Source organism: Mirounga leonina, unplaced genomic scaffold (genome assembly GCF_011800145.1).
Source record: "Mirounga leonina isolate KUSES-001 unplaced genomic scaffold, KU_Mleo_1.0 Mir_101664, whole genome shotgun sequence".
Lineage (NCBI taxonomy): Eukaryota > Metazoa > Chordata > Mammalia > Carnivora > Phocidae > Mirounga > Mirounga leonina.
The window spans coordinates 5,296,480-5,368,568 of record NW_023270175.1 but is presented as its reverse complement, the minus strand read 5'-3'; the positions used below and the strand labels follow the sequence as shown (position 1 = coordinate 5,368,568).

Below are 72,089 nucleotides of genomic sequence, written 5' to 3'. Positions count from 1 at the left end.
ATTCCAATTTCCTGCACTAGAGGTAGATATACTTTCTATTCTTTAATCATAAGAGAATCACTGTTCTACCAGGCAGTGAAAAACAATCTCCAAAGTGTAACATAACCATTTGGCATGAGATGGGCCTAGCTTTGCATTTAATGAAGCCAAATTAAATCTGTTTCCGCAGGAGAGGAACCATTTCTAGCATTCTGCAGGATTGGTTTTATATCTACCATAAATTAGACAATCAACTGATATTTACTAGACCCAGAACTATTCTAGGTTCTTAAAGTATCTAGATGAGAAACATAAGACTTGGTGTTTGCCATAAAAGACCAGATAGTCTGTGGTTCCCCCAAAGTAGTTCTCCTTTGGATTAAACAAGACACATGACACAAATTCCAACAATCTCATGGAAACCTGTGGAAATGTACCTTAGAGTATGGAGACAATTTCATCAGCAGAGGGAAGAAGGAGGAGAGAATAGCATGAATACAGATGCAGAACCAAGCAAGGTGTGAAGTAATATTTTCATTTTCATTGTTTTTATCTTCATAAATGTCTTCCCATTAAAAAAAAAATTCTCAATAGTGGGTTACGCGAGCAGCTTGAGTTTTCTTGTGATTCTTACTGGTAGGACAAGGCCACTTTTAATTCATATTCTGTCCAAAGCTGCAGTCTGCCCATCTGTATGTTTTTTTGTTTCCATTTCCTCTAATCTACCACTGCTTTTGTCTGCTTCGGCTCAACTGCTGATACTCGGTACAAATTTGAAAGTTGCCCTGCACTTCCTCTTCTGTTCTTCATCTTTCTGCCAGTACTCTTATTCTTATAAGCATTTATAAAGTGCTTCCTTTAAACCAAGCCTTGTGATAAGTGCTGTAAGTAAATAACAGAGATGAATAAAACATGCTCCTACCCTTAAGAAGTTCATAGTCCAGTGGAATATGGAAACAGATAAGATGACACCAATAACTCTCAATCAAGACAAACTGGCCAGTGCCAATGGGAATACTAAAGCTTATAACTAAGAGGAATATGAATTCTGGCTTTCTCAGTTGGGCATGTAGTATTTGTTTCCACCTATGCATTTTGTAGACCTCTATTATGCCATGTTTTGCTATAAAAAATTATGTGTATATGTGTGTGAGAGTTATCCTTGGCTGGCTATTGTATGGTCTCCATTCTGTTCGACTAGCAGCCAATTGATCTCTGGAATGACTGAAATGTCATTTTATAATGAGCTGAAGCTATGCACTCTGGTCTATTATCCTTCAATGGAATGGTTTCTGGTGGTGCTGGGGGAGGAGAGGGAGAAAGCTAAGACAAAGTTGCTCTTCTTGGCCAGGAAGCATCCCTTTGACATAACACCTGGGATTGGTGGAAAGAAATAGCAAATAAACTGAGTCACTGGCACCAGTGTTGAGTCAGGCACTCCCATGACGATGCATTCCTTTCATACTTGCAGAACTGAGGAGAATTAGTCTCATCAAAATAAGTAGTTTCTTAATCCATCAGAAAGTAGGCTCTTTAATGCTGACTTTTGGTTCATAATGAAAATGTGATGAGACAGCAGGCAGGAGGTGGAGTCTGGCTGTACTGGACTTATAACAGCTCAGGCAATGGATGGTGTGTGGCTTTGGAATATAAGACCTGTAAATACAGCCCACACTTGACATGATGGCAATAGGGAAACTTTCAGAATATGTCTGTATCAGGAAAACTGACGCAACTCTCTACCCTGTCTCCTCCAAGTAGTAAGAATTACTGCACAGTAGTGCCTACTAAGACAATAGCCATGATGAAATAGCAATAGCTATTAGCAATAGCCATGATGAAAGAAATGGTGACAGAGGAGCAGAGGTTGTAGAGTTGCTTCTTATTTGTACAAATGGAGAGAAGAACCTGTGGGACTGGGTTGGAAAGGGGCTGGATGGGTTATAGTGAAGAAATGTACTATCTGCCAAGTCAGTGTAGAGACAATAGGCACAATTCATAATGACCTATCCTGTTCTATTTGCAGGTTGAAGCTCTGTGATAGTAGTCCTCGATAGGAGGGTGAAGGGGATCAGAATAGGCCATCCCAAAATATGCCACTTTGACGTAAGGATTATATCTTGAGCCAAAGGCAATTAAGAAGCAGCAAACATAGAAGAGCTCTTTGCTCTCCCCCATCTGCCTAAAAGAAAGATATAAATTTCCCATTGTGAAAATGTTTCTCATCCTCTCTTCCATACTATGAGAACAACCCTTATAACTGAAGATAGAAAGTTGGCACAAGATGGGTCTGCACAAAAGACATTACCAAAATAACCCTTAACTTCCATTAGTTTCTTCCATGTATTTATTTTCCCACAATTCACCATGCCTATAAACCCAACCCCTTTCGTTTTTATTGTCTGTCACTTCTCCACAATTTGCAGGGTCCAGGTACAGAACCTAAAAGAAGAGTGAAAATATTTTTCTTTCCCTACAGGGACAGGTAAGTGATATTGGAAATACTTGAGATGTTTTTTGAAAAAGTCACTCACCCCTGACTTTCAACCCATTGAGAATCATTGTTCTAGGAAAAAAACAGACCTTGAGGCCAAAGTGAATGAAGTCAACTTGCCTCTGCCTGATGATTTACCCTGATTCTGCCTCAGTACTAGTGAATCAGGCACTTTGTTATTTCTCTTTGAGTAGTCCTCCACTCCATACCCCTGTTTCAATAACTAGGTTCTTCTGCAGTCCCTGACATAAGCTCTTAAAAAGATAGCTTCCCCGGAATGCACATTCTTCTAAAGGAGTGGTCCTCTAATTTTAGAGTACACTGGAATTAGTTGTACTCTGCCAGGTAAATACAGGCTGCCTCATTAAATTTGAATTTCAGATAAACAAGAAATAATTTTTAGTATAACTATGATGAATGCAATATTTGGGACATATTTGTAATAAAAATAATTCATTGTCAGAGTAAATTATGCCTGACAGTTGTTGTAAGTAGAGTAAATAGGAAGTTTGTCCCCCTCAAATTGGAGGTAGGATTGTCAATTGACTATAGAATCAAGCCTTATTCTGTTAAACTGAACTATATGTATCTCCTCTCTTGTCCCTGGAAACAGTCCCTGACTCAGAGGAAACCTGGCCCTTTAGATGCAGAACTCTGGATAGAATATTTCCTGTCTGTGTCCTAATGAATACCTCAGTCCAGCTGAGTGTAACTGGCCTAGAATACAGAGCTGTATTCGGTGTCTCCTGGGCTGGTTTCACAATAAGAGTTCAACTGAAGCTACAGAAGAATTTGTCAGTAGCCAGCTGAGACCCTAAGAAATGAAGCTATTCATGAAGGGTTGGGGAGCAGTAGAATGTTTTTGGAAGAGACAGAGCAACAGAAAAAATATGTTGGAAAACTAGCTAGGCAGGGTTTGTGTGTGTGTGTGTGTGTGTGTGTGTGTGTGTGTGTGGTCTCTTTTTATGAAGAGAGAGTGTTAGAAATGATTCATTTATTTATTCAGCCATTCATTCATTCAGCCATTCTTTCAACATGTAATGTGGGTCTACTATGTGTCAACCACTATTTAAGGAGCTAGTGATACAAAACAGGAAAAGGAAAAAAGCTCCAGCTTTTATGAAGCTTATGTTCTAGGGAGGAAAGATCCAGTGCAGAAGTAAATAACTTGGATCAAGACCATGTCCTATTAACCCAGTGAGGTCACTACAAGCAATGAGCCTAGGGTCACTAGCAGCCAAAGGTCAAAACTAGAAGGCAGAGCTAAGTCCTGCCATTTGGGTGTCCTCTCTCATCACTTCTGGGTCTAACCTCATCACTTCTGGGTCTAAAGCTACTTGTCCCTCAAGGTCTTCCTTCTGTTCCACCATCCATAAAGCCTTTTCCAACAACTGCCTATAATAAAATCTCCTCTTGCTATCTGTTTCTACAGTCTTGGACTAAGTTATGCAGGGTCTCATTTCCTAGCCATTTTTACATCTGTTCTTACCTTGCTGGTGGTAGGGGTAAGTGAGGGGGTCTGTTGCTAACAGAATAAAGGGTAAGTCCGATTCTTCCCTTCAGAAATCCAGGATCCCTCAAGATCTGGCTCTGTCAGATTCCCTGCAGATGCTAGCCCATTCTGAACCTCAAATATGACAATGCATCAATATCAAAGGAGCTATGAAGACAATTCACTCTTCCAAAAGATTCAGGAATTCCTTAGCCAATCCTGTTTCTTTTATGAGAATGGGAAATGCCAATCTATGTAGTCCTGGAGGCTGGGTTATAAGGGTGGAGCCTACGCATATCAGTTAATGTTTTTAGTTGTAAAGAATCAAAACCTGAATCTGTCTAGTTTAGGCAGAAATAAATTATTTGAGGCTTGTTAGAAGCTTATACAATCCCCAAGAAAGCCAGAGAACCAACTTGAAGGCAATGCAGTAAAAGATAGTACTCAAAATTGCAAGGCAAAAGTAGAGATACCACTGACACTACTGCTGGGCACAAAGACCAGAGCTTGAGCTATGAGAAAGAGAAAGGCAGACCCTGACATGAAGGAGCTGGCCTGATGCTATCACCCAAGACTTGGTGCTGCTAGGAGCTGGTCTGGCACTCATGGCTAGCTAGGCCTTAGCTGTTTTCCTGTTGAACATAAACAACTTCACAAAACAGCAACATCAGACAGGGTCACTCTATAATGTGATACATTAAGACATAAATGTAAACATTGCCCACATCATAAAAAAGACCAGACATCCCCTTACCCTGGCTAATATGAATGACTGCTGTTTCTTTTCTTTTCTTTTTTTATTATGTTATGTTAATTACCATACATTACATCATTAGTTTTTGATGTAGTGTTCCATGATTCATTGTTTGTGTATAACACTGCTATTTCTTTACCAATTACAACTTTAGTTTTGTGTTAGCTGTCCCTCTCCTAGGTAAGATTTATTGTGAGATATCCTATCATAGAATTACCACTGCTTCCTGAAAACATCCAATTTAGAATAAAGCCCCACTTCCTTAAACCTTCCCCCAAATCATCTAACACAAGTAGTCCAAATCCTATAATAAGTCCTCTCTAATATTCTCCCTATGGTTTGCATCTTCCCTTGTAGCAATGAGTAATAAACCCAACTTGTTCATCTGCAATGTGTTTTCCTGGTGGTCTTTGGTTAGAGAGCATTGAAAATTGCCAATGCCACTTAGTGTGGGCACAGACACTACCCCTAGAACCTTTTCAACTGCTTCCTCTAAAAAATAAATGGAACTTCCCCTGCCTTGGCCAGAATGGAGTCCATATAGTATGTGCTCTTCTGCATCACTAGATTCTGATTCCAGGTCTGAGTAGGTACATATGATTGAAGGAGCATAGGTCACATACCTATACTCTAGCAGCAAAGAGGCTTCAAAAGCAAATATCTGGTTTCTTTGAGGACTCTGGGATTTATAAGGTGAGGAATTCTCAAAACATAGGAAGGGTGTTCAAAAGAGCAGACTAGTTGTCCATCCCAGATCCTCAGGGATCCGTTTTACTGGTCTGGTCTGCTCATCCCTCAGTGGCTGTGAGTACTGCTGCTAAAGGTTTACATCTATAACCTCTGTAGGACTGCCTTTGAGCGACTGAAGCCACATCATCTGAGGGTTATATCTTCCCTCCAGGGCTGACCACAGCCAATGGCTGATTGGGGCAGCAGTACAAAATCTCCATCCTTCTGCCTCAAGATAAGATAAACTCTTCAGAGCCATTTATATATGTTAAGAGCTACCTGTAGGATCAGGTTAAGGCAGATTTCATCTGAAAACACATCCTTGTTTAGCTTCTCCCCCTTCTCTATCTTGTTTTCCACACAGATTTCTCCTGAGAACATTCTCCTAATAAAATACTTGCACAGGAATCCATTCTGGGGAACTAATTCTAAGACGATGTCTAATGTCCACACCTTTAGCTGACCATTATCAAACATATATCCTTTTTCCATACTTAAACTTCACAACAACAGATGCCTCCGTATAATATAAAGCAACTTTTCCTGATATAAATGAAAACAGGCAAAATGGTGGCATCTCAAATTCTGATAAGTTATTATATCCAGTTCTCAGTCCAGGATCTTTAGATGATGTACATTTATCCTCTGGTTCCATCACAATTCCATCTTGAAATTCTGTAAACTAGAAACTACATATAAAGTTAACTATATATAAAATAGTATAATGAGAGGGGTAAATGGAATATGTCACGGCAAGGAAGAAACTATGGGTAGATATTATAGTCTGTTCTGCAATGTTTCCTCTACTACTCAGTCAATATTTCCTTTGGACCTTCTTTATATTCATATTTCTTTACCTCAGACATGACCTAACCTTTCACCCCTGAAGTGTCATGGTCCTTGGTATCCCTACTTATCTGTGATTGTCCAAATTTTCCCTTTTAACATTCACCACTGGAAAGGCAGCAGAAAGAGTTGCCTTGAAGGATCCTCTGGGGTCCAGACACACTCTTCCCCACCTTCACTCTACAGTGGCAACCCTGTCACATCATCTAGCTTTGAAATTCCCATTCTGGCTGTTCTTCTGGTGGCATGAACAGCCCAAAATAGCCAGGTAGCTATTTTCTCCTCTAGGTAGCAGATATGTTGTTGTATGTCTGTCCAGAAGAAGTATATCTCCCTTGAGTACTGAAATTTCTGAATGAGCAGAACCATACAACTTAAAAAAATTTTTTTATTAACATATAATGTATTATTTGTTTCAAGGGTACAGGTCTGTGATTCAATAGTCTTACACAATTCACAGCACTCACTATAGTACATACCCTCCCCAATGTCCATTACCCAGCCACGACATCCCTCCCACCCCGCTCCACTCCAGCAACCCTCAATTTGTTTCCTGAGATTAAGAGTCTCTTATGAGAACCATACAACTTTTTAAGTGGGCTATTAGATATAATATTGAGAAGAGACACTCCAACTTCTACCCCTTTGTTACTAGAATACTGGTTATAACAGAAACAGCACTGTCTATTGGCCACTAGTTCAGAGCATATGCCATGTCCTATAGGGATAGCACCTCCAATTTTCAGATCTTGATTCCTAGAGATTCTGTGGTTGAGTTTTTAATAGACAATTGAACTGCTCTGCCAGGATAACTGCTAGATAACTGGTTAACTGGATAACTCCAGGATAACTGGTTTACAATGTCTGTGGTAAGATCAGTGAGTCTTGTGAGTATTAATCTATCACTTTCTTTCTTTCTGTGTAAAATAAGTTTCTTGTGAGGGATACAAGGCAGTGAAAAGGATATTCATTAAGTCTGTGGATGGTGGTATTGGCAGAAACAATGCAAGCTGGAAAAGCAAATCTATATCAGAGTAAATATCATTCCCAGTGAGGACAGATGGGTTCCTCTACCACAGTGGAGGGCATCCAAAGTAATGGACAGGGCCCATAATTTCAAATTCCTTTAGCTCTCAGCTTTAGACCAAGAGGCCCATGGCGTGGGCAGAAGTGCCATGATTTGGAAGAGTCCATCTGAAATAAGGTTTGAAGTCTATTTCTGGATGTACCATTTGAATCTGTTTCAGTTAATGGAGAAATCAACATGTGGGCACATGTTATGGATTAATAACTCCCTGGATGGGTGACTCTGAAAACCATGGGAACAGATAATGAGGAAGACACAGAGGGTTTTTATTGGCATGAGAGCCAAAGGAATTACTTTTATAAAAATGCAACGTTCTAAAACAACTCCCTTTTATTCCCTACCTCAAATATTGGAATATGTCTCATGACTACAAAGTAAGATGGATGAGTGATGAGTCTGCTTCCTTGGATTTATGTGGATGATCAATTTAAATAACACAAAAATAGTCCACTCTGAGGCGCTGTGTGTGTGTGTGTGTGTGTGTGTGTGATCCATCCACCCTTTGTGTGTGCCCCCCCCAAAAATTTTTGAAAAGCACTATTAAACCTTTATAGTGCAACATTAATAGGTAAATGAGAAAGCAGAAGACTCTGGAGAACAATGGAAATGAATGATTCTGGAGAAGAAGGGAGGCTTGATCTGAGTTGTATAGACCATGGATGGGCATAAGGGATAAAATTACTTTTGGCTAAGACTGCAGGGCTTGCTGTTATGCTGATAGCTATAGGTAATCTTCTTAATTAGGCAACGCTACAAAGGTAAGGGGGAAAACACTTGTTTTGGCTTTCTCAAGGTCTTGGCTCCCTAGCAGCAGCAGCTTACAGTGAGAACAGCAGGTGACATTGCCACATCTCAGATAACCATGGGCCAAAGCATTAGGGGCTCTTGAGCCAAAGCCCTCTATGTTCCTAACTTCAACGTCTGCTTTCTGATTCTTTGCGTCTTCTTTCCAAAGAGAAAGGTCACATAACTATCAGGTGGCAGAGCCAGGATTCTCAGGCAGGCTGTCTAGTTCCAGAGCCTGAATTTAGATGATGGCACAATTTCTGCTTTCTGGAGTTGGTGACACTGTGTGGGTTGGCAGCCTCCTCTATTTTGCAAACCTCCACTCAAACTTAGTAAAAAAACCCTGCAGGTTATTTTCCCAAAATAGACCATTCCCTATTACCGACCCCCTTACCAACCTCATTCCTCCCTACCTTATATACCTAAATCCTGAGGTGTTTCCATCATGTTTTAGACCTCTCCTGAAATTACATTGCAGGGAACAAGTACCAGGTACATCCAGCTAAGGGCCATTGGAGTCCAGCCCTGCAGGTTTTGTGTGCAGAAGATTGAATTCTCAATTACATTCTCTCTGCTTCTGTGCCCTGCATCCTGGAGAATCATGAAGCACAGGCCATGAAGCAAGCCATAGAACTCCTGGGGATTTGGTCATTAGTTGTCAGGGCTGAAAGCTTTAATGTGTCTCTCTGTAGAGCAATGGGAGATGGTGAGGACACTAAGTTACTTTAAAAGACACCAAAAATTCTTTCTGACTGTCCTTTGCACTGAGGCTTGTGCATAATTTCAATACACAAGAATGTCTTCAGCAAGTACCCTGTGCCCAGTACTGTGCCAGGTGTTATGAGAGATTCAAAGCCCAAGAAATGGTTTCTGCCTCTAGAAGTTTTCAATCTAGTTAAAAAGACACCATACACACCCAATAGATCAGTAGAAAACACTTCATAATTATGTAAAAAATTACATGTAACCTGGCACCAGTATAAAAGGTGCTATGGAAAGTCAGAAGAAAGAGAGAAATAATCATGGTAATAGTAATATTAAGACTTAGTGTTTATTGAGCACTGAATATGTGGCAGGTATTTTCTAAGTACTTGAAAGTATTAACTTCTTTAATCCTCTCAACAACTCTATTGAGTGTGGTACCAGTTTTACCCTACTTTTAAAGATGAGGAAATTGAGGCACAGAGCATTCAGGCAACTTGCCCAAGGTCATACAGATGGTGAGTGACAGCACTTAGATTTAGACTTAGGCAGTGCAGAGCCACTGTTGCCTAGCACTCTATTCTGCCACCATTTCAGTGAATTAGTTGGAGGAGCCTTCATAAATGGTGTGGAACTGTCTTCAAGCTCTGGAGTCTACACTATAACAAGGCTTGAAGGGTGGTGTAGGTTTGGAGGATCAGGGAGTATACTGCAGTTTAAAAAATAGTAGAATCACATTGGTTATAACTGGCTATCTTTTTACTGAGCCCCTACTAGACATTTTTCTTTTGCAATGCAATGGATTGTTTGCATGTCAGACTGAAACAATGTGATATATAAGAAGAAGAACCTGGGCTTTAGAGTCAGACAAATCTAGATTTGGGTTCTGGATCTGTCCTTACTATGTGTGTGACTACGGTTTAGTTACTTAACCTGTCTGAGTTAAATACAAAAGCACATTGACTTTAATCAGCTCTCTTTTTATTGCACACTTGGTAGGTGCCATGAGCTTTACCTGAATTATCTCACTTAGCCCTCATGGCAACTCATGAGCTAGGAATTACTATTCTGATTTTACAGATGAGAAAACTGTCCAAAATCAAATTATTAGTAAGTAGTAGCATAGAGAGTCTAGTCTTGGTTTGTGAGTATGTTCTGTGACTGCCTGATATTCCCATTCAGCCACTATCAGACTAGGCCATGATTTTAGCTGGATGCCAGAGTTAAGACTCAGTTTAAATGTGCAGAATATTGAAAAAGATTCTTAGCTGACACCAAATACTTTGCCATTTGACTGCAATTTCACACAAATTAAAAGAGAAACAAAAAGAGGGGTGCCTTGGTGGCTCAGTCAGCTAAGCGTCTGAGTCTTGACTTTGGCTCAGGTCATGATCAGGGGTCCTGAGATCGAGCCCTGAGTAGGGCTCCATGCTGGGTGTGGAGCCTGCTTAAGATGCTCTCTCTCCCTCTGCCCCTCCCGCACTAAAGAATTTTATATTTATTAAAGATTACTAAATGTTTAACTGTTAACCTAAATATGTACATTATCGAATAACCTTATTATTTAATTGTTAATTTACAAGAATAAACAGGCAATGATGCATTGGTGGGGAAGGGGAAAAGGGTGAGAAGGGACCAGCTCTACCAGATATTAAAACAGATATTGTAAGGTGACAAGACTTCAAACATGGTGGTATGTAAAAGAATAAAACAAATCAACAACAAAAATACATAACACTAAAATAGGTCCTTGTATAAAAATTACTAGATACATGATAAAAGATGCACATTGAAGTGTTAAATAACACAAATTCAACCAAATAAATTTTAAAGATATAACTGGCTTTTTAAATTGATTCATGTATTGGGCAGCATTCCATCTAGCAAGTAGAGAGGAGCTCCAAAGGGCTACGGAAAAGGGAAAAATTTAGAAGTAGAGAGGGAGTAGAAAAAAGGAAATTATTAGTAAAGAATCCATTGTTTTAAACGATGTTGCCCTCCTAAGGGGAATGGAAGGGGTCTATCAGTAAAATTCCTAGTGCTGACCAGGAAATTCCATGGTAACCTGTTAAAGGTTACATTCTGGGAGGCTGAAACAGCAGTTAGGTTAGGTATTATTAGTTTACTGACATGGAGCCTTAACCGAAATGACACCATATGGGGCCTGCAGTTTTCTTTTTAACATAGGAAAAGTTCTTTGTATATGTTGAACATCTTTACATATGTTATCACCCATAAAATACACAACAGCCCTATGAAATAGATATTATTCACTTTCATTGTGTGGATGAAGAAATAGAAGCCAAGAGAGATTAAGAAAGTAGGCCAAAATTGATACAGCTCATGAGTGACAAATCAAGACCTAAACCCAGGTTATCTGACCCCACAGCCCATTTACCTCCTATTATATCACACTGTTTTAATATGACTGCAACACACAAACCATCCACTGCATAGCAAAAACAAGCTGCAGGGAGAACACATAGCAAATTAGTGTTAGTGTTTGTGTTAGGGAGGTTACCTTATGGATTTTAATTTTTGGCTTTTTGGTATTGCCTATGTCTATAATTAAAAAGCCCCTGTTACATACAAAATAATAATGAAAAGTAGAGAGAGTATAAGATATAAAGAGAAAACCAAGGTGACAGAGAACACTTTCCTTAGAAAAGCAAGGTGACAGAGAACACTTTCCTTCTAAGAGGAAAGTTCTCAGGGACCGAGACCACACTTCATTAAGCTGCTATGTTAAACTTGATCATTGGAATCTCAATCTTACCTGAAATGGCAAAAGAACTTGAATTACACTAAGTTTTTTCCAGAAAGAAATCTAGTGAGTGCTTAAGGGAGCCTGACCTTACATGCCTGGGTCAGTTTGTCAATTGTCCAGAATGGAGTCTCCGAATCTTACTCAGAGACTGGAAAGGTGAGACTATGTACCACAGCCAGCAGCCAGGGTATCTGGGAGCTAGTGAAGCTATTCTTTTCGACCATCCCATCAGATACACATTTAACAATTCCTCTTGACTATAATCCCTCAGAAGGGACACCGGGAGATAGCTTATCCTATACATGCACTCCAAAAGTTAGTCCAGGATTAATATGTGCTCATTCTGCATGGCAGAATGGTAGTCTGGTTGAGATGATTGGTTGGTAATTTTCAGTATAAGACTGAGACAGTCCTTCAAAGCAAGTTGTCTTAATATCAGCAGCAGCGGCAACAGCATTAACACTTGTTAAGTAGGTAATATGTGCCAGGCCCTGTACTAATTGATTTACATGTCATTTAAACCTCACAACAAATCTTGTCAAGTAGATACTATTATCTCCATTGTACAGAGGAGGAAGTTAAAAGACTAACTTGCCCAAGAGCACACAACTGCTTGGTCAGGGTAGAGAAATTCCTTCTCCTGTCTTGACCACTGATTGAGATTGTTACCTAATTGCATCTGAATTAAACCTAGAGGGAGGACACCTGCACAGGGTAATTTTCCCTCCCCCTCCCCAATCCACTGAAGGTAGGACTATGTTTTGTCTGCAGTGATAGCAGTGAAAAGCGTGAGGATTTAGGACTTAGGCTGTTGAGCGCTAATTGGCCTTTCTTGTCTGATCCATGTCTGCACTGAAAATACCTACCTACTCCCTGCCTGCCTCTCAGAGATGTTTTCCCACAGGTGGTTTTCTGTGTATATCGGGGTCTATTTCACCTGTTGGAAAAATAAACCAGCAATCACGATTCCTGCCCTTGAGACACCTACCATCTAAACAAATGCTAACGTTTGTGGATAGCATAACTACTTGCATGGTGAAAAAAAAAATGTGGAAGAAGCACACAGATGCAAGCCTAAATCCGTTGAAGCAAAGAAGGAACATTTTGCATAAACTGAAGCCTTGGGAAGAGTGATTATGAAGGGGGTTTACCTGTTGGAAAAGAGTACCCACGGAGATTTTGCACTAACTTTTGACTGTATGAAAGTCAATTGCAGGAGCCATTTGAGGAATAGGAAAGGATGGCCTAAACATGGCACATAAAAGTGTGAGGGAAAATCTTGATATTGGCAATGCTGAGAGAAGGCTTGAAAGAAGAAATGGAAAGCCTGAGTATGAGATAATTGAGGGGAGAATACATATAGCTCTGAATTCACTGGATAAGCAAGAACTTGCTTTTATGCAAGAGAGAAGGCACATGGAAAGTGAGAAATGGTTAAAGTTTTTCTACAGAGGCTGGGAGGTAAATGTGGATGGTAGATATTTCACAGTAGAAGAAAGCTAATGTGTCTCTCTGGACTCAATTAATCTGTTGGATTATTGCCTCTCCCTGCAGGTAAAGGCCAACTTCTCATACAGAAAAGAACTGGCATTTACTCTATTTTCTGTGTGCCGGAGTCTGGCTTAGCCCTTTACATGTATTATATCATCTTCAAAGCAACTCCACAAAGTACAACCCCTAACAGATGGGAAATTTGAAGCCTGTGGAGATTAAGTGACAAGTCCAAGTTCACACAGATTGTAAGTGGCTGAGCTCAGGGCTGTTTGACTCCAAAGCACACATGCTTTCCCAGGCACTTCATCTTGGGCAATGTACCAATCTTTCTATTCTTTACAATATGTGACAGACCTCAAGAAACTAGTATGACCAGCAGGTGGGCTAGTAGGTCTTCTTGTACAGGATGTACACAAACATTTATGACTCCACCTGCCTCTATTATTGAAATTCACACATCATGTGAGGTAATAGTGTCACCCTCCAGTCCTCACAGTTAAATTTCTTACCAGGATAACCCAGAAAGAACAATAGTGACCAGGTTTTGCTCGTTGGTTCTCTTGGTGGAAGAACATCTGATCATATCAGTCAACACATAGGAAACAGGAGGGAGGAAGGACGGGAAATAAAAGAGGCCTTCCAGACATTAAAGCTCCAATAGGTGGTTAACACATGAATTCACCCAAAGTTCCCCATTAGTTACACAAAAATATAAACATAGATCTAGAAAATTCTGGGTACTGCCTGGTCCCAGGTGACATCAACAATATGGGGTGAGACAAGTAACTCTTATTCTAAGATACTAGACCACAAGGTTTTCTATAAATATCTTTTTTTTGTAGGAAACTCTAGTAGAGCCAGAATCCCTAAGATTCCACCCATAATTCTATTTATATATTTTTCTCCTATTTTTAATTTAATTTGATTTTTTGAAATATTTTATTTATTTATTTGACAGAGAGAGAGAGAGAGATGGCAAGAGAGAGTGCACAAGTAGGGAGAGTGGCAGGCAGAGGCAGAGGGAGAAGCAGGCTCCCCACTGAGCAAGGAGCCCAGAGCAGCGGAGGATGCAGGACTTGATCCTAGGACTCTGGGATCATGAACTGAGCCAAAGGCAGACGCTTAACTGACTGAGCCACCCAGGCGCCCCACATATTTTTAAATTTTAAAGCATTTAAATATTTTAATATTTAAAATATTTCATTTTAATTGTGGTCAAAAATGCATGACCTGAAATTTACCATCTTAACCATTTTAAGTGTATAGTTCAGTGTGTTAAGTATATTCATATTGTTGCACAACAGATCTCTAGAACTTTCTCATCTTGCAAAACTGAAACTATATACCCACTAAACAACAACTTCCCATTACCCCCCTCCGCAACCCCTGGTAAAACCATTCTACTTTTTGTTTCTATTAATTGGAGTAGTTTAGATACTTTAGATAAGTAGAATCATAAGGCTTTTGTCTTTTTGTGACTTATTTCACTTAGCATAACATCCTTAAAATTCATTTAGATCCTATTTTTAAATCACTTGAAGCCCCTCTTTGTAGGTATAAGTGAGAGTTATGACTTTTTTATGGTATGGCAAAATACCTATAACATAAAATTTACCATTAGTGACATTTAGTACATTGACAATGTAGTACAACCATCATGACTATCTACGTCCAGAACATTTTCATCACTTCCAAAAGAAACCCCATACCCATTAAGCAGCCAGTCTTCATTTCTCCCTCACTCTAGCCCCTGGTAACCACTAACAGCTTTCTGTCTTTATGGATTCATCTATTCAGTGTATTTCATGTAAATGGAACCCTATATGTGGCCTTTGGGGATCTGGCTTCTTTGACTTGGCATAATGTCTTCAAAGTTCATCCATGTTGTAGCATGTGTCAGAATTTCATTCCTTTTATGGTTAAATAATATTTCGTTGTATGGATATGACATATTTTGTTTATCCATTCATCGTTTGATGGACATTTGGGTTGTTTCCACCTTTTGGATATTGTGAATGGTGTTGCTATGAATATTTATATACATGTTTTTGTTTGCAAATTTTTTTTCAATTCTTTGGGGTATATATCTAAGAGTTAGGACATTTTATTAAGGGATATTTTTCCTGTCTGCCTTGTCAGGAAGCTGTATAACTTTCTGCATCCTTTCACCTTCAAGACAGTTGCCACTGTCCCCCAGTAGGACATTCCAGCACATTGTTTTTAGGAGGTAAATCTATAAACCACAATCTAGAGAAACATTAAAACTATGATTATCAATAACTACTACCTTCTTTTTCTTTTTCTTTTTCTTTATTTTATTTTATTTTTTAAGATTCTTATTTATTTATTTGACAGAGAGAGAGATAGCGAGAGCAGGAACACAAGCAGGGGGAGTGGGAGAGGGAGAAGCAGGCTTCCTGCTGAGCAGGGAGCCCGATGCGGGACTCGATCCCAGGACCCTGGGATCATGACCTGAGCCAAAGGCAGACGCTTAACGACTGAGCCACCCAGGCACCCTACTACCTTCTTTTTAAAAAATATTTTATTTATTTATTTATTTGAGAGAGAGAGAGAGAATGAGCAGGGCCAGGGGGGCAGAAGGAGAGGGAGAAGCAGACTCCCCGCTGAGCGGGGAGCTTGACATGGGGCTCGATCCCAGGACCCTGAGATCATGACCTGAGCTGAAGGTAGATGCTTAACCGACTGAGCCACCCAGGTGCCCCAATACCTACTACCTTCTAAATACTAGTCTAGTCTACCAATTCCATGAATCCTCCTCTCATAATACTAACATAACTCTGCACATTCTTATCCCTAAACATAATGTATTATATTTTTATTTAAACATATCGTATGTGGATGCCTATCTTCTCAAACTAGAAGCCAATTAATTCCTTCCAGGACCAGAACTATCTTCTCTCTCAGATGTCCCCAGATGCACATAGACTAGTGTCTGCACAAAATATTGGTAAGAACATGAGTTCTAGTCCTGGTTTCATCACTTAGCAGCTGCGTGATCTTGGACAAGTTTTTGCTAGCTTGTCTGGGTCTTGGTTTCTTCATCCATAAACTGAAGATAATAGTAGCACTTATCTGCATCAGGTTTTGTGAGGATAATGACTTAATGCATATGTGAGGTACTTAGAATAATGCTTAGAACTTGGTAAGTGCTCAGCAAATATTAGCAAGTAGTGGTAGTAGTATTATTTAGGGTCAGATGGAACTGAGCTCAAATTCCAGCTCTGTCAATGATTAAATATACATGCATGCTGTGTCATTGTGAGCTTATTGCTTATAGTACACACACACACACACACACACACAGGAGCAGGCTCCTGTGTTAAACTCTGTGACAGAGACAGGTGAAACTTTTACTACCAACTGCCATCTGTGTTCTCTCTTTTGGCATCCAGTAAGACTGGACTTGTCCTCCTATTCTGCTCCCTTTGTATGCTGGTTGGATGCAGAGGTTCTAGTAGAGAACATCAAGGCCCTAGAAGAAGATGGGAGGAGACTGGAATCCAGAAATACCTTGTGGGAGGCTGCCTATCAAACACCTTATTGGACCATGGAATGAGTGAGTAATAAACCTTTTACTATGTTAAGTCCCTAAGATGTTGGGTTGTTTTTCATAGCAATTAAACTTTAAGACTAATATAATAATTTGCTAATTTGGTATGCTCAATATTCAATTAGATTAAAATTATAGCAACCTCAACTGAAATATACAAATTCATTTCTAACCTAAGGCCCTCCCTGCAGTTCTGTACAAATTGATCCATCCAAGCAGGGCTGGGACAATGATCAGAAAAGTGAGGTGCCTGAAGTCTCTTCAATGACTCCCTGTGTCCATGACTGCTTGGCTTCTTGTTCTTCTGGTCATCCCCTGGCATCTGTGTGTGCTAGGACACATATGCCCACGGATCCCTTAAATGGAAGGGTTATGGCCATAAGCCCCAAGAAACTTCATTAGAAATCCAAGCCAATTTCAGGCCTGGCCCTTATTGCTAAGCAGATAAAGGGAGCCTGCATATACTCCCTCTCCACCAGCTGCTTTCCTGTGCTGAGCTGGCTGACCTGCCCCCCAACCTCTCCATAGAGATGGTCTGCTCTGCCATGATTCCTTGGGGAATTAACTTGCCCTTTGCTGGCTGTCTCTATCTCAGAAACATCTGTTCAATGGCCATATTTGGCCTTGGAATGGGCTCCAGATCCAGCATTTTGGGGCTGGTGATGAAGCAAACATAGGGAGCTCTACCAGTCCAGCACTCTCCACCCACAACATGGCCCCAACGCACACACCTACATACATGCTTAGAGTGCCTGTTGCTAAAATATAACACTCTGAGGATTCCAGTAGAGGTAGCTCCTAGGCTGACTGTTCCAACTCTCTCGCCTCATATTAGTAGTCTAGGGGATTGGGCTCCCATCCATTTTAATTTTGAATAAGAGAAATTGGAAGAGGAATGGAAATATGGAGGATGGAGATGCTTTGCTGCTAAAAATAATGCTAACAGAGAGAGGGGGAGAGAAAAGGGAGGAGGAAAAGGAAGGGGAGGGAAGATGAAGGGAAAAGAAGAGACAGAGAGATGCCAGGGGATAGGATCTCAAAAATAGAAAAGAGTGGGGGATGCTACAGGGGATGGGAATAGAAATAGAAAAGAAAGGAAGAAAATCTAGAAAAGAAAAAAACTTCAGAACACAAAAAGAAGGAAAAACAAATAGAGATATGAGAAGGAAACATTTAAGACTGAGAAGTAGCAGTAGGGGAGTGAGAAGCCCAGAGCCATTGAAAGGGGGAAGGGAGAGTGGTGGCAGGACCTGTGCCTCAAACAGCTCAGATAGAGCCAAAGGAGAAAGGCCAACCCTGCTGTGGCAAGCTTAGGGTAAGCCCACTAGATTGTGAGCCTTCTGTAAGGCTCTGCTGACTCACCTGGGACCATTTCCAGAATGTTCTCAGATATCTTTTTGTTTGTTTGTTTGTTTGTTTGTTTTTATTATTATTATTTTATGTTAATCACCATACATGACATCATTAGTTTTTGATGTAGTGTTCCATGATTCATTGTTTGTGTATAACACCCAGTGCTCCATGCAGTACATGCCCTCTTTAATACCCATCACCAGGTTAACCCATCCCCACACCACCCTCCCCTCTAGAACCCTCAGATTGTTTCTCAGAGTCCATAGTCTCTCATGGTTTGTCTCCCACTCCGATTTCCTGCCTTTATTCTTCCCTTCCTGCTATCTTCTTCTTTTTTTTTTTTTAACATATAATGTGTTATTTGTTTCAGAGGTACAGATCTGTGATTCAACAGCGCTCACCATAGCACATACCCTCCCCAGTGTCTATCACCCAGCCACCCCATCCCTCCCAACCCCCACTACTCCAGCAACCCTCAGTTTGTTTCCTGAGAAAAGAATTCTTCATATCAGTGAGGTCATATGATACATGTCTTTCTCTGATTGATTTATTTTGCTCAGCATAACACCCTCCAGTTCCATCCACATTGTTGCAAATGGCAAGATTTCATTCCTTTGATGGCTGCATAATATTCCATTGTATATATATATACCACTTCTTCTTTATCCATTCATCTGTCAATGGACATCTTGGCTCTTTCCATAGTTTGGCTATTGTGGACATTACTGCTATAAACATAGGGGTGCACGTACCCCTTCGGATCTCTACATTTGTATCTTTGGGGTAAATACCCAGCAGTGCAATTGCTGGATTGTATGGTAGCTCTATTTTCAACTTTTTGAGGAACCTCCATACTGTTTTCCAGAGTGGCTGCACCAGCTTGCATTGCCACCAACAGTGTAGGAGGGTTCCCCTTTCTCCGCATCCTTGCCAACATCTGTCGTTTCCTGACTTGTTAATTTTAGCCATTCTGACTGGTGTGAGGTGGTATTTCATTGAGGTTTTGATTTGCATTTCCCTGATGCCAAGCTATGTTGAGCACTTTTTCATGTGTCTGTTGGCCATTTGGATGTCTTCTTTGAAAAAATGTCTGTTCATGTCTTCTGCCCACGTCAATCCATTCTTGATTGGATTATTTGTTCTTTGGGGGGTTGAGTTTAATAAGTTCTTTATAGATTTTGGATAATAGCCCTTTATCTGATATGTCATTTGCAAATATCTTCTCCCATTCTGTTGGTTATCTTTTGGTTTTGTTGACTGTTTCTTTTGCTGTGCAAAAGCTTTTTATCTTGATGAAGTCCCAATACTTCATTTTTGCCCTTGCTTCCCTTGCCTTTGGTGATGTTTCTAGGAAGAAGTTGCTGTGGCTAAGGTCAAAGAGGGTGCTGCCTGTGTTCTCCTCTAGGATTCTGATGGACTCCTGTCTCACATTTAGGTCTTTCACCCATTTGGAGTCTATTTTTGTGTGTGGTGTAAGGAAATGGTCCAGTTTCATTCTTCTGCATGTGGCTGTCCAATTTTCCCAACATCATTTGTTGAAGAGCCTGTCTTTTTTCCATTGGACATTCTTTCCTGCTTTGTCGAAGATTAGTTGACCATAGAGTTGAGGGTCTATTTCTGGGCTCTCTATTCTGTTCCATTGGCCTATGTGTTGGTTTCTGTGCCAGTACCATACTGTCTTAATGATGACAGCTTTGTAATAGAGCTTGAAGTCCGGAATTGTGATGCCACCAGCTTTGCTTTTCTTTTTCAACATTCCTCTGGCTATTCGAGGTCTTTTCTGGTTCCATACAAATTTTAGGATTATTTTCTCCATTTCTTTGAAAAAAGTGGACGGTATTTTGATAGGGATTGCATTGAATGTGTAGATTGTTCTAGGTAGCATTGACATCTTCACAATATTTGTTCTTCCAATCCATGAGCATGGAGCATTTTTCCATTTCTTTGTGTCTTCCTCAATTTCTTTCATGAGTATTTTATAGTTTTCTGAGTACAGATTCTTTGCCTCTTTGCTTAGATTTATTCCTAGGTATCTTATGGTTTTGGGTGCAATTGTACATGGGATCGACTCCTTAACTTCTCTTTCTCCTCTCTTGTTGTTGGTGTATGGGAATGCCACTGATTTCTGTGCATTGATTTTCTATCCGGCCACTTTACTGAATTCCTGTGTAAGTTCTCACATTTTTGGGGTGGAGTCTTTTGGGTTTTCCACATAAAGTATCATATCATCTGCAAACAGTGAGAGTTTGACTTCTTCTTTGCTGATTCAGATGCCTTTTATTTCTTTTTGTTGTCTGATTGCTGTGGCTAGGACTTCTAATACTATGTTGAATAGCAGTGGTGATAGTGGATATCCCTGCCATGTTCCCGACCTTAGGGGGAAAGCTCTCAGTTTTTCCCCATTGAGAATGATATTCACTGTGGGTTTTTCATAGATGGCTTTTATGATATTGAGGTATGTACCCTCTATCCCTACACACTGAAGAATTTTGATCAAGAAAGGATGCTGTGCTTTGTCAAGTGCTTTTTCTGCATCTATTAAGAGGATCATATGATTCTTGTTCTTTCTTTTATTAATGTATTGTATCACATTGATTGATTTGAAGATGTTGAACCAACCTTGCAGCCCAGGAATAAATCCCACTTGGTTGTGGTGAATAATCCTTTTAATGTACTGTTGGATCCTATTGGCTAGTATTTTGGTGAGAATTTTTGCATCCATGTTCATCAAGGATATTGGTCTGCAATTCTCCTTTTTGATGGGGTCTTTGTCTGGTTTTGGGATCAAGGTAATGGTGGCCTCATAAAACGAGTTTGGAAGTTTTCCTTCCATTTCCATTTTTTGGAACAGTTTCAGAAGAATACGTATTAATTCTTCTTGAAATGTTTGGTAGAATTCCCCTGGGAAGCCATCTGGTCCTGGGCTTTTGTTTGTTGGGAGATTTTTGATGACTGCTTCAATTTCCTTAGTGGTTATAGGTCTGTTCAGGTTTTCTGTTTCTTCCTGGTTCAGTTTTGGTAGTTGATACATCTCCAGGAATGCATCCATTTCCTCCAGATTATCTAATTTGGTGGCATAGAGTTGCTCATCATATGTTCTTCTAATTGTTTGTATTTCTTTGGTGTTGGTTGTGATCTCTCCTCTTTCATTCATGATTTTACTTATTTGGGTCATTTCTCTTTTCTTTTTGAGAAGTCTGGCCAGGGGTTTATCAATCTTGTTAATTCTTTCAAAGAACCAGCTCCTAGTTTCGTTGCTCTGTTCTACTGTTCTTTTGGTTTCTAGTTCATTGATTTCTGCTCTGCTCTTTATTTTTTCTCTTCTCCTGCTGGGTTTAGGCTTTATTTGCTGTTCTTTCTCCAGCTCCTTTAGATGTAGGGTTAGGTTGTGTATTTGAGACCTTTCTTGTTTCTTGAGAAAGGCTTCTATTGCTATATTCTTTCCTTTTAGGACTGCCTTTGCTGTATCCCAAAGATTTTGAACAGCTGTGTTTTCATTTTCATTTGTTTCCATGAATTTTTTAAATTCTTGTTTAATTTCCTGGTTGACCCATTCATTCTTTAGTAGGATGCTCTTTAGCCTCCATGTATTTGAGTTCTTTCTGACTTTCCTCTTGTGACTGAGTTCTAGTTTCAAAGCATTGTGTTCTGAAAATATGCAGGGAATGATTCCAATCTTTTGGTACCGGTTGAGGCTTGATTTGTAACCTAGATGTGATCTATTCTGGAGAATATTCCATGGGCACTAGAGAAGAATGTGTATTCTGTTGCTTTGGGATAGAATGTTCTGACTATATCTGTGAAGTCCATCTGGTCCAGTGTGTCATTTAAAGCCTTTATTTCTTTGTTGATCTTTTGCTTAGATGATCTGTCCATTTCAGTGAGAGGCATGTTAAAATCCCCTATTATTGTATTGTGGTCAATGTGTTTCTTTGATTTTATTATTAACTGGCTTATATAATTGGCTCCTTCCATGTTGGGGCATAGATATTTACAATTGTTAGCTCTTCTTGTTGGATAGACCCTTTAAGTAGGTTATAGTGTCCTTCCTCATCTCTTATTACACTCTTTGGTTTAAAGTCTAATTTTTCTGATATAAGGATTGCCACCCCAGCTTCCTTTTGATGTCCATTAGCATGGTAAATGGTTTTCCGCACCCTCACGTTAAATCTGGAGGTGTCTTTGCATCTAAAATGAGTCTCTTGCAGACAGCATATTGATGGGTATTTTTTTTTTTAATTCAATCTTATAGCCTGTGTCTTTTGATTGAGGCATTTAGCCCATTTATATTCAGGGTAACTATTGAAAGATATGAATTTAGTGCCATTGTATTGCCTGTAAGGTAAGTGTTTCTGTATATTGTCTGTGTTCCTTTCTGGTCTATGTTACTTTTAGGCTCTCTCTTTGCTTAGAGGACCCCTTTCAAGATTTCTTGTAGGGCTGGTTTTGTGTTTGCAAATTCCTTATTTTTTGTTTGTCCTAGAAGCTTTTTATCTCTCCTATTTTCAGTGACAGCCTAGCTGGATATAATATTCTTGGCTGCATATTTTTCTCATTTAGTGCTCTGAATAGATCCTGCCAGTCCTTTCTGGCCTGCCAGGTCTCTGTGGAGAGGTCTGTTGCCAATCTAATGTTTTTACCATTGCAGGTTACAGATCTCTTCTCCTGAGCTGCTTTCAGGATTTTCTCTTTGTCTCTGAGACTCATAAGTTTTACTATTAGATGTCGGGCTGTTGACCTATTTTTGTTGGTTTTGAGGGGAGTTCTCTGTCCCTCCTGGATTTTGATGCCTATTTCCTTCCCCAAATTAGGGAAGTTCCCTGCTATAATTTGCTCCATTATACATCCTGCCCCTCTCTCTCTTTCTTCTTCTTCTGGGATCCCAATTATTCTAATATTGTTTAGTTTTATGGTATCACTTATCTCTCGAATTCTGCCCTTATGGTCAGTAGTTGTTTATCTCTCTTTTTCTCAGCTTCTTTATTTTCCATCATTTGGTCTTCTATATCACTAATTCTCTCTTCCGCCTCATTTATTCTAGCAGTTAGAGCCTCCATTTTTAATTACACCTCATTAATAGCCTTTTTGATTTCAACTTGGTTAGATTTTAGTTCTTTTATTTCTCCAGAAAGGGTTTCTCTAATATCTTCCATGCTTTTTTCAAGCCCAGCTAGTATCTTTAAAATCGTCATTCTGAACTCTAGTTCCAACATCTTACTAATGTCCGTATTGATTAAGTCCCTAGCAGTTGGTACTGCTTCTTGTTCTTTTTTTTTGAGGTGATTTTTTCCATCTTGCCATTTTGTCCAGAAAAGAATAGATGAATGAGAGAACTAGATGAATGAGAGAACAAAATGCTAACAGGGGAACAATGACCCCAGAAAAATATACACTAAACAAATCAGAAGAGACCTTCCAGAAAGTGGTCACTTTTCTGTTCAGAGAGTTGCTGCTATTCTTTTCTTCGATCTCCTGTTGAGTTCTTAGGTGTTCAGAATGGTTTGATCCCTATCTAGCTGAATTCCTGGGACCAGACGAAATTTAGGTCTCCTACTCCTCTGCCATCTTGCTCCTCCCCCCACTCCTTGAGTTCTATATGATTATAAAAGCACTAAAAATCTCAAGGTTAGAAGGGAACTGAGATGAAGCCACTCAAATAAACATCCATGTTTCCCAAAGTAACACCAGAAGTTAAATAATGTGAAAAGAATGCAGGGTATGAATCATGAATCAAGCAAGAAGAGGCTGTTCTACCTTGAACTGCTGTTGATATCGGCCCAGCCCAGTTTCCATGACACATGAAGCAAAAGTCCACCAATTAATGTCTGCCACCCTTGGAATAATGTAGGGTAGGTAAATTTCAAGACAGACAGGACATACTTGTTCGTGAGGTAAGAAGCCAGGTAGCAGGTACAAAAGGTGAGGCCCACCATGCACCTCCTCACACACATTGGTCAGCCTGTGCCCCTTCCAGGGGACCCTGGGGGAGCTCCGAGACAGCCTGTTCTCAGATATCTTAAAGGCCTCATCACAAAGTTGCTGCAGCTTTATCTCATTTGATGTCTGTTATGAACACTATATCAAATGGAGAAATAAGAAAGATAACTGTCCCTGGCCACTGCTCCTTCATAGTTTTTGCTTCAGGACCCTAGATTTAGGCTCTATTCTCAGAACAATGATGAAGGAAAGAAAGGAACTATGACTAAAGCTAACAAGTAGGTAAGGGGTAGTGGGTCAAATTACCATCCACCTCAAAGTCTCCTGTGTTTCTCCAAGGGAATCAGATACCTCTGATCCTTTAGGGGAAGTAAGAGCAAGAAAGGAAGAGGAAAGGTAGAGTTGGGATACCACAGGAAGCCATGTTGTTAACTACTCCTCCTCGACCTCCTCTTGATGATGATGGCAGCGAAAAGGAAGTACATGACAATTTGACAAGGCTGAGAGACCCACTCCTTCCTTAGTTTCCCAGACTTAATGAAAATCCTTCAAGGCACAAGGGCCTCTCAGGGACATGAAGCCTGGCTGAGCTTGATAATCCTGTGCAAGTGGGTAGGGTTAATGAAGAGTTGTTGGAGGCCAAAGGTGAGTGGGGAATTTTGTAAGTTAAATAACTCCTACTCCTAGGCCTTCCCAATTCTCCAACCTTACCTCTGTCTCCCTATCTCTCTCCCCCTCTTCTCTCTCCTCTTTTTTTTACATCTGGTACACACAGTTGGATTATTTATATGTTTATATACATGATATAAATATATCATGGTATCTAACAATATATATTGTATCACAATATATACCACATATATTATATCATATATTGTTAGATACCATGATATATTGTCATCATTGGCCCACACATGGATTTATTTTATTTATTTATTTGTTTGTTTGTTTATTTATAAAGCCAATATGATGAACACTTGTGAACCTACAGCCCAATGGAAAAAAAGTAAGACATCACCTAGAAATTTATATCTGCTTACATGCTCCTAGTGTCTCTTATCCTTTTGTTCCCTTTGTTGCCACCAGAGGTAACAACTGTCTTGTATTCAGTGTTTATGGTTCCTGTGATTTACTTCCCATTTTATTGCATTCCTATGTACACACTGGCATTTGGTCACTCAGCCATTTACCTAACTGTGTGACCAAAGGCAAATTTCTCAGTGTTTTTAAGTCTTAGTTTCCTCTAATTAAAAAAACGACAATAATACCTGCCTCAGAGGGGTTTTGTGATGATTCTGTGCCTTAATGCATATAAAGCACCTAGACAAGAACTTTGCAGATGCATATGGGTAGTAATAGTAGTAGTAATGTGCTGATATTGCCTGAACTGCCCTTTTTTCCCCTTTGCTAACTCATGTGCCCTCTCCTCCAAGAAGACTAACCTAATTTCCTTAGTTGAAACCAGTTGTTTATTTTCTCTACATTCCCATGGTACCTACTCATACCTTCATTCTGGCCCATATTTCAGACTAGTGCTAATAACAAGTCTGTTTTCCTTTAAAGCAGTTCTTAATATTATCAGCACATTAAAATCATCTGGGACCTTTAAGAGTCCTGATACAAGCCCTTTAAAGCAGTGGTTCTTAATTTATCAGCACATTAAAATCACCTGGGATCTTTAAGAGTCCTGATCCAAGCCCTATGCCAGACCAATTAAATGAGAATCTCTAGGAGACTCAGACAACAGCACTTGTTACAGCTTTTCCAGGTGATTCTTATGAATAGCCTTAGAAGAAGAGTCGGCAAACTCTGACCTGCGAGCCAACTCCCACCCACTGCCTACTTTTATAAATAAAATTCTATTGGCCCATTTGTTTATGTATTTTCTATGACTAATTTCACACTACAATGGCAAAGTTGAGTAGTTGTAACAGATACTGCCGGATCCTCAAAGTCTAAATCATTCACTATCTGAATCATTACAGAAAAAGTTTGTTGATCTCTACCTTAGAAAATAATTTGAGTGTAGGGACCAAGTCTTATTCATCTCTACTTTTTCTAAATATGGCTAACACAATGCTTTGCTCACAGCTGCTTAATAAGTGATTGTCCAAAGAATGGTTAGAAATGAGGTGGAAGGTCCTGTTTGCCAAATTCAAATCTGAAGTCTATTTTTCCAGTAGTGCTGACATTAGCCAGTATTTTGAAGTATGTGAATTCCAGTCTCCTTGTTGGTTGGGAGATCACCTAGAGAGAGTACTGGAAACAGAAAGTTAGGAAAGCTACCTTGCCTTGCTCCCTGCATCAATTCTCAGAGCACAGTGCTGGCCTCACCACTGCCATCCAGCATTCTTTGGTTTTAGGATCTCTAATTGGTTTCCATCTCCCCCCAGGTCTTTCCTGTTTGGGAAATACTTGAATTGGTTGACTTTTGGAGATCTCTTTCAGATTTGTCTTATGGGCCATCTTGTGGTTTAGTTATTTATATCACAGTGGTTAAAAATTGACATTGTGGAGTTAGGCAAACCCAGGTGTGCATCTTGGTTGTGTGACCCTGGTCTCACTGCTTACTGTCTCAACATGTGTTTCTGAATCTGCAAAATGGGTATAGCAGGGCATACCTCATAAGGTTCTTGGAGTAAATGAGATAATGCCTGTAAAACACTAAGCACAGTACTGGGCAAACAGTAAGCACTCAGTTAAATGTCACTCTGACCTTCGTCATTATACCTATCATTGCTGTCAAAGATCTCATAAACCCTGCCATGGTTGTAAGCCCCCCAAAGGCAGGGGCCTTGTCTTAGCCATTTCTGCCTCCCTGCCATGCCTGGCACATAGTGGGCTCTCAGTGTGCATTAATTGCTTGAATTGTAACCTGTCACCTCAAATAAAGCTCATGGCAGGAATGCAGATGTCAGGCTCCACCTCACCTCTCACTTTCCACTGCCTATATCCCTAGGCATCTGGGTGTTAATCAAAGCCATATATCAAAAATAGGCACTGACATATGTAGTAATTTTACCAGCCTCAGGGCCGTCAAAAATTAATTTGTCTACTTTCCAAATGAACAGTAACTTTATTAAAATTCCCACCTCTGACAAATACATAGTGCATTAATTTTTCCTAGGGAAAGGAACTGCCACTGAGGTGTTATTTCTAAAACATTTGTCACAACAAGTCTAAATTACTAAGATAGTGCTTAGATTCAAGCTAGAGGACATGTAAAAGGCCAGGCTCCCAGTTTTTGACAGGAAAAAAATATATAGAAAAGTCATTCTAATGCTAGCAACCATTTCTCCTGCTTCAACACTTAATTGGGCTCAGGGACTGCTATGTTAGCCTGGGAATAATGCACTGTGTTTTGGAAATGTAATTGTTTGTATTAATAGAATGCTACTGTACAGAGGCTCCAGGCCAGCATGTCTGGACTTGGCCACTTCCACTGATTTACTTAACACTGTCCTCAGGAGCATAAACAGGGTAGACACCTTAGCCAGTGAGAGATCACCGTGGGGCAGTGTCAAAATCCTTGTCAGTTCAATAGTAATAAGAACAAGATTAAAGATCAGGTCTCCGAGTACTTAAAGCCAAGAACAAAAGGGGGAAGTTTATTTCCCTAGCTCCTGTTTCTTCTTTCTGTGCCCTTTGCCTGGCTACCACACCAATCCCACAGTGGGTGATACATTTCTTTACACTTGGTCTTAATGTAGGCTCTTCCCAGAGGGAGTTGTATTTATATAGAAGTTACTGGGTTCAAAATAAAGGATTGACATGCTAGTAGTAGATAAATCTAAAGATATTCATGCCAAGACACATCTTAGTCAAAGTTCTATAAACTAAAGACAGAAGAAAATATTGACAGCTCTAAGGGAGAAATAACACCTGGCTCAGAGGGGATGGGGGAAATAGTTCAACTTACTGCAGATTTCTCATCAGAAACTGTGGAGCCAGAAGAAAGTGGCACAAGATTGTTAAAGTGTGGAAAGAAAAGATCAACCATAAGTCCCACATCCAGGAAAAATATCCTTCAGGAATTAAGCCAGTAATTTATGTATTAGAGGGTTAAAAGTGGGGCAGAGTGCATAAGATTGCCCAGTACCATCACTGCAATATAAGAATTTTCCCCCCTGTTACTAGGTATTGATTACTCAAATTGATATATTAAGCTAAAAATAGTTTAGTTTCAGTAGGGAAAATCATTTTTTCATGACTCTGGGTTTCAAAACACAGAAAACTCTACCTAATGTACCTCTATAAAAGGGTTTTATTAGCTCACATGGCTAAACCCCTTCAGGCATAGCTAGATTCAGTGATTCAAAAACCATCATCAGGATTTCGTTTCTCCCTACCCCTCAGTTCTGCTTCCTCAGGATGTCTGTATTGTTTTTGTTTGTTTGTTTAAAAAGAGATGGAGAGAGAGAGAGAACAGGGGAAGGGCAGAGGGAGAGGAAGAGAGAGAATCTTAAGCAGGCTCCATGCCCAGTGCAGAGCCAATGCGGGGCTCAAACTCATGACCCTGAGATTATGACCTGAGCTGAAATCAGAGTTGGACACATAAATGACTGAGCCACCCAGGTGCCCCCAGGATGTCTGTATTCTTAAATGGGCTCTCCTCTTACTCAGAGATGGCTGTCAGCAGTAATACAACTATTATCTTTCCATATCCTATTCCAGTAGGAAAAAATGAGAGTACTTGTCCAACATTTCCAAGAAAAGCCATAAAATTCACTCTGATTGGTAAGTTTAGGATACAAGTCCACACCTGGAGTAGTCACAGTAGCCAGACGAATGCTGTGTGACCATTGATTTAGGCCTGGGTCTCAGGGCTGGAGGTGGAATTCCATCCAGGAAGTTGGACTGAAGTGGGAATGAAGTTGGGTCTCTATATGAAAATTAGGGTCCACTGGCAAAAGTAGAATGCTTGCTGGGGAGGCAAACAGCAAATGACCTCCATAACCACACCTAGCCAATCTCTTGGAGTTGTTTGATGCAGAAAGTTTGCATGTTGATAAAAGGGTACCAGTGAAATTTATTTGTTTAGACTACCCAAAGCATCCTGTGCAAGACTCTACAAAATCCCAGTGGGTTTTCTTTTAAGTTTTTTTTAAAGATCTTATTTATTTATTCCAGAGATGGAGAAATAGAGAGGGAGAGAGAGAAAGAGGGGGGGGGTGAAGCAGAGGGAGAGGGACAAGCTGACTCCACATTGAGCACAGAGGCCTATGCAGGGCTGGATCCCACTACCCCAAGATCATGACCCAAGCCAAAATCAAAAGCCAGACACCCAACTGACTGAGCCACCCAGGCACCCCCAAATCCCCATTGTTTTATCATGAATGTGGGATTAATTTAGAAGTGAGAAACAAAAAAGTAGGGATAAATAGGACATTTGAAAGGAGATATAAACAGTGAGATATCCCAAAGGCTGGTCTGATTTAATACTTCAATATGTTGTGGATCAGGGGTCAGAAAACTTCTATAAAGGACCAGATAGTAAGCAATTTTGGTTTGATGGGCCATACATGTCCTAGCATGAAAGCACCCATGGACAACATGTAAATAAATGTGTTTTGGCTGGGTGCCAGTAAAATTTTATTTTTAAAGCGGGCAGTAGGCTGGATTTGGCCCACAGGTAGTACTTTGTTGAATCCTGTTATAGATGGATAGTAATGTACTATGTGGGAATATGGGCTCTGTTGTTAGATGTGTCTGGATTTGAGTCTTACCTCTTACTCACTAGTTCTGTGTTCATGGGTAATTTCCCTAACTACTTTAAACCTCAATTTCCTCATCTGCATAATAGAAATAATAATAAGAGATATCTAAGAGAGTCATTGTGAGAATTAAAAGAGAATATGCACATATATCAGAGTATAATGCCTGGCACATGTGTAGTAAGTGGTCAGTAAATTGTAGCTATTATTATTATTATGAATAATTGGGAGAAAACTGTAGGAAAACCTTGTGAGAGGGAAGAAAGATAAACTTCAGTGTTGTTTTAAGGATACATATTTATTAAAACATTCCAATTATATTTTTAGAGTAGTGGGATTTGTGTCATCAATTACAATTTAGGAAAGAGAATTACAGCTTTCAGGGAAGGGTCCACAATGACTCTTCTCTCAAGATACTGATGAAACCCAAAAATTCCCCAGAATTACTGAATGCCATTTTAAAACAATCAGTAATTTTTAAAAAGTTATCTTGTTCAAATTTATTTTGTGTCCACACCTGGAATTCTGCATATATTTGTAATGATTATCCTTCACTAAATACAGAGTAGAGCTGGAGAAGATTTAGAAAGGGCAAGCTGGGGAGATTATTGGTTTATATGGGTGAATGCATGAGGGCCCACTATCTTTAAATCAAATTTATAACACTGACCTTAAAAAGGTGTGGTGAGTACTAAATGCCAGAAATGGATATTCCATTTTTTAGTAATGTGAACTTAGTGAGTATCATTAACAAATTAAAGCACTCAGCACAGGGCCTGGCATAAAGTAGGCATTCACCAACTATTAGTTCTCTTTCTTTAGGTGCACACAAAACTAGACTTTATGCTCAAAGGGATGAGTCTTCCATTCATAGGGAAAACTGAAATTCTACATGGTTCTCTACCGGGTTACTATGAAGCAAATGGGATTGGTGGAATACAGTCACAACTAGGCTTATCACTTAACTGGACCAATAAGAGAACTACTGCCATGTTAGATATGTACTAGAAATCAGTATGCAGGAAGCAGGTTCAAGTAAACTCAAGAGTCAAAACCAATACCAGGAAGTAATATGGATAATTTAGTGCATTAATTCTCAAAGTTATAGTGGCAAACAATGACTGGACAGCATAGTCTAGGTACCAAGATCTTTCTACTGACTCTACTAAATAATGTAACTCACTTCTGGGACTTTTGTTTTTAAAATGTGGACAGTGAATCTTGCATGAAGATGATATTGAGGACCCATGACACTATACTCCCTTGAAGGTTTTTCCATTCTCTTGGCCAAGTGAGACCTAAGCTTCATAGGGAGGCAATAAAACATACCCACCAATGTAGAAGGCTTTACAGATATGACTTAAACTCCCAGAGCTCTCCCAAGGGTGTTAGATTTTGCCAAGACGCTGGTATATCCTAAATGCTCTACTTTGTTTCAGCGATGACTATTGTGGTCATAGGCTAGATGGTGCTGGGTGGAAAAGATCTTCCAGAGTCCAGAAAAGGGTGATATCTGTTTTACCATCCTGGATAGAGGTAAAGGCAGTGACGGCATGGGTCCTATGTGCTACCATTTGGACAGAATAGAGGTGGTGAAAGTTAGGACAATTATACACTCCTCCCTCTTTAAAGGTGCTTGTCAGAGGCTCATGTCTATAGTCATGTGTCATGTCTTCATCCATGACGGTATATTCTAATGGTTAGACTGAACTGTGTAGTATTATAAGAAGTAATTACTTATGGCAGATACCATGGTTCTGGGTGTGAACGGAGGTAAGTGCAGGAATTAAAAAACATTGACCTTTCAGAATTTTATTACAGCTGTAGACAAATGAGAGACATAAAAAAAGGAGGATGACTGTTGATGTAAGATTCCCAGGGAGGCCAATCTTGAGTGGACTCACTATGGTTCACACTGTGGTACTGACTTTGCATTGTGAGAATCTTATTTTTTTTTCCAGTGCACTCAGCAGTGATTAGGATCTGGAGGATTGACACTATTAAAACCCACAAAAAAACTGATGTATAAGCCAAAACCAATTTATTTATTTATAATGAGAATTAACTGCTAAACAGGCTAGAATACTCATGTCAGCTGACTAGCAAATTTTCTCCCCATAACAAAGTTTATATGGGAACATAATTACAATCAGATTACTTCTTAACACATAGGATCTCAGCAAGGGGAGTTAGGTGAATAACACAAATTGGGATGGCCTGGTGCTTCCATCCCACTGTATATAGACCTGCCAAATCATGTTGGTCAACCTCCCCTCTCTGAGTCTAGAGATTATCAACTCCCTATGCCTCTTTAATTGCCCCCTTTTCTAGACTCCCTAAAGAACATTCTCTTGTTAACAATTCCTTCTTCAGACTTATCATAAAATGATTAGATCTTATCTTGCTGGATGGCATCAATCATGTAGCAGATCTGCCTCCCAAAAACTACAATCTTGTTTGGACTTGGGGACTCCCCAAGTCTTTGTAGTTGCAGACTACATGATCAAGTAGGTTACATCTCATTGGTTCTCAGTAGACTTTAATTAGCTTCACTCTCAGAGAAGTTCACTTTGGTGTAAGTTCTGAGAAAAACATCTGTGTAACTCTCTTTATGCTAAATAATGAGTTCATTCTAGTTGAAATGGATGGTGTCATTATAACAAAATTTTTAAGTGGTAAACAAAATGGTTGCTAGCTAGTAGACAGTAAAGCATTATCCCAGTATCCTATTCCTATGCTCAGTATGATTGTTGGATTGTATCACATAGAGCACAAGAATTCCTTGACTGGGAATTCCTCAACAAGGAGCTTCTAGAAATGGGAGGTTTTATAGCCCAGAATTAATTATCTGTTCTGAGAGGCTATGAAATCTGAAGATTTCTTGGAGAAGAAGGTGATGTTGTTGCAGAGAGAAGGTCCAAACAGGAAATAAGGTGATGCATCTTTGTGAGAGAGCATACAATAAATTGTGTCCCTAAGGTAAGGAAAGATTGGTGATGAAGCCAACTGAATGCCCCCATCAGCATTCCAAGACCATACTAGGGTCAGTAAGGAAAGTGTTTGGAGGCTACTGGGTTACTCTTTTGTTACAGAATTGGGGGTGCTAGATCAGGATACCTCCAGGTAATCCCAGAGACACTTAAAGTTCAAATAGATCCACTTATTAGAGGCTTTCATACAATCCCAGTACCACAGTGGGAATTTCTTGGCACAATTGGAATATGAGCATTCAGGTCTCCTTGTTATGAGAGCATATGGAGTAAGGTGGATGTATAGCAAGCTGTTGATAAAGGAGACCCCTTGTGAATGCAAATAAAGATTGGCACAGTGGTTAGTGAGGCACTGATGGGAAAAACGATCTATTTGTTAGTGCTACAGGATGAAAATGGTAAGGTCCTAGGTGGGTTTAAGTACTGTCAAAGTTAGCATAATTCTCTAGGAGCAAGGCCAAAGTACAATGACACTTCATGTTCTGAGAGGTCTTGATGGCTGCTAGGGAATATGGAATTACTGATCTTTCTTCAGGAAATCAGTTATGGGGACATACATCAGCACCAAGAAGCAGGGAACAGAGGACTGATTATTATTAGCAAGCATCAACTGTCACTGGATATCCTTAACATTTTAGAAAATTGTGTCTCTCCAGCATGGCACTACTTTTTTTCAGAAGCATTAGGAATCCATACCCAGAGCTGATGTGTGTGCCTGTGTGCCAAGAGCACAACACAAGCAATCAAACCCCACTTCTTCTTGAGATTTATTTATCAATGGTGTTGATGTCCATGTCCCAGGATTTGTCAGATGGGATGGTTCAGAAAGTTGTCTGCCATTATTTGCTTTTCAAGATTCTCAACTAGATGAGGTCAGGTGGTCCATAATGGTATAGAGCTCAACATCAATGGTAGTGATCCTAAATGGTGATCACACTGAGGCCTCTAGAGTCAGAAACTACTACAGAGCCTGACCCTAAGTCTTCAGTAGAGATTTATTTAACCAGGTTCCCTTACCTGCCAGGTAAGGCAGGAGTATATGCTGTAGACATAATAATTATGATGAAGACTCCTTCCCCAACTTTCATTAATATTTATCAGAGGTCATTATCCTAGACCATTTTGACTTGGCCATTATACATGCTATAACCTAAAGTAAGTTGTTGTAGGAAGAGGAGAGTAACCTGGAATTAGTCGGGCTTGGTTAAAAACATGTATGTGCCTGAAGGGCTAGTTCTCAAGGAAGTGGACCAACAATTCCAATCAGAGTCTTCAAATGGCCATGCCATCTGGTTTGTCAATAGCTAAGAGATCCAGGTGTTTTTTTGTTGTTGTTTTTGTTTTTGTTTTTTGGGTTTTTTTGAGCAAGCAGAGGTCTTTAAATAGCAACAAAATACATAGCTGTATGGAACAGTAGTAGAGTTGTGTTTCCATGAAGATTGGTTTGTGTTGAAGCTGGACTCTAGTCAATAGGCAGAGCAGGTTCCAGCCTCCAGTAGAAAAATGTTGATAGGATATGGAATGCAATTAGGAATTCAACCAAGTGTTCTAAACCAACAGGGAACTATAATATAGACCAATAAGGGTGAGGGTGAAAGTCTTGGGCCTAATCTTAGGCACAGAAGATTTAGGCCAACAAACTCAACCCAGATCTCACCCATTGGAGGGAATGGTGTTCCCAGTGCACTTCCAGGGTTGTTTTCATTGGCTCAGATTGGCCAGAGTTTCACCTACAGTCTTTCAGTACTCTTGGGGAATTGGTTCCAATTGCAGAAAGTGCCTGTGAATTGTTTTCATCATTGCCAGGTTGGGTTTGATTTTGTGATAGGTCACCAAATGAACAAGATCTGGTTGTTTAAATTCCCAGAAGCACATGAGTTCATGACTGTCTATGAAGTGGTATCATAGTTCCTCACCTTTATTTTAAATGTTAATTCAGTATATAAATCTTTAAGGCTGGAGGGGAGAAGGATATAAGTTTACAAAGTGACCTCCTCTCTTACTGGTGAGTTGGGTTATTTATCCTTGCTGGGGCTCGAGAACGTTTGGCAAGGCAATCTCTTGTGAAGTGACCAGCCTGGCTGCAGTAGAGGCACAACTGAGCTTCTTGCTGGAGGGCTCGTTTGGCTGGGGTGAGAGGTGGCTGGCTTCCACGCAACTGTATAGGTTCTTCCTTGGGTGGCAGATCTGTGGGGCTGGAAAAGGCTTGGTGGTGGATCATGGAAGCCAACATTGGGAGCTGGGTCTCTGACTGAAGAAGCTCTGGCCTGTCACTATGTTTCTTGTCCAACTGAATACACTGAGTGATCAGGTCTGGAAGGTTGTCCATCATATCTGTGCCACTCACTTCATCCTGGATGGAGTCAGCTAGTCCTTCTTGGAAGTTATCACTCAGATTGGTTTCATTACAGCTCAGATTTTGAGCAAGGAGCTGGAAAGTAGAAGCATCCTGCTGAGAGGAGGAATTGTCCTTTTTGTTCAGAAGGTCTATTTCCTGTTTTGTAGGCTCACCAAATGATTGCTGGAACTCAAGAACAAAGTTCTCATATTGTTTCAGCAGAGTGCTCTGGTCAGGCCCAGATAGGATTCCACAACTTTCCATCTGCTGAGATAAGTAGTCAAAAAAGAACTTGACTTGGACATCATCTGCAGGATTGGGGAACTTAAGAGTTGTCAACTGTGCAAGAAATCTTGAGAGATTAGCAGGGTCGTGGTGAAACTGAGAGAGATGTTCAAGTGAGCAGGGTACAGACATCATTGGGGTGGCCAGGGTAGGCATGACTTGGCCCCTCGGATCAGGATTCTCTTCAGTCAGATGCTGTATTTGTGGCTGCAGAATCAGATTCTCTGTCTGAAGGGAGGAATGCTCTACTTGCAAGGTAGGTGGTGAGTCTGTGTACTTCTCCATTGTATCTTCTGGAATCAAGTGAGACTAAGTAGAATTGAGTGCCAGTACTGGAAACCAATGGGCAGACAGTAGGGTTTCCACTGTTATCAGAGAGATAGTGTCATGAGCAAGTAGCCAAAACTGCTACCTATGAAGCAGTCACAAGGGAACCCTGAGAGCTGAATTGGAGAGATGCCAAAACTGTTGTCCACTATTCAATGTTGCCTCTTCTCATGGAGAATGCCAATGTTCTGCACATTCAGAAGAGATAAATTACCTTAGGACATATAGAGGATTTGGAATTAAGAAGACAAATACAAAAGTCACAGTAGATTTCTCTCCCCACTCCCTTTCCTTGTAATATAGGGGAAATTTGCCCTTGAACTAAGCCTTTGATTCTAAAATCTCTCTCTTTTTTTTTTATCAGAGAATCAAAGAATTTTACAACCCAGAGTGATCTTAGAGATTATCCAGGCCAAATTCATAATTTCATGAATGAGAAAACAGAGACCCAGAAAGGTAGATATTTGCCCAAGTTCACACAACGACTTAATATCAGAGCTGGCATGCTCACCAGTACTGTTGTCAAAAATAGCACTTCCTCCAGGACCATAAATATGCTCATTCGTACATGGTACTTGAGCATGACGATGGTTCATGCTCCTTTCTACTTAAAATGTAATCTGGGAGCAAGCACCATCAGCATCACCAGGGAGACTGTTAGAAATGCAAACTCAGGTCCCACCCCAAACCTACTGATTTAGTATTCCACTTAAACAGATTTGCCAGGTGATTCAAACGTGCACTGAAATTTGAGAAAAGCTTTTTTAGAGAGCATGCAGCCCTAATTGGAATAATCACTGGTTGGACTTGAACCTCAATGCCCCAATCCTAGCCTGCATTGCTGTAGTGATCTGATTACTGTGGTGGTAGTTAATCCATATTTTTCTAGATTCCTAGTCTTTATCTAAGGTCACATTTGGTTGTCATGGAGATGCTTAAGATACCACAGGCAAGATGAAAAGGTGAAGCTGGGAACTTAGTAAACAAGAACAGAATATTCTTAAAAGTATAAAGATCAAAATGTTTAGTAGTCATCCCTGCATTGATAACAAGAATAAAGGAACCTGTTAGAGTTAAAAAACAAACCCAAAACATATGGCATATCAGTTGAACTATTCTGCAGTATAATTCCTCTCATTGCCCTTTCCTAGTGTAGCATACCATTTAATTGTATTTAAATTGGCCTCTAGTGGGCAAAAAGGTGTATCATTGAATGTAAGACTTGATTCTCTAGGTTTTATTTGATGGCTCCTCCTCTCTGGAGCTATGGAAGAGATTACTAGAAGATTGAAACTGTATAAGATTGGGGCCCAGAAACTTACCCAAACACTGGCATTAATCAGTTGGATGACATTAAAGAACTCATTTGGGCCTCAATTTCCCCTTTCATCTAATGAGGATAACGATCTTGTCCAGATAGGTACCCTGAGTGGCAGAGAGATGCTCTCAAGATTGTTCCAGTGCAGCTAACAATATCATTGGTGAGGCTCTTTCCTCGTCACATATTGCCAAAGTAGGGAGATACTGTCATATTCTTTCTTCCTTCCTTTCCATATCCCACCTTTCTAGGCTACCTTTCCATTTTCCAGGTGCCCATCCATGAATTTATTTCTGCCAGTCCAGCTAGGTGTCATTGAAAGGTAAGATGTTGATTAATTAATGAGGGTTAATGATTGGCCTTTCTCAAGGCATTCACTTTTTCCTCAAACTTTAATGTCTGTAAGAAACAACTTGGTCCCAATCCCCAACAATTCCAATTCAATAGGTCTGGGGTGGATGCCAGGAATCTGTACTTTTAACAAACTGCCCAGAGGATTTCTGATGTTGGTGGTCCCTGTGATAAAGCCATCCAGGTGAGCCTCAAGGGAAAAAGGCATATTATAGCATCACAGAGAAGTAAGAATGGGGAAGGGGACATATTTGGAAGTAGGAGGCCCTCAAATGACATAGAATAATAGGTGGCATATACTTCTGCATAAAGTCCACAAAGAGCCCACACTGTTCTTCAAAACTGTTCTTCTTTCCCAGACAGTAGAGTGCAAGAGTTTAGCCTGTAGGTTCTAGAGTCAGGATGACCTGGGTCCAAATCTTGGCTTGGCCAAAAGTTGTGTGACTCTGGAAAATTACTTAAACTCTCCAAGAACCAGTTTCCAAACTTTAAAATGGAGGTGATTTTAATACCTTCCTCACAGTGTTGTTGTGAATATTAAATGGGATGAAAAGAGATTAGTACAGCTTCATTGAGATGGTCAGTGATTCATAAATGTTAGCTATCATTTTGCTAGGTCCATAGTATGTTATCTGTGTTTCAGAATTTAATTTTTAAAAAGTTTTTGAAAGGTAACACAGAGTATGTACTGTTTACTATATAACACTCCCAGTGGTTCCTGGGAAAATATCCCATAATTAAGCCATTAATTATTCAGGAAAAATGCAGGAAACAATGTCTGAATATTCATACTAAAAGAGACAAGGACTAAGTTCATGTCAGTTTAGGTCAGATTTGATATCAAATTAATGAAAAATAGCTTCTGTTATACAGAGCTCTTTGATTTCAGAATTGAAGATAAGGGGTATGGAACTCTCTACCAAATTCTTCTTTTGGTTGGAAAAGTGTGATTACAACTTTTCTTTCTTTGTTCCTGCCTTCTGCCCTTTCCCTCTACCCTCAGCAATTCCAGAATATCTGTAGAGGTCTCCTGTTTCTTTATAGAATTATGTATTCCAGGTGGCAGAGCATTTAATTTTTCTAATTATGTAGCATTGGTGAAACACTTGCCAAAATTATAAGCATTTGTCCAAATGCAAATCATACAATGGCACTGTTGTCAATGGCAATTGCTTAATCTCTCAAAGAAAATCTATCTTGCCTTATCATTTTGGAAATTGCTCTCCTTTTAGAGGTCAATGACCTTCTATTAGATTGTCCCAGCAGATCCTGGGGTACAGAATGTCAGTCTGGAGGAGTTCCAGACCTCAGTCTTGGGGAGATAAAGCAGAGACTGAGCTGGAACCTCAAATGCACAGGTTTGGGGAATCAGACTAGTGAGCTTGGACCAGGTCTGACATAAAACTGCATATGTTTAAGTTTTTCTTGATTGCCATGTGTTTCAGCTACAAAACAACAAGGCAAAAATAGGTTTAGTAAACTCTTAAAAGCCTTTTGGTGTTTGTGTTCAGTTTGACTCAAAGCCATGGTTGACAGTTTCCCTGCATGAAACTACTCCATGCTGGAGTCCCCTGAAACTCCATTTGGGGAAGGGCCTGAAGTACCTTGCTGCTTTATAAGTGAGCTTTATGACCTTACACTACTTTATTTCCAAGCTGTTCTTCACAACCCTTTGGAGAAGATTTCAACTACTGTCATCCAACTACCCAGAGCACTTGCATTTTTACTCTTGAGCACCAGACATTCTAAGGGTAGCTGTGGCCATGAGAGATAAACTGAGACATAAACAACCCTCAAGAGGTAACCACAGGGGCATACTGTTTAGATTTGTCTGGAGACTTGGGTATGACCCTAGCTCTGCCATAATCTAGACAGACAACCTTGGGCAAGTCACTTCCTCTATCTTGGCCAGTTTCTGTACCCGTACAATGAAGGGAATGGGTTTCTCAAATTTTATCACATATAAGACATTCTGATTCAGGAAAGCTAAGAGGAGACCCAGAAATCTGAATTTTTTATAGGCATTCCAAGTGATTCTGTGGTAAGAGTCCTTCAGATTTTACCTTGGGAATATTGGGTAACTGACCACACAGAGCTCTGACATTTGTCGGAGGTTCTCAAGTTTCAGGGTATGTAAGAATCTCTTGGGAGTTTAACATGCAGATTCTTGGGCTTCACCCCTTGACAGTGTAACTTAATGGGTCTGGGGTGGGACCAGATAATCTGCATTTTAATCAAGCTCTGCAAATGATGCTGATGCAGAAGTTTCTCTGATAACACTTGAGAAACTCTAGGTTGAATACTCTCAAAAGACTCTTTCTGCTTCAGCACTATCTACGTTTTTGAAAGTAGAAAATATTTGGCTCCTAAAGTAGCCCCTGAAGTGTGTGATATGTGGATTGCTTCCTTCCAAGGCTCTGCCTGAGGCCGTACGGTCATGTCTAAACAGGAGTCTGGTGCAGGCCTGGCTCAGGAATGTGAAAAGTAGCTGGCTTGGGGACAAGAGAGAGGGTCACAACTGAGCTGACCCTGCTCTCAAGCTTTATGGTTCCTATTGGGAGGTTTGCATTGCTCTGCTCTGCCTGTGAGTGAGGCAGAAAAGCTGTCCATATATCCCCATATTAGAGATTGAGCAGCAGCAGTCCAGCTGGGGTCCATCTGGCCACCGCTATGACTCAGACTTCATACCTTCCTTGAACCTTCAACCTTTCTTTTGGCTCAGCTGGCCCCATGGTCAAGCTGCTTAGGAAGTTAAATGTGTCATGAACACTCTCTACAAGCATTCTCTGGCAGTTTCCCAGTTGTCCTTTCTAATGTGCATAACGTCATTAGGGAGCCACACTTGTTCCATCAGCCTTCCTGCTCCATGCACCTATTTAACATTCCTCCTAAGGTCGTATTTCCCTGTCTCCTCCTTCCCCTGCCTTCTCCCCCTTGCCTACTGTCTCTGCTGGCAGCCATATCAAATGCCTGAATGATCTTGCTCATTCACCAGCCAGAACCATGGCTGATAACATTGTCCCAGCAGTACATGACCCATTTGCCCCATTCTTTTCTCTCAGTCCAGCAAAGAAGAAGACCTGGAAGAAATGGGTGAGTTTTTATACGAAGGCAAAAATCTGGAGGCTGGGCAGAGGGCAAGATTGGCCACTGGGCAGGCATCATAACACAGTAACAGAGTATTATGAATAAAACATTATCAACATATAAAAGAGCATTGCATAGAGTCAAAGAAAAACCCCAAAGCCAGACTCCATTTTGCCTCTTTACTATACTTGCCTACTTGGTTCAGCCCCTGAAGGGTACCAACATTATATGGGTGACGAAATGATGACTTCAGTGGAAGTAGCTGTGTTCTGAAGGTTTGCAAACTCCTGAAAATCAAGGGTGCTAGTACTTACAGCTCACAGGAGATGTTAAAACATACGGCAGATAAGCTCTGCAGCAGGATCGAGTTTTAGTCTCATTTCAGTCCTGCAAGTGTTGAGGACATGGTGGGTCTCTGACACACTGGAAATGCAGAGGTTTGCATCTGTATTTGGTAAGAATGGAAAAGACAAGTTGTTTTTATCCAGTTATATCAGACATTGTGTGGGTCTTTGGGGTAATAACACTTATGATTTCTTGAGTGCCTAATTTATACCAGTTTATATACTCTGGTACTAGCTGTCTGGAGCCTCATTTAAAAATATTCTGGGCCTGCAGCTGGCCTCACTGATAGAATGCAGTGGAGAACTGTCAATGTCTGCCACAGACTGTGGAGGAATAAATGCAAAATGTTAAACATACATCTGCCACCTCTCTATCAGACCGCATAATCCTCTTAGCAGTCCTATGAAGCAGGTATAATGATTTGCATTTTACACATAAGGAAATCAAGCCCCTACCTCCACTTCCAAACATGTAATCATGCCCACTTCTGCTTTTAATCTCTCTCTCCCCTCATCTGAAAGCCCATTTCTTTCTTCTTCCTATGCCCAGCTCACATTCAGCCTTCTTGATGCAGCCTCCTCTGACTACTCAGACCCTCACTAATATCTCCATTTCCTGAGCTATGGAAGGACATGCGATTGTATGAGCCCCCTCCAGGAGGAAGCCTCTTTCCTTTGAATCCTCATAATACCTTGCACAGGGCTGGTCCCATAAGCTTTATATAAATCTGTGTTGATAGATAGGGCTAGGGGAAAGACAAACAAAAGAATCCCTACTAGTAGTCTGACATTAAAATTATGCTAAGAAAAAGCAGACCTGGAATCTAGTCATGAAAATCTTGTCCAAACAGGAGGAAGTTGAATAAGCAAGCAGAGGCATAGAGTCTTCATAGAAGTGGCCAGGACTTGAGGGAAGGGCCAGCAGGCATTGGTATCACCAGTTCTTAGCTTTTCATTCCCCTATTTTCCCTTCTTCCTTAAGCCTCATACATCCAGTGATCTTGTTTTTTTGTAATCAAAAACAAATGATGGGGTCTGATAAAGACTTCTGTATTACTTCTAGGTTCAAGAGAGCACTCTGAGGTGAAATAGGTGATGGGGATTAAGGAGTGCACTTGTTGTGATGAGCGCTGGGTGATGTATAGAATTGTTGAATCGCTATGTGGTACACCTGGAACTAATATAACATTTTATGTTAACTCTACTGGAATTAAAACTAAAAAATGAACACCTGTTTGGGGTGGTTTAGATTACTAAATATCACAGCTGTCACATAATACAGAAATAAAGCTGCCATTGGAGTTCTGAAACTGAAATTCAGAAATATACATATAACTTAAAAGTTAAAAAAAAGAAAGCAGTCTGAGGGGATGTTCTGTATAACTGAATGTGCTCTTTGCTACGTTTTACAAGAACAGTGCAATGAAATATTTCAAATTGGGACAATCTCAGTAAAGCTGGGTTGAGCTATTACCATACCCATCTAAGCACCATCTAATCAATATGTGAAGAGATTAAAAGAGCAACCAAAAAGGAATGATTAGTTTCCCTTCCCACTGAGCTTCACTGTCTATGTGTACAGAGATTCAAATATTTTAAACACCATTTTAATATTCATTATTTCATTTAATCTTGACCACAGTTTTATCATTTTCTAGGCCAGAAAACCAAGGCACTGAGATACTAAGTCAAATCAAGGGCAAGGAGGAAGTGTGATACATGTATAACTGTCTCTGAAGGACTCATGAGGAATACTTGTTCTCAGGGACAAGGGAAGAACTAACTGAAGATGCATTTGGGAGGGTGGGGGTGGAGATGGGATGAGTGTCTCCATAAAGTAAATTATGAGCTCCACATCATTGGAAAAATGTAAGCAGAGTTAGGATTACCACCTGGTGAGGACTTAGAGTGGGGACTCCAAGAATCAGATAAGAAGGCATCATAAGGATGATCTAGTCCTTTCAAAACTATAGATTCTATAACTTGCTTGAGGACACAGCTGAAATGTGGGTGATGACACTGACTGAGAGTTGTATGCAATCTAGAATCTGATCCTCAGATCCACAGCCAGCCTGACCGTAACCTATCTTGCGCATGTACCTACAAGCCCCTATTCCTGGAGAGGACTCAGTGGCTAAGATACAGCAGGCCTTGTTTATCAGTTTGAGGGCTTAGCTTGGCTTCTCTGTCCATTCCCAATGCCCCATCATTTCAAACAGTATATGCTGTTTTGAGTAAACAATTAGGGGAAGAGTGGAAAAATTCTGATCTGCAGATCTCAAATAGTCATAAAATTAGCCCTTTAAATTTGAAATGAAAGGTCTTCTCCTGCATTCGTGCTCCCTGCTCTCTTTCATCCTTAATTCATTAAGTGCAGTTCACTTTGTGCTGAATACCACTTACAACTGATGAGCTGACAGAGTTTAGACCACTTAGATTTAAACTTTTTTTTTTTTTTGCCTTTTCAAGTGTGCTGTGTGTGCAAACTGTGGCCCTGTTCAAGATGGAGAAAACTTAATATAAGCAACTTAGTATATATCATGTTTTTCAATTATAAGAAGCCTTATCATAGTCACAGGTTAGAGAAAAGTTTCAACTTTAGAGATGATGAATTTGAGGCTCAAGAAATGGAAAATGATTTGGGTCATGGTTATGACTCTCTTTGCTAAATTCCAATTACAAACTCTTTCTTGTCACCCTTTCTCTCCCCTCCCAGGCTTGAGTGAGTAAATGAGCAATGCAGAGATTATAGAGTATCGTACAGAAGCAACCTTTTAATGTCATTCAATAATTGGTAACATCCCACACATATGCAGAGCATTTTATGTGATCTAAGTATTCTCCTGTCTCACCATCATTTTGATAAACTATGAAGTAGGTAAGGTGTGTACTCAACACTCCCTCCAAAGGATAAAGAAAGAGTTGTCTAAGGACATACAACTGTTTAGTATTAGATCTTGGACTAGAATCCTCAATTCTTGTTCATAACACTATGGCCTAGAAATAGTCTGAAGCAGTAGAAAAATGCACTCTGGAGTTAGACACACTTTACATTAAAATCCCAATCGATTTCAAAGCCAAAGCTATGAGACCTTGGGCAAGTTTTCACTCTGAGCCTCAGTTTCCCCATCTGTAAAATCTGTATTGCAAAGTAGCTGTGATGAGTTGAGATACTATATATAAAGTTCCTTGTATCCAGCAGACATCGGTGATAGAAGCCACTGATACCATATTTTCTTCAGACACTGGAAGATTGAGTACCAAATATCCTCCTTACCAGCTCTAGTATCTATCTGGGGATTCTGGGGAAGGTGATTCTACCCAAGTCTCTTGGTGTGGAACAAGCAACTTAAACTTAAGCTAGCTCACTTAGCATATAACCCACCTTAATGTTTCTTCTTTGTAACACTCATATCACTTGGAATTAATTATCATATGCCTGTTTTCCTTATTAGACTATGAGCTAATCAAGATAAGAATCAACCAATTTTATTTCTGTGTCCCCAAGTCCTAGCATATTTCCTTACATATAGAGGTGCTCAGTAATTTTTTGCCAGATTTATAGTCTGCCCATGACAGCCATAGTTAAAACTAGATATTAGCAAAAGTGGTCTTACTGTTCCCCACTCCCTATGTGTCTCTTCTATTATTTTTCTCTTCTGTGAGTGAAAAACCCAGCCCTGCTCCAATGTACCTCAGTATGTTTTTGTATTATAGATGCCTGAGTTAGCCAGATAGAAATATAGACAAAGACTTGTGTCAATGGGACTAATGCTCAGGAAGGCTATACGTGAGACCTGCACTTCAGTGACCTTAGCCAGAGCAGTGAGAAGCCTTAGAGATCCTTGAGAATGTACTTTGCTTGGAGGAATGGGTTGTTTCGTTTCTTAGAAGAGTTTCAGATTAGCTCAGGCCCTAGGTCAAGGCAATTATCTGGTAAGCTTGGAAAGAAAACAAATGAGAAATAATCCAGACAAGAGTTGTTTAAAGATACGATATTTTCAACTACTCTCAAGTGAAGACAGGAGAATTACTTACCTCTTATGTGTTGTGCTCCAAACAGAATCAGGCTACAGTAGATTCTGGGGGATATAAAAAGACAAAGTGAGAAGAGGTGGGATTATTTAACATCCCAAACAGCAGCAGTAACCCTAATTCTGTGCTTATTGCTAGAGTGCTCTATTTTCACTGGCTGACATTCTCCAACCCTTTTACACTGGGGCAGACACAGAGTGGTAGAGTTTTGGGCTCTGCCAGTTGAGAGTTGTGAAAGCTTAGGCAAATTAATCTCTTTGAGCTTCATTTTCTTTTCTTTTTTCTTTTGAGTTTCATTTTCTTTATCATAAGATGGGTTCAATAATATCTACCACAGAGGGCTATTCATTTATTCAGATAATAAATCTTAACTGAATGTCTATTATATGCCAGGTACTGTGTTGGGAAGTGGAAAGTAGTAATAAGCCCACATAGACCATGGGCATTCTAGAATTACTAAAGTAATGTGTGCAAATTGCTGGTCGCAGTACCTGGCTCAAAACAACCATTTAAATCAATGGTGGCTATTATTTTAATAGCATGAGATAGAAGGTTTTGCCAGTTAAGAGCCCAGACCTGGGTTGTAGTTATAGTTCAGAATATTAGCTCCACATATTAGTCATGAGAACTTGGGCAAGTTTTTGAACCTCACATACCTCAATTTTCTCACCTGTAAAATAACTAATAAGGATCTAACTGTTTTATAAGCTTGGGAAGATCAAATAAGGATGAATGTGAAACTTTCAGCAAGTCTTCTTCCCTCTAAAGGCTAATGACTCAGGACTGAAACAAGTCTAGTTGGATCAAAAATAAAAAGCCTTTCAAGGAGAGTGTCTCTTGAGCTGCTTGAAATTTGTCTAGAGCAAAAAGAAAAGTGAAAGGAAGAACTACTGTTAGAAGGGCTGATAACTCCAATGACATTCTAAATACAGATATGGCAGGGAAATAGTTTATGGGTGACACACAAACAGTTCCCTTCTTCACATCCATTACAGGTGAGAAAACGCTGTCATTGTATGTGTGGTCTTTGCTTATAATACACTCAAAATATCCCCTTTCCAAAGCCCTTCTGTCTTGAGTCCCAGATTTCAGCAAAGCCAAGTCTTCTTCTCTCATCTTGCTCATAAATCATATTTCCAATAAGACTTAGTGCTTTCCACCTACTTGTGTTTCTGTGTTCTTGATGACCTCTGTATCTAGGATGGTGCTGCCATTGGCACTTGGAGTGCCCAGAGGATAACTGGGGATACGGAGAGACCAGCAGTAACATGGTCTTGCAGAAGGCTAGCCTCTGCCTGGCTTTTAAAAAAAATCTGGGGGTATATTGGGGGTATAACTTATACACAATAAAATTCAATTTAAAATGTACGGTTAATGAGTTTTGATAAACACATACATCTGTGTAGCCATTACCATATTTGATATGTAGAATATTTCCATAACCTCCAAAATTCTGTCATGTTTCTTTGCAGTCAGTTCCCCCATCCCTGGTCCCAGGGAAATACTAATCTACTTTCTGCTTATATAGATTTGTCTTTTCTGAACATTTCACATAAATGTAATCATACAATATGTGGTCTTTTGTGATTGGCTTCTTTCACTTAGCATAGTTTTGAGGTTCATCCATGTCATGGATATATCAGTACTTCATTTATTTTTATTGCCCAAAATATTCTATTTTATTGATACACTACATCTTGTTTCACCTTGTTGATGAACATTTGGGTTGTTTCTAGATTGGGGACATTACAAATAAAGCTGCTATGAACATTAGTGTAGAAGTCTGTGTGCATGCATATATTTTCATTTTTCTTGGGTTAAATACCTAGGAGTAAGTCATGTGGTAAGACTGTTTAACTTTATAAAATACTGAAAACTATTTCCTAAAGTGGCTATAACATTTTGCATTCTCACCAGGAGTCTATGAGTATTCCAGTCATACACTCTTGCCAACACTTGGCATTGTCATTCTTTTACATTTTATTAGTGTGGGTTTTATAGAAGATCCTGAAGGGCCGGGGCACCTGGGTGGTTCAGTTGGTTAAGCATCTGCCTTCGGCTCAGGTCATGATCCGAGGGTCCTGGGATCAAGACCCGCATCAGGCTCCTTGCTCAGCAGGGAGCCTGCTTCTCCCTCTCCCTCTGCCTGCTGCTCCCCCTGCTTGTGCTCTCTCTCTGTCAAATAAATAAATAAAATCTTAAAAAAAAAAAAGAAGATGCTGAAGGGCCATGAGCCATTTGTTCTTTCTCCTATTGGCTGCTCACCATCATCCCTATCCCTATGTACTTTAAAGAATATTGTACAAAACGGGAGGAAAAGATGCATTAGGGGTAGGGCATCAGGAAAGCTGCCTTTACCTGTCCAAAGAGTCTTCATGGGGACAAGGAAGCAATCTAATTCTATGAAAGACAAACATTAATAGTATGAAAGCTTCAAAGAGGCAGATTTGGGATTCCTACAGCATAGAACTGTCTAAAGTTTACAACTGTCTAACAATAAACTTCATTAAGAAAAGAGCCTTCTGTCACTAGAGGTATTCAAGTAGTAATTGGATGAATACTTCAGGGGATGTTCTGAAACAGATAAAGGTTGAATGATCGTCCTCAAATGTTTCTATGAGAGTGTGAAGTAAACAATATTGAAATTTTGTGACTTCTGACTCTCTGCTTTCTGCCTTTTTACCTGGACTTCTGGCTGACCCATAGTCCTTAATGCCCTGATGCCATAAATATCTGGAAATCAATCCTCACTACAGTAAGCTGAAGGTTTCCTTTTTCCAGTGTCTGAGTTGTAGTACATTCCCCAAATAAGAAGTTCTAATGGTAGAATTTCAGGCAAAGTAACAACCAGTGAGTAATATATTTTGGCTAGAATTTCCTGCCTGTCACCACTCACATTAGACATAGCACCCCTAAATCATTATCCAGTCTACCTACTAGCTAATAATGTGGGACTTGACAGAAGTCAAAAAGAAAGGAAGCAAAGCTTCCAAATATGATTTTCAAAGCAGGGCAATGGATGAGGACTAACAAACTCATTCTCAGCTTGGTTTTCACATCCACATAGACCTATGAAAAATTGTCCATCTGCCAACTCTTTTTTTATATCCAACACCCTCCAGCACTGATATGGTACTGTATGTTTTTAGAATAGTGCTTACATCGACTGACAGTTTTTTTTATATATATACCCATCAGAAATGATGTATCTTTTATTCATCTTCACACTTTAAGTGTCTGTCAGACTGTCAAGTCGTCCTATCTTCTGTAAGGATGTATCACAGTAAAGGAAACTGGTTGTGACTTGCCACCAGGCCTCAGGGATTCAGTCTGCAGGGAGACCCTGAAGAGCTGTGCCAGAGTAAAATGTCTCCAAGCCACATGATCCCCTTCTTCATAAAAATAAACCAAGAAAGAAATAGGATGAAACTGCATCAAGGAAATGTTTATTTGGATCTGAAGATGAACTTGTGTACATGAGTAAACAAAAAATGGAATCAGTATACTCAGGGATGCCGAAAGCACCAGCTATGAAATGGATTTGAGTTTACCTATAGTGGAGGCAGGGCACTGGGCTAGGTGGCCTCAAGTGTATTTGTCATAGTGGCAGCTGTATAGAGGACACTTTGTGTTCCTCTTCCTTCCATCCTTTTTTTTCTGTCTGGATGGCTTTTAATTATTCTCACATGCAAATATCATTTATAAGTGTGTTGGCAGATTATTTTTCAAAATCCTGAGAGAAGCATCTCTGGGTAGCATCATCTTGAAATATGAAGTCCCCTCATCTAGGTCATTCCAGGAAGATAATTGAGACACAGAGAGGGAATGTGATTGACTCTCAGTGATTCTAGGTGAAAGAAATGGAACTCTTAATTTTTTATCATATCCAACCCCAGGCCCCAGAGAGAGCACTGAAAGTCTAAGTATCAACAGTGCTGGAAACCATGGTTTTCATTAACTCAGTCAACTTTGGCCATCATTGCAGAGGATAAAGGAATGCTGAAAATTGGCCATTAACTTCACCATGGATATAGAGTATTTTAGACACAAGATTGCACTACAGCTCTCCATATGTCTACCCTTGATTTAGTTGTGTAGGTGAGGAGCTAATCTGCTGAAAGCTCTCATGACCCTACCAGTATTGGTTCAAGAACCAGTGTGAGTTGAGGTCTACTGGTGAAGCCTCTGAGGAGACAGAGCTATGAAAAACTGGGGAAAGCTAATAGGTTTCTTCCCTGATTCTGGGCTCTATATGGACATTGGCTTCCCCAATTATTATTAAATTAAAGCCTGATAGCTTCCATGATCTCCCAAGTGACTGAATTTTCCTGGGTTTAGAACCCACACTTCATGTCACAGGTTTTACTACTTTGTGAAGGATGAGAAACATGAAACACAAACTCATTTTAATTGAATGGCTTCTCTGGCTTTATCAGCAGATTAGTTTGGAAGGAATCTTTGCTCGAAGTTCTGAGTAGTTAGTATGACAACTAGCTAACCATGGCTTAAAATAAATCTATTTATTGAATCTCTGGGAAATCCATAGGATCCAGGGTCATGACCCCAAGTCAACTTGTGTTCATAAAGATGAGTAGGAACTTTACAAAGACAAAAATCATCTTTGAAAAATAACAAAAACAGGTGTTCAGTTGCTGCAGACCCATAGCCTTTTGTACCAGCCTACACAATGGGCAATGGGCCCACCCCCAACAACATTAAAAGAAATCAAACCCACCTGATGGATATGGGTTCCAATGAAAGACAACAAATAAACTCCACAACCACCACTTACAGAGTACTTACTTGGGGACAAACACTGTATTCCCTTTACATTAGTAATTTCATTTAATCATGAAAATAAGCTAATGAAGGCATTCTTAGCCTCATTTGAAGAAATTGAATCTGAAAGATTAGGTGACTTGCCTGACTCCATAGTAAGTGGAGGAGCCGAGATTTAAACCTAAGTCTATCTGATGCAAAAGCCAAAATTTTTAACTGATTATGCTGAACTGCTTGGTAGAGATGATCTGGTAACAAATATGCTGGCATTGGGGGAAGAATCAATTTTTTAATTGGTGGAAGCCGTTGAGTTCCTAATTTGTTCCCTCTGCATCCTTCCATTCATTATCTACCATTCCACTGTTCCCTGGTTCTTTCCCCAAGGAGAAGATACAGAAACCTGGGATGGCTGAGATAGAAAAGCAGGCAGGAGCCAATGATCAACATAAATTTGGGGAATTTCTGTGGAATTTGTTCATAATTTCCATGTATTATAATTATGTGAAAGACACTGATTATTACTGCTTTATAGATGGTGAATCCAGAGGATAGAGTGTCTACTAGGGGACCCAAATGCCCTCGACACTAGTCCAATGTTTCTTATTTAATAGGCTATCCTGTGACTGTCTTTAGGGCTTCCTGTTGACTGATGCTTTTTTCTCAGTGATGAGGAAATGACCCATGCAGCATAATTAGTGTTTGGGGTTTGTTTTGTGTCTAGCATAAAGGAACAGACTGAAAGTTATACTGAACAACAGAACTTGGTTTATACTTCTCACATCTGGGATGCTAGAGAAGTCAGTGGAAATTTACTCTGGAAGTTCCATAATGAAAAAAAAATCGGTCCTTTCACAATTGGAGGAAAAGTAATTTATCAGGGGCTGCAAAGGAATTCTCTGGGTATTCCACATCTCTCATTGATCTCTATAAATATACATATAGACAGAGCAACAAATCATATTTGCTTTCAGAAACACTGTTCTGTGTTCATGAGCAGACTGGTAATTTTATGAGACCTATTGATTTTTCCTAAAGTAATATGATTTAGTCTTGAACTCCCATGCTTACAGCTGAGGAGATGAGGGTTTGGCACTTTCAATTATGAAGATTTTTTTTCCATTGAGAGGCAGAGATTAAGGTTTTTTTCAAATATCTATGACTTCTCCATCCCACCTTCACATTTCCTAATTAAATATCCATAAAAAATCAGCTTTGATAAAGAGGAAATGAAGCAAAGTTAGTTTAGAAGAAGAAAACTGGGGGCGCCTGGGTGGCTCAGTCGTTAAGCGTCTGCCTTCAGCTCAGGTCATGATCCCAGGGTCCTGGGATCGAGCCCCGCATCGGGCTCCCTGCTCTGTGGGAAGCCTGCTTCTCCCTCTCCCACTCCCCCTGCTTGTGTTCCCTCTCTCGCTGTGTCTCTCTCTGTCAAATAAATAAATAAAAATCTTAAAAAAAAAATAGAAGAAGAAAACTGTAGTATGGTATTTATAATAAAATAACAAAAACCGTGAAAAGATTTTTCACAGATATTAAATTTATTATATAATTCAAAGCAAATACATTTTTTAAATCAAGCTAGTATTTTCAAAATTTGGATGAGATAGCATGAAAGGTTTAAACTCGACCATCTGATAAATATCTTCCCTAAAGGGGTAAAAGAGAGAAATAAGGTGTGTGTCTTTGGATTTAATAATCTAATGTATTATCATATCCTTAAGAAATAAAGGGAGGTGGGGGAAGGAATGGGTTAAACAGGTGATGGGTATTAAGGAGGGCACTTGTGATGCGCACTGGGTATTGTATGTAAGTGATGAATCACTAAATTCTACACCTGAAACTAATATTGCACTGTATGTTAATTCGCTGGAATTTAAATAAAAACTTGGAAAAAAAGAAAGTCTTTAAAAAGAAATTTTAAAAGTCTTTCTTTATGCTTTGTCAATAGTTCTCAAGACAACATTGCTTGGCTCATTTTGGATTCTTTCTAGCTTCCTCCTCACATTGGGTTTTCTTCAGCCTCCTCTCTGGCACCTCCTAAACCTTCTGCTTTCCTTCCACCTCCATCTCTCCTACCAAAAATGAGCTCAAATCCAAAGGAAGCCAATTACTGGAGATGTGTCATGAGTGCATGGAGGGTTTGTTAGCAATCACTTCTTTCAAAATTGTTTCCTTTATGAACTATAATTTCCAAAAATGAAAAAATTCTCCCAAAAGACTGTAATGCTATTTCATAAAACTCTCAAGGAGATCAGAATAGTAACTGCATAAAAGTTGTACCATAAATTATAAACAATCACAGAGGTGCCAAACACAGGGAACTGTCTCCTTCAGAAAAAAAGCAAATGGATACATAGCTGATATTCAAATCTGAGTATGTTCTGAAGAAGAATTCAAACACGTACAAGGGACTATGAGTATTGTGGATGCTTGGTAGTGTTGGGGGTGGTGAGTATTTGTGTGGCTTTACCTATGGACTCAGCTGGTACAGGGGATACATGGTGAGCCTGGAGGGCCCAAAAGCCAACAATAATTTTGTACCTAAAATTTCCAGCTTTACTTCCAGTTTCCAGTCTGGCATTTAAGGAGTTTAGAAGTTGCCACTCTATTTTAACAACAAATAAAAAGTTGAACAAACTAAAAAATATCAATAACTCTTCTAAGGTCTGGCAAAGAAGTGAGTTCATAGGGCAAACCACTGCCCCCCAAGATGGAGAGATACATGGAGGATGCAGAAAAGCACAGTTTACTGGAGTAAAAATGTCCATGGGAACCACTACTGGGTAAAAAAAAAGTCTGGATTATAATTTACAAATTGCTGGAAGCTCAGTGTAGATAATTCTAAGAATTAAAAATTCCAGGGGAACCAATCATAGGAGAGCCCACATTTTTATGAGTTTTACCTCCAGGAGTTCAATTTGACTCTCATAGTGGATAAAGGAGGAAAATTCCCTTGTGCTTCTAGCTGGAGAGGAAAAGAAATGACTATGAAATATGCCAGAGCATTCTATTCTAATTAACAAGTCCTGCCCTCAGGAGAAACTATTTTACCAGATCCTAACCTCCTGGGGTTTTATCAAAGCCTAACCTACCTGGGGAAAGTGAAATAATCAACATTAGCCCCTCTAGTTTTCCACAAAGGGTGAAGGAAATACACAACTCCAGCCCCCTCCAGCCATCCTGTCCCACCTAAGGGGAGAAAAAAAAACCTGGGAAGCACTGGTGAATTTCACAGTCCAGAGGCATAGGGTCTTCAAAAGACTGAAACCTAATCATAGGACTATAGAACACTACCCCTCTCCTGACAGTGTACCACTACATTATTAAAATCCTATTTATTACAGTTTCTTTTACCTAGTACATCATTTTTACCTTTAGCATAAAAAATTATGAAGCATACTAAAAGGTAAAAAACACAGTTTGAAGACGCTGAACAAGCATCAGAACTAAAGTCAGATATGGCAGTAATGTTATAATTATCAGAACAAGAATTTTTTTTTAAAAAATCTATGATTAATATGCCAAAGACTTTAATGGAAAACGTAGATAACATGCAAAAAAATGGGTAATGTAAGCAGAGAGATAGAAATTCTAAGAAAGAACCAAACAGAAATGTTAGAGATCAAAAGAACTGTAACAGAAATAAAGAATGCTTTTGATAGCCTCATTAGTAGATGAAATGGGGCTGTGGAAGAATCTCTGAGATTGAGATCGAGGATATGACAATAGAGACTTTCAAATTTCCAAAACTGAAAAACAAGGAAAAAAGCCTGAAAAAAAAAAAAAAACAGAACAGAACAGAACAGAACGTCCAAGAACTGTGTGACAATTACAAAAGGTGTCATATATACATTAATGGGAATACCAGGAGAAGAAAGGAAAAGAAGCAGTATTTGTAGCAATAATGACTTAGGATTTCCCCCAAATTAATGTCAGACACCAAACTAAAGATCCAGAAACCTCAGCAAACACTAATCAAGGTGAATGCAATGCCTTCCCCAAAATGCTAGACATATCATTTTCAAACTTCAGAAGTCAAAGACAAAAAATTTTGAAAGAAGCCAGAGGGAAAAAACCACTTTACCTATAGAGGAACAAGGATAAGAACTACATCTGACTTCTCAGAAACCATGCAAACAAGATAATAGAGTAAAATATTTAAGTGTTGAGAGGAAGAAAAAACAACTTAGAATTTTGTACCCCATGAAATTATCCTTCAAAAGTGAAGGAGAAATAAAGACTTTCTCAAAGAAAAATTGAGAAAATTTATTACCAGTACAACTGCCTTAAAAGAATTTCTTTAAAGAAGAGAATGTTATAGGGATGCCTGGGTGGCTCAGTCAGTTAAGCGGCTGCCTTCGGCTCAGGTCATGATCCCAGAGGCCTGGGATCGAGTCCCACATCGGGCTCCCTGCTCAGCGGGGAGCCTGCTTCTCCCTCTGCCGTTCTCCCTGCTTGTGCTCTGTCTCTCTCTCTGACAAATAAATAAATAAAATCTTTAAAAAAAAAAAAAGAAGAGAATGTTATAGGTCAGAAACTCAGATCTACATAAAGAAACAATATCAGGGAATGAATGAATGAAGGCAAAATGAAAATTTTATTTTTCTTATCCTTAATTGCATTAAAAATAATTTTGTTCAAAATAATAGAAACAGTGTATTAATTTTGTATGCTTACATACATATATTTGCTTATGTATATATATATATGTATAAGTGAAATGAATGACAGCAATGATACAAGGGATGGGAGGAATGAATTAGGAGTATTTTGTTATTTTAAGTGGTATAGTTTTATTTGAAAGTGGACTTGGATTTATTGTAAATGTATATTGTAAACTTTAGGACAATGACTAAATAAAGTAAAAAAAAATCTACAATTGATATACTAAGAAAGGAGAGAAAATGGAGTCATATATAATACTCAAAACCACAAAAGGCAGAAAAAGTGTGGAAGATAATAGTAGGAGACAGGGGAGGACCAAGATGGAGGAGGAGTAGGAGACCTAAATTTCACCTGGTCCCAGGAATTCAGCTAGATAGCTATCCAACCATTCTGAACACCTATGAACTCAACAGGAGATCGAAGAAAAGAATAGCAGCACCTCTCTGAACAGAAAAGAGACCACTTTCTGGAAGGCAGGACATGCGGAGAAGTGAATCCTAGGCGATATTCGGAAAGATAGACGGCGGGGGAGGGGGCCTCCATCAGCCGCTACCACCAAGTGATAGAGCCCGGAGCACAAAATCATAACTTCTAGACGTCTGCTCCGCTGAGGAACATCGCTCCAGTAGTGAAGCGGGGGGTGGAACCTTCACAGGACAGTGTGGTCTCAGGACCCTCGGGGTCACAGAAAGACCAGGGGTGCCTGAGTGCGGCAGAGTCCCCAGATATCGGAGCCGGGAAGCCGGCTGTAGAGACAGAGCCGAGGAGCAGGCTCTCAGCTCAGGGTGGCCATAAACCGTGATCCGCGGCACAGTCGGGCCACTGCTCCTCCAGCAGGGACCCAACAAGCGGCAGATCCAGGGAGACTCACCTTCCTCCCCTGGGAGGAGCGGTGCGGGAGTGCACCGCAGGGATCTGCTGGGTTTGGAGACTCCACACAGGGTCGGGTGCCAGAGATAGAAATGCTCGGTCACAGGCCAGGTGAGCATGGAGTGTGGCCAGAGACCGGGGAGCCGGGAGTGACTGACTGCTTTTCTCTGGGGGCTCACTGAGGAGTGGGGCCCCGAGTTCTCGGCTCCTCTGGGGTGGAGATTGGAAGGCTGGCATTTTCACTCTCGGCCTCCAAAGCTGTACGGAAAGCTTGCAGGGAACAAGAGCTCCTGAGAGAAAACCCAAGCAGATTACTTAGCCCAGCCGGGGCAAGGGAGGGGCAATTCCGCCTCCGGCAAAGACATTTGGGAACCACGGCAACAGGCCCCTCCCCCAGAAGATCAGCGAGAACAGCCAGCCAAGACCAAGTTTACCCATCCATGAAAACGGCAGAACTCCAGCGCTAAGGGAATACTGCACATAGAATCCATGGCTTTTTCCCCATGATTCTTTAGTCTTTTGAAGATAATTTTTTAAATTTTCTTTATTTTTCTTTTTCTATTTTTTTAGTTGAATTTTTCTTTGTTCCTTTTTCAACCAACATCTTATCAATTCCTTTTTAAAAATCTTTTTTAATTTTTCATTTTTATAGTCATATTCTATCTCTTTGTTGTATTTAACCTTATTATATATATATATATATATATGTGTGTGTGTGTGTATATATATATATATATATATATATTTTTCTGTCTTTAAAATTTTGGGTTACATTTTCTTCTAACAGACCAAAATATACCCTAAATCTAGTATATGACGTTGTTCTAGTTTCCTGCCTGAGAACATTCTCTCTTTTTTATATATATATATTTTTTTTTTAATTCTTTTTTCAACCAACTAGTTACTTATCAATTCCTTTTTTAATATCCTTTTAAATTTTCATCTTTACAGTCATATTCCATCCCTTCATCATATTAACCCTTATTTTTGTAAAGATATAAGTTTTTCTTTCTTTAAAATTTTGGGAGGCAATTTCTTCTAACATACCAAAATACACCCAAAATCTAATGTGTGGCTCTGTTATATTCACCAGCCTGATCATATTCTTTTTTTTTCCCTTTCTTCCCCCCAACCCCAGTTTTGGGTCTCTTCTGATTTGTTTAGTGTATATTTTTCTCAGGTTGTTGTTAACCTTTTAGCATTTTTTTTAAGATTTTGTTCTCTCATTCATCTCTTCTCCTCTGGACAAAATGACAAGACAGAAAAACTCACCTCAAAAAAAGAACAAGAGGCAGTACCAACTTCCAGGGACCTAATCAATACAGACATTAGTAAGATGTCGGAACTAGAGTTCAGAATGACAATTATAAAGATACTAGCTGGGCTTGAAAAAAGTATAGAAGATACTAGAGAAGCCCTTTCTGGAGAAATAAAAGAACTATATCTAACCAAGTTGAAATCAAAAAAGCTATTAATGAGGTGCAATCAAAAATGGAGGCTCTAACTGCTAGGATAAATGAGGCAGAGAGAATTAGTGATATAGAAGACCAAATGATGGGAAATAAAGAAGCTGAGAAAAAGAGAGATAAACAACTACTGGATCACGAGGGGAGAATTTCAGAGGTAAATGATACCATAAAGCAAAACAACATTAGAATAATTGGGATCCCAGAAGAAGAAGAAAGAGAGAGAGGGACAGAAGATATACTGGAGCAAATTATAGCAGGGAACTTCCCTAATTTGGGGAAGAAAACAGGCATTAAAATCCAGGAGGGACAGAGAACCCCCCTCAAAATCAATAAAAATAGGTCAACACCCCGACATCTAATAGTAAAACTCACAAGTCCCAGACACAAAGAGAAAATCCTGAAAGCAGCTCAGGAGAAGAGATCTGTAACCTACAATGGTAGAAACATTAGATTGGCAACAGACCTCTCCACAGAGACCTGGCAGGCCAGAAAGGACTGGCAGGATATATTCAGAGCACTAAATGAGAAAAATATGCAGCCAAGAATACTATATCCAGCTAGGCTGTCACTGAAAATAGAAGGAGAGATAAAAAGCTTCCCGGACAAACAAAAACTAAAGGAATTTGAAAACACAAAATCAGCCCTACAAGAAATCTTGAAAGGGGTCCTCTAAGCAAAGAGAGAGACAAAAGTAACATAGACCAGAAAGGAACACAGACAATATACAGAAACAGTCACCTTACAGGCAATACAATGGCACTAAATTCATATCTTTCAATAGTTACCCTGAATGTAAATGGGCTAAATGCCCCAATCAAAAGACACAGGCTATCAGATTGGATAAAAAAACAAGACCCATCAATATGCTGTCTGCAAGAGACTCATTTTAGACCCAAAGTCACCCCCAGATTGAAAGTGAGGGGGCGGAAAACCATTTACCATGCTAATGGACACCAAAAGAAAGCTGGGGTGGCAATCCTTATATCAGACAAATTAGATTTTAAACCAAAGACTATAATAAGAGATGAGGAAGGACACTATATCCTACTTAAAGGGTCTATCCAACAAGAAGATCTAACAATTGTAAATATCTATGCCCCTAACATGGAAGCAGCCAATTATATAAGCCAGTTAATAACAAAATCAAAGAAACACATTGACAACAATACAATAATAGTGAGGGACTTTAACACCCCCCTCACTGAAATGGACAGATCATCTAAGCAAAAGATCAACAAGGAAATAAAGGCTTTAAATGACACAATGGACCAAATGGACTTCACACATATATTCAGAACATTCCATCCCAAAGCAACAGAATACACATTCTTCTCTAGTGCCCATGGAACATTCTCCAGAATAGATCACATCTAGGTCACAAATCAGGTCTCAACCAGTACCAAAAGATGGGATAATTCCCTGCCTATTTTCAGACCACAATGCTTTGAAACTAGAACTCAATCACAAGAGGAAAGTTGGAAAGAACTTAAATACATGGAGGCTAAAGAGCATCCTACTAAAGAATGAATGGGTCAACCAGGAAATTAAAGAATTAAAAAATTCATGGAAACAAATGAAAATGAAAACACAACTGTTCAAAATCTTTGGGATGCAGCAAAGGCAGTCCTAAGAGGAAAGTATATAGCAATAGAAGCCTTTCTCAAGAAACAAGAAAGGTCTCAAATACACAACCTAACCCTATATCTAAAGGAGCTGGAGAAAGAACAGCAAATAAAGCCTAAACTCAGCAGGAGAAGAGAAATAATAAAGAGCAGAGCAGAAATCAATGAACTAGAAACCAAAAGAACAGTAGAACAGAGCAACGAAACTAGGAGCTGGTTCTTTGAAAGAATTAACAAGATTGATAACCCCCTGGCCAGACTTCTCAAAAAGAAAAGAGAAATGACCCAAATAAATAAAATCATGAATGAAAGAGGAGAGATCACAACCAACACCAAAGAAATACAAACAATTAGAAGAACATATGATGAGCAACTCTATGCCACCAAATTAGATAATCTGGAAGAAATGGATGCATTCCTAGAGATGTATCAACTACCAAAACTGAACCAGGAAGAAACAGAAAACCTGAACAGACCTATAACCACTAAGGAAATTGAAGCAGTCATCAAAAATCTCCCACCAAACAAAAGCCCAGGGCCAGATGGCTTCCCAGGGGAATTCTACCAAACATTTCAAGAAGAATTAATACCTATTCATCTGAAACTGTTCTAAAAAATGGAAATGGAAGGAAAACTTCCAAACTCGTTTTATGAGGCCACCATTACCTTGATCCCAAAACCAGACAAAGACCCCATCAAAAAGGAGAATTACAGACCAATATCCTTGATGAACATGGATGCAAAAAAATCTCACCACAATACTAGCCAATAGGATCCAACAGTACATTAAAAGGATTATTCACCACGACCAAGTGGGATTTATTCCTGGGCTGCAAGTTTGGTTCAACATCCACAAATCAATGTGATACAATAAAAGAAAGAACAAGAACCATATGATCCTCTCAATAGATGCAGAAAAAGCACTTGACAAAGTACAGCATCCTTTCTTGATTATAACTCTTCAGCGTGTAGGGATAGAGGGTACATACCTCAATATCATAAAAGCCATGTATGAAAAACCCACAGTGAATATCATCCTCAATGGGGAAAAAAATGGGAGCTTTTCCCCTAAGGTCAGGAACATGGCAGGGAAGTCCACTATCACACTGCTATTCAACATAGTACTAGAAGTCCTAGCCTCAGCAATCACAAAAAAAAAAAAAAAAGAGAGAAGAAATAAAAGGCATCTGAATCAACAATGAAGAATGAAACTCTCACTTTTTGCAGATGACATGATACTTTCTGTGGAAAACCCAAAAGACTCCACTCCCAAATTACTAGAACTCATACAGGAATGCAGTAAAGTGGCAGGATATAAAATCAATGCACATAAATCAGTTGCCTTTCTATACACCAACAACAAGACAGAAGAAAGAGAAATTAAGGAGTTGATCCCATGTACAATTGCACCCAAAACCATAAGATACCTAGGAATTAATCTAACCAAAGAGGCAAAGAATCTGTACTCAGAAAACTATAGAATACTCATGAAAGAAATTGAGGAAGACACAAAGAAATGGAAAAACAGTCCATGCTCATGGATTAGAAGAACAAATATTGTGAAGATTTCAATGCTACCTAGAGCAATCTACACATTTAATGCAATCCCTATCAAAATACCATCCACTTTTTCCAAAGAAATGCAACAAATAATCCTGAAATTTGTATGGAACCAGAAAAGACCCTGAATAGCCAGAGGAATGTTGAAAAAGAAAAGCAAAGCTGGTGGCATCACCATTCCGGACTTCAAGCTCTATTACAAAGCTGTCATCATCAAGACAGTATGGTACTGGCACAAAAAACAGACACCTAGATCAATGGAACAGAATAGAGAGCCCAGAAATGGACCCTCAACTCTATGGTCAACTAATCTTCGACAAAGCAGGAAAGAATGTCCAATGGAAAAGAGACAGGCTCTTCAACAAATAGTGTTGGGAAAATTGGACAGCCACATGCAGAAGAATGAAACTGGACCATTTCCTACACCACACACAAAAATAGACTCAAAATGGATGAAAGACCTAAATGTGAGAAAGGAATCCATCAAAATCCTTGAGGAGAACACAGGCAGCAACCTCTTCAACCTCTGCCACAGCAAGTTCTCCCTAGAAACATCGCCAAAGGCAAGGGAAGCAAGGGCAAAAATGAAGTATTGGGACTTCATCAAAATAAAAAGCTTTTGCACAGCAAAACAGTCAACAAAACCAAAAGGCAACTGACAGAATGGGAGAAGATATTTGCAAATGACATATCAGATAAAGGGCTAGTATCCAAAATCTATAAAGAACTTATCAAACTCAACACCCAAAGAACAAAGAATCCAATCAAGAAATGGGCAGAAGACATGAACAGACATTTCTGCAAAGAAGACATCCAAATGGCCATCAGACACATGAAAAAGTGCTTGACATCACTGGGCATCAGGGAAATCCAAATCAGAATCTCAATGAGATATCACCTTACACCAGTCAGAATGGCTAAAATTAACAAGTCAGGAAACGACAGATGTTGGCGAGGATGCGGAGAAAGGGGAACCCTCCTACACTGTTGGTGGGAATGCAAGCTGGTGCAGCCACTCTGGAAAACAGTATGGAGATTCCTCAAAATGTTGAAAATAGAGCTACCGTATGACCCAGCTATTGTACTACTGGGTATTTACCCCAAAGATACAAATGTAGTGATCCAAAGGGGCACGTGTACTCCAGTGTTTATAGCAACAATGTCCACAATAGCCAAACTATGGAAAGAGCCTAGATGTCCATCAACAGATGAATGGATGAAGAAGATGTGGGGTGTGTGTGTGTGTGTGTGTGTGTGTGTGTGTGTGTGTGATGGAATATTATGCAGTCATCAAAAAATGAATGCAAAATGATGCAAAAAATGAAATCTTGTCATTTTCAACAACATGAATGTAATTAGAATGTATTATGCTAAGCGAAATAAGTCAGAGAAAAACAGGTATCATATGATCTCACTGATATGAGGAATTTGAGAAACAAGACAGAGGATCATAGGGGAAGCGAGGGAAAATGAAACAAGATGAAACCAGAGAGGGAGACAAACCATAAGAGACTCTTGATCTCAGGAAACAAACTGAGGGTTGCTGGAGTGGAGGGGGGTGGGACGAATGGGGTGGCTGGTTGATGGACATTGGGGAGGGTTGGTACTATGTTGACTGCTGTGAATTGTGTGAGATTGTTGAATCACAGACCTGTACCCCTGAAAAAAATAATGCATTATATGTTAATAGAAAATTAAGAAAAAATTAAATTAAAAAAATAAAGCTCAAAAAAAAGAAAATAGTATGAACAAAGAACAAAGGCAACAAATAGAAAACAATAACAAATATGGTAGATATTAATCTAATGGTATCAAGCATCACCTTAAATATCAATGGTCTAAATGTACCAATTAAAAGACAGAGATGGTCATGGTGGATTAAAAAACAAAACCCAACTATATGCTGTTTATAAGAAACCCAATTTAAGGGGTGCCTGGGTGGCTCAGTCATTAAGTGTCTGCCTTCAGCTCAGGTCATGATCCCAGAGTCCTGGGATCAAGCCCCGCATCAGGCTCCCTGCTCAGCGGGAAGCCTGCTTCTCCCTCTCCCACTCTCCCTGCTTGTGTTTCCTCTCTCGCTGTGTCTCTCTCTGTCAAATAAATAAAATCTTTAAAAAAAAAAAAAGAAAGAAACCCAATTTAAATATAAAGACTCATAGATTTTAAAAGTAAATGGCTGGAGAAAGATATACATGCTAATCCTAATCAAGAGAAAGTAGGAGTAACAATATGCATTTCAAACAAAGCAGAAAGTTATCAAGGATAAAGAGGGACTTTATATAATGATAAAGAGGTTAATTCTCCAAGAAGACATAACAATCCTTAACATGTATGCATCTAAAAAGTGAACCATCAAAAACTGTGGGGCAAAAACTGATAGAAATGTAAGGAAAAGTAGATTAACCCACTATAAAGTTTGAGGAGTTCAATACTCCTCTGCTGGACAGATCCAGCAGACAGAAAATCAAAAAGACATAGGGGAGCTCAACCATACTATCAATCAACTGCATATAGTGGACATGTATAAATTAGTTTATTCAACAACAGCTGAGTACACAGTCTTCTCAAATGCACATGAAACATGCAACAAGACAGACCACATTCTGGGCCATAAAACACTAGCAAATCTAAAACTCAATGTCTTCTTTCATACCGCAATGAAATTAAACTAGAAATGAATAATAAAATGATAGCTAGAAAATCCCCCAAGTACTTGGAAATTAAGCAACACACTTCTAAATAACACATTAATTAAATTAAAAAATCTAAATTGAAGTTTACATATATTTTTTAAAAGATTTATTTATTTATTTAAGAGAGAGTGAGAGCATGGGGGGAGGGGCATACAGAGAGGGAGATAGAAACTTTAGCAGACTTCCATGCTGAGCATGGAGTCTGATGCAGGGCTTAATCCCAGGACCTGAGCCGAAACAAAATTTGACATTTAACCAACTGCACCACCCAGGTGACCCTACAAATATTTTTAATTGAGTGAAAATGAAAACACAATTTATCGAAATTTGTGGGATGAAGCAAAAGCAGTGCTTAGAGGGAAACTTATAGCACTGAATATATATATCAGAAAAGAAACATCTAAAATCAATCATCTAAGCTTCTAGTTTAGACAAATAGAAAAAGAAAAGCAGATTAAATCCAAAATGAGCAGGAAAAAGAACAAATAATAAGAATTAGAACAGAAATCAATAAAATTAAAAACAGGAAGTCAATACAAAAAATCAGTAGAAACTAAAGTTGTTTTTTTGACAAAATCAGTAAAATCAATCACCCTTGAGGTAGGCTAACTAAGAAAAAAGAGAGCAAATAATAACAGAAATAAAAGGAGAAATAAACAGAGATACAATAATAACTGGATACTTAAACACCCTACTCAACAGTGGATAAGTCATCCATACAGAAAATCAGTAAGGAAACAGTGGATTTGAACAACACCATAGACCAAATGGACCTAACATATATACAGAACATTCCATTCAATAGAAGCTGAATACACATTATTTTCAAGTACACATGAAACATTTTCTAGGATAGAGCATGTTGGCCCACAAAAAAAGTGTTAGCAAATTAGAGAAGATTGAAATCATACCAATTAACTTTTTTTACCACAATGATATAAAATTAGAAATTAATAACAGGAGGAAAATTGACATAGCAGTTAAACAACACACTTCTGAAACACCAATGAATCAAAGGAAAAAAAAGGGAAAATTTAAAAATACCTTGAGACAAACAAAAATGGAAATATAATATACCAAAACTTATGGGATACAGCAAAAGCAGTTCTAAGAAGGAATTTTATAGCAATAAATGCATATGTCAAGAAAATAAAATATCTGAAATAAACAACCTAACTTTAAACCTTAAGGAACTAGAAGAAGAAACTAAAGCCAAATTTAGCAGAAGAAATGAAATAATAAAGATTAGAGCAAAAATGAATGAAACAGAGAACAACACAACAATAGAAAAGATTAATAAAACTAAAAACTGTTTTTTGAATAAATAAAACTGACAAAGCTTTAGCTAAACTAACCAAGAAAAAAAGAGAGAGGACCCAAATAAATAACATTATAAATGAAAGAAGAGACATTACAACTGATAACACAGAAATACAAAGGATCATTAAGAAACTACTATGAACAACTATACATCAACAAATTGAACAACCTAGAAAATGGAATAGGTCCTGGAAACATATTACCTACCAAGATTAAATCATGAAGAAACAGAAAATCTTAACAGACCAATTATGAGTAAGGAGATTGAATTGGTAATTAAAAACCTCCCAACAAAGAAAAGCCCAAGGCCAGATGGTTTCACTCAAATTTTACCAAACATTTAAAGGATAATTAATGCTAATCTTGCTCAAACTCTTTAAAAATTTTCAAGAATTCATTTTACAAGGCTAGCATTACCCTGATACTAAAGGCAGATGAGGGCACTACAAGAAAAGACCAGTATCACTGTTAAGTATAGATGCAAAAATTCTTAACAAAATACTAGCAAACTGAATCCACATTAAAAAGATCATACACCACAATCAAGCGGGATTCAACAATAGGTTGCAAGGATGATTCAAAATATGCAAATAAATAAATGTGATACATCACATTAATAGAATGAAAGATAAAAATCATATCATCTCAATGGGTGCAGAGAAAGCATTTGACAAAATTCAACATTCTTTCATAATAAAAAATAACAAATTGGGTATAGAAGAAACAAACCTGAACAGAATAAAGGTCATATGTGACAAGCCCAAAGCTTACATCATATTTCACAGTAAAAGACTAAAAGCTTTTCCTCTAAGATCAGAAACAAAACAAGGATGCCCACTCACATGACTCCTATGCAACACAGTACAGAAAGTCCTACCAGAGAAATTAGGCAGAAAAATGAAATAAAAGTCATCTGAATCAGAACAAAAAGATGTAAAATTGTTTGTAGGTGACATGATTTGAGATGTAGAAAATCCTAAAGACTCCACCTAAAAACTGTTAGATCTAATTTAAAAATTTAGTTATATTTCAAGATACAAAATGAACATACAAAAATCAGTTACATTTATATACACTAACAATGAACTATCTTAAAAGAAAATTTTAAAAAACCAATCCCACTTACAATAGTATCAAAAACAACAAAATACTTAGGAATAAATCTAACCAAGGAAGTTAAAGATCTGTATACTGAAAACTATGCAATACTGATGAAAAAAATTGAAGACAAATAAATGGAAATATATCTTGTGTTAATGGACTGGATGAATTAATATTGTCATAATGTCCATAATGCCCAAAGTCAACCACAGACTCAATGCAATCCCCATCAAGAATCCAATGGCATTTTTTTACAGAAATAGAAGGAAAAAAATCCTAAAATTGGTTTAGAACCACAAAAGACCCTGAAAAGCCAAATCAATCCTGAGAAAAAAGAACAAAACTGGAGGCATCACATTTTCTGATTTCAAACTATATTACAAAGCTATAATAATCAAATAGTATGGTACTGGCATAAAAACAGACACATAGACCAATGGAACATAATCAAGAGCCCAATAATAAACCCATGCAAATATGGTCAATTAATATTTGATGAGGGAGCCAAGAATGGGGAAAAGATAGTCTCTTCAATAAGTGGTGCTTGGAAAATTGGTATGTACATGCAAAAGAATGAAATTGGATCCCTATCTTACACCACTAACAAAAATTTACTCAAATTTAAAAATTTGATTTGGGGGGGCACCTGGGTGGCTCAGTCATTAAGCATCTGCCTTCGGCTCAGGTCATGATCCCAGGGTCCTGGGATCGAACCCCACATCGGGCTCCCTGCTCCACGGGAGGCCTGCTTCTCCCTCTCCCACTCACCCTGCTTGTGTTCCCTCTCTTGCTGTGTCTCTCTCTGTCAAATAAATAAATAAAATCTTAAAAAAAAATAACAATCCTGTGCCTAATTGAACAAATTATTAAAAAAAATAAAAAAATAAAAATTTGATTTGGATTTAAAAATTAAATGTAAGACCAGAAACCATAAAACTCCTAAAAGAAAATTTAGGGAAAAAGCTTATTGACATTGGTCTTAGCAATAACATTTTTGATATGATACCAAATGCACAAGCAACAAAAGCAAAAATCAACAAGTGGGACTACCTAAAGTTAAAAAGCTTCTGCACACCTCAATGTTTATAGCAGCAATGCCCATAATTGCCAAAATATGGAAAGAGTCTAGATGTCCATTGACAGATGAATGGATAAAGAAGATATATATATATAATGGAATATTACTCAACTGTCAAAAAGAATGAAATCTTGCCATTTGCAATGGACTGGATGGAACTAGAGGGTATTACGCTAAACAAAATAAGTCAGTCAGAGAAAGACAAATACCATATGATTTCACTCATATGTGGAATTTAAGAAAAAAAAACAGATGAACATAGGGGAAGGGACGAAAATAAGAGGAAAACAAGGCACCTGGGTGGTTCAGTTGGTTAAGCGACTGCCTTCAGCTCAGGTCATGATCCTGGAGTCCCTGGATCGAGTCCCGCCTCAGGCTCCCTGCTCAGCAGGGAGTCTGCTTCTCCCTCTGACCCTAACCCCTCTCATGTGCTCTCTCTCATTCTCTCTCTCTCAAATAAATAAATAAAATCTTTAAAAAAAAAAGAAAAATAAGAGGAAAACAGAGAGGGAGGCAAACCATAAGAGACTCTTAACTATAGGGAACAAACTGAGAGTTGCTGGAGGAGAGGTGGGTGGGGGGATGGGCATTAAGGAGGGCACTTGAAGTAATGAGCACTGGGTGCTATATGCAACTGATTAATCACTGAATTCTACCTCTGAAACTAATAATAGAGTATATGTTAATTAAATTGAATTTAAATTAAAAAATTTTAAAAAGCTTCTGCACAGCAAAAAAAAAAAGTGATCAACTAAATGAAAAGGCAACATATGGAATGGGGGAAAATATTTGCAAAACCACGTGTCTGATAAGTGGTTAATATCCAATATATAAGGAAATCATGTAACACAAGAGGAAAACAACCCAAATAATCCAAATAAAAAATGGACAAAGGATCTGAAAAGACATTTTTCGAAAGAAGATATTCAAATAGGCAACAGGTATGTGAAAAGGTGCTCCACATAATTAATCATCAATGAAATGTAAATCAAAATTACAATGCAATATCACCTTATACCTGTTACAATGGCTATTATAAAAAAGACATAGATAAATAATGGTGAGGTTATGGAGAAAAGGGAACACTGGTGCACTGTTGGTGGAAATATAAATTGGTATAATCATTATGGAAAACAGTATGGAGTTTCCTCAAATAATTAAAAATAGAAGTGCCGTATGATCCAATATCCCATTTTGGGGTCTATATCCAAAGAAGATGAAATTATTAGCTCAATGAGATAGCTGTACTCCAATATTCATTGAAGCATTATTCACAATAGCCAAGGCATAGAAACAACCTAAGTGTCCGTTGACAGATGAATGGAAAAAGAAGATGTGATATATATACATTAGATTATTATTCAGCCATAAAATAGAAGGAAATCTCTGCCATTTGCAACAACATGAACAGACCTTCAGGGCATTATGCTAAGTGAAACACGTCAGACAAAAAAAAAAGCAAATACTGTATGCTCTCCCTTATATGTGGAATCGAAAAGCATCAAACTCATAGAAACAGAGCAGAATGGAAGTTACCAGGGGCTTAGGTGTAGGGAAAATGGGGAGATGTTGCTTATAGGGTACAGACATTCAATTATAAGATAAGTTCGAGGGATCTAATTTATAACATGTTGTGTATAGTTATCAAAACTGTATTGTATATTTGAAAGTTTCTATGAATGTAGTTCTTTAATGTGCTCACCATAACAACAACAACATGGTAATTATGTGATGTGAAGGATGTATTAACTAACCTTATTATGGTAAATATTTCACAATATATACATGTATCAAGTCATCACATCTTAAACTTATACAGTGTTATACGTCAAGTATATCTCAATAAAACTGGAAGAAAAAACACAGTACCATTTACATTTGCGTCCCAAAATGAAATAGGTATATATTTTACAAAATATGTACAAGATATATGTGAAGAAAACCAGAAAACCCTGATGAAGGATATCAAGAAATAAATAAATGGAAGGTATTCCAAGTTCATGGATAGGGAGACTAAATATTTTCAAGTTATCAGTTTTTCCTAATTTGACATATATTATATTAAATGAAATCCCAAACAAAATTCCAGGAAGTTATGTTGTGTATATTGACAAACTGATATGGAGAGGCAAAAGATCCCGAATAACCACCTCAGCATTGAAGGAGTAGAACAAAACTGAAGGACTGGCACTACTCAACTATTACACTTGCTTTAAAGCTACAGTAATCAAGATAGTGTGGTATCAGTGAAAGAACAAACAGATCAATGGAACAGAATAGAAAGCCCCAAAATAGACACACATAAATGTAGTCAACTTATCTTTGACAATAAGCAAAGACAATACAATGGAACAGGGTTAGTCTCTTCAACAAATAGTGCTGGAATAACTAGACATCCATATGCAAAACAAATTAATATAAATACAGACCTTTTCCCCCTCACAAAATTTAACTCAAAATGGATCATAGACCTGAATATAAAACACAAAACTGGAAAACTCCTAGAAGATATCATAAGAGGAAAACTTAAATGACTTTAGGTACAGTGATGGTTTTTCAGATACAACACCAAAGGCATGATCCATTAAGGAAATAACTGATAAGCTGGACTTCATTTAAACTAAAAATTTCTGCTCTGTGAAAGACAATGTCAAGAGAATAAGATGAACCTCAGACTGGGAAAATTATCTCCAAAACACACATCTGATAAAGGACTCTTAACTAAAATATACATAGAACCCTTAAACTCAATAGTGAGAACACAAACATCATTTTTAAAAAAAAGGGGCCTAAAGACCTGAAGAGATATCTCACCAATGAAAACATACAGGTGGCAAGTAAGCATGAAAAGATGTTCAACATCATACATCATTGGGGAATTGTGAATTAAAACAAAAATTAGATACTACCACACACCTATCAGAATGTCCCAAAATCCAAAACACTGACAACACCAAGTCCTGGCAAGGATGTGGAGCAACAGAAACTTTCATTCATTCCTGGTGGGAATGCAAAATGGTATAGCCACTTTGGAGGAGAGTTTGGAAAGTTCTTACAAAACTAAACATACTCTTACCATACAATCCAGCAAACATGCTGCTTGGTATTTACTCAAATGAATTGAAAATTTATGTCCATAAAAACTATACATGGATGTTTATAGCAGCTTTATTTATAATTGCCCAAACATAGAAGTAACCAAGATATCCTTCAGTAGGTGAATGGATAAATAAACTGTGGTAAATCAGACAATGTAATATTATTCAGCACTAAAAGGAAATGAGCTATCAAGCCATGAAAAGACACAGAAGAAGCTTAAATGCATATTACTAAGTGAAAAAAGCCAACCGGAGGGGTGCCTGGGTGGCTCAGTCGGTTAAGCTTCTGACTCTTGATCTTGGCTCAGGTCATGATCCCAGGGTTGTGAGATCAAGCCACACTGAGCGTGGAGCCTGCTTAAGATTCTCTCTCTCTCCTCTCCCTGCCCCTCTCCACCCCGCTTGTGCATGCACGTGTTCTCTCTCTCTCTAAAAAAAAAAAAAAAAAAAAAAGCCAATCTGTAAAGGTGGCATATTATACGATTGTAGCCATATGGAAAAAGCAAAACTATGGAGACAATAAAAAGATTAGTGATTTCCAGGGGTTAGGAGGGCAAGAGAACTGAATAGGCAGAGTACAATTATTTTTAAGACAGTGAAACTATTCTTTATGATACTCTAATGATGGATACATATCATTATACATTTGTCACAACCCACAGAATATAGAATACCAAGAGTAATCCCTGATGTAAACTATGGACTTTGGGTGACAATAATGTATCAATGTAGATTCATATTGTAACATATACTAGTCTGGTATTTGGTAGTGGAAGATGGTGTGTGTGTGTGTGTGTGTGTGTGTGTGTGTGTGTGTGTAGTGACAGAGGGTATATGGAAAATCTCTGTATATCCCATTCAATTTTGTTGTGAACCTAAAGCTGCCCTAAAAATAAAGTTTATTAATTAAATAAGCAGTAATAATTTTTTAAATTACCAGCTTTATTTTTTTCCCTGTCTGCCCCATAGATAAAGGGAAAAAAAAACCAAGTCTGGTGAGAAGCTCATTCCCAGGTAGACATGATGACATTAATGCTTTTAAATGGTTTCTCACATTGGGCCATTTTATTCGATTGCTACCTTGCTTGCTTCGAACTGGTTGCAACCCTAGCAATCATGCACATGGAGGATCTGTGTCCTGGGCACTGATCCAAAAAGATCATTAACTGCAAGCCCAGATGCAGCAGTTGCCAAAGATTTATTTTCAACCTTCTCACACGATGGTAATCAACCTTTATGTTTTCAATGAGTGTTTTTCAATGCCTGTGAACATTTCTATAACTCAAAATGCTGAAGATAAATCAGATTGAGTGTAGCTAGACCAAAGAGAATTTCTAAATGGAAATAATTCTGTCAAAGCCAGACTCTCCAAGGATACTAACCAAGTCTATGTATCTGCTGCCTTGTAAATAGTATATTTATTAAATATGTTTTTCAACACACTTCATAGAATGTCCTAGTGCTGTTATAACTGTACTTGAGCTAATTTGAGTATTTTCATTTACATCATTTACATTAAATCTTGAATTATCAAGTCCCAACTGGAAAGAACTCTCTTTTTGGATTTACATGGTTGATTCTCCTTAATCCATAAGTGGACTTTGCAAAATCATACCAGACATTGTGTGCATGAGCTAAAGACAGGCTTCAGCAATGGGTACTGAGCAACCAGATTTGAAAAAGGAACCTGGGCAAAGAGAGAAAAGATGGGAAAGTCAAAGCCAAGTAAGTCAAGTCCTAGTTCCGGGTTTTAAGATATTAGAGAAGGGGAATATTAGATAACCACAGCCCCAGAGCCTAGGCAGAATATCAATTAATGATTATACTAGTCTGAATCAAATAGGGATCTGAAGCCAAAGAAGGTAAGCCATGTACTGCATTTTCCAAATTTTGTATTCATTCATTCATAGCAAGACAGGTTTTAAAAAGATTTTATTTATAAATTAGAGAGAGAGAGAGCATGAGCAGGGGGAGGGGCAGAGGGACAAGCAGACTCCCCACTGAGCAGGGAGCCCAACATGGGGCTCGATCCCAGGACCCTGAGATCATGACCTGAGCCAAAGTCAGATGCTTAACAGACTGAGCCACTCAGGCGCCCTGTAAGGTAGTTTTTAAAAAGCATATAAAGAAGGCCCTGAGGCATCCCTGTGCAGAACGAGGAAACTGAAAACTACAGTTTGAAAACCACGGGGCTAGATGACCAAGGCACTTTTGGGAGGTAGTGTTGACCAGTAAATTCTAAGAATCTCTGCTTCCTTTTCTATTAAAGATTGAACACGTTTGACTAAGGACTTGGGCCAGTCAGTAAGCTGCTTTGTTTTTTAAGTCCACGATTTACATCCATTGACCAAGTTCTAACCAAGCCAGACACATGGCTGAGGAGCAAGTCAAACCATTCTCCTGTCGCTTATGAAAATGGAGGTTTTTAGTGAACAAGTAAGAGAAACAACCTCCCCCCACCACACACACACACATAACAACAATGAAACAAGACAAAAACATGTTTGTAAAATTATCACCCAGTCTAAGTATTTTTTTTTCTAAGTATTCTTTTGAGTCAAATCCAATCTTACCCAACAATGTGAGGCAAAACACTTGAGGAATAATGACATAAAATGAAGGAATCAAAAAAGAGGAAATGAATGGTTTAACATTTTCACAATAAGCCATTTGGTAGATAAGGCAGGTGTTACTATTTCCATTTTACAGCTGGAGAAACTGAGGCTGAGGGAGGAAACCCATAACTAAGAATGCAGAAGCAGGACTAGAAGCCAGATCATCTTATTTATACTTCAATGCTTTTAACTACATCTCAGCATGCTCTATATGGGAAGGAACTGAAACTAAATGAGCATTTTACAAGCAGAATCTAAACTCTTAGGGCTCTGTATTTGATATCATATTCCTAAAGCTTTTGAGGGTTGGGATAGACAAGTAGGAAGGATTGGTCTTGATCATTAAGCTCCTCCTGAAGGTTCTTGAAGTTACCTCATGCCTAGCAAATTTATTTCTGTTGTCAAAAAAAAAAAAAAAAGGTTGCTAGTGGGTCAGGGATGA

At 39.0% G+C, this 72,089-nt stretch overlaps 1 protein-coding gene across 1 annotated transcript; it reads right to left on the bottom strand.

The window, feature by feature from the left end:
* Positions 1-34,492: 34,492 nt before the first annotated feature.
* RTL4 (retrotransposon Gag like 4) lies at positions 34,493-44,834 on the bottom strand. The gene is made up of 3 exons (XM_035007374.1): positions 44,784-44,834; positions 40,716-40,846; positions 34,493-35,833 (listed from the first exon to the last, which is right to left on the bottom strand). The coding sequence occupies exon 3, from the start codon at positions 35,601-35,603 to the stop codon at positions 34,695-34,697; it is 909 nt and encodes a 302-aa protein (XP_034863265.1). The 5' UTR covers positions 35,604-35,833; positions 40,716-40,846; positions 44,784-44,834; the 3' UTR covers positions 34,493-34,694.
* Between the last annotated feature and the right edge of the window lie 27,255 nt (positions 44,835-72,089).

Bases quoted from the DNA above. Each gene is read 5' to 3' on its own strand.
- RTL4 (XM_035007374.1), bottom strand. From the start codon at position 35,603: ATGGAGAAGTACACAGACTCACCACCTACCTTGCAAGTAGAGCATTCC.